Source organism: Bombina bombina, chromosome 4, assembly GCF_027579735.1.
Source record: "Bombina bombina isolate aBomBom1 chromosome 4, aBomBom1.pri, whole genome shotgun sequence".
In the NCBI taxonomy this organism is placed as follows: Eukaryota; Metazoa; Chordata; class Amphibia; order Anura; family Bombinatoridae; genus Bombina; species Bombina bombina.
This window is the reverse complement of record NC_069502.1, coordinates 503791137-503863225: the sequence shown is the minus strand read 5'-3', so window position 1 is coordinate 503863225 and position 72089 is coordinate 503791137.

The window sequence follows — 72089 nt, the reverse complement described above, 5'->3', positions numbered from 1 at the left end:
CTCTTTTTTTTCCTTCTCCGCTAGTCTCACAGATCGCAACACCAAGATTGTAGACAATTTATCAGTTCAGTTTGCATTACAAAGATAATTAAGTTACACTGCAAAAATATCTGTTATTATAAACGGCAGATTTAAAAAGAATAATACAAAGAAAGTCCCAAAAAATATATTTTGCAAACTACTAATACAGTGTTATTGCTGCTCATGAACTCCTTTCACATGAGTGAACTGGTCCTTTAAATAATGAAATGACAATTTTCTATTGCTCTGGCTAAACCCTAAGCTTCGGTTTTACAGACAAATTTAAGATAAAGATTATCCGAAATTCAACCCATTTCAATTTACTTCATATATTCACATAAACTCACAAATCCAACTTCTCCTACATTGTAAACTATTCAGTTTGTATAACAAGCCATTGACAATACATTAATATCAAAACTATGTTACAGTGGACTGTCCCTTTAAGGACTAACCATTTATCACGTAAATTACATATGTATACCCTAAACATGACTTAGGCTGCTTATATGATTTACCACACAAATTCAACTTCTGTACTGTATCATGACCTGGATATTAATTTACTTGCAACAGAAACTGACCCAAATACTTTTAGATAAATTTAATGATATACAGCCTATAACCATATTTTATCTTTTCTACTAATGCCGTGCACAGATCTTACAAATACAATGTTAATCTTTTTTATTTACCCGAACATGACCAAAGGTCCTCAATCATCAGCACATTCACAAAGACATACCTAAACCATGCTGTTGACTTTAAAATACAGTTATAAAGCCATAACAATCAAACTTCAAATACCTCATTACAACGTCTGATTTCTTAGCTAGTAAACTAGCTTAAATAATTATCATACAGAAAGCAATACACACACAAGCTCATCTCATCTCGCATACCATAAATCCACTCCCCTTTGTTTTTTTTTCCTTCTCCGGAAAACATATATTTCATAACATACCAAAGACATATCAAGATACAACAAGATTAACTTTCCACCAAATTTAAAATGTATTTGAAAGTGTCCGAATTTGCAGACAATGGCCATTTCCCCACAAATTGAGAAAAACACATTTCAAACAGGATAAAACATCCTCCGTTCTTCTATTTTTTTTTTATCTAAACAACTCTTCTACATGTGATAACAGATATATCACACATGACACATTAAAATATACAAAATCTCCTTTTCATTACTGCAAACAAAGAGAGAAAGAGTTTTACAAATGGCCACCCCCCTTCTTTGCCCTCAACATTCTTTAACACAGAGTTTTCTCTTTGATTTTACACAGCAGTGCTTACTGACAGTTTTTTCATGATTCCCCCTCCCCTTTTCTCGAGTGGATGTCTCTGCCTGAAATGTTTCTGTCTTTAACAGAAAATGTTAACCCTTTTGTAGACATGAAAAATGCAATAACATTATCCTTTTCGAACATGCATTTATAATCAAGATTTTACATGCAAATAAGAGCAGCAATGCTAAAATGCACAGCCACAACAGCACAGCAATTAAAAGCATGCAAGCAAAGCATCAAATATCAAACATCAGCTCCAGGTGGGTAACAAAACTATTATAGGACATAAATAAGGACAACTCCAACACAAGTGGGACTCAAACCCACTTATAACAAAGTGAGGCCAACTTCAAGTGCATGCCAACTTTTATCTTGCACGCTTCAATCAGACAGAACTACAATATCTGTCCTAAACTAGCACAGGACTATTAACCTGTCTAGAGGGATTATCACAAGTGCTGACAGGACTCAAACCTTTGCACAAACCTTGCTTCTTTCTTTACTGCAGGAATTCCGTTTAACCCTTTATCATATATTACCAACACCTATTACAAAAAATAAAACCAACTAAATTTAGGTTCAGATTCACAGAGGGAAAGTAGAGTAAAAAAACACTCATCTACTCACCAACTGCGAATCCCACGAGCTGACACCAGAAACTGTAAGGTGTTGGCTTCATGGGGGGAGTGTCAGATCAGGCCTAAGCCTCGGGCCCACTGTATCACCTGGAGCAGATGTAGATTATCTGATAAGGATATCCTTAGAACAGACTCAGACCATGCAGCAATGATCCAAAACTATTCTGTTTATTGATATTCTAGCCTGCTCTCCTTCATGCTTGTCTCTCCCATGCCACAACCACTGCCCTCCCCTGCCTACCAGCACATCACAGGTAACTCCCTTTGTTAACTTTCTTCCTACAGCCACTGCCCTGCCCCCCGCCTCCCAGCCCTCCCACCTCCCAGCACCTATTTAATGGAAGTTGCTGCTGCCTTACTCTGAGACTGCAGCCTTTTCTAGCCTGCTCTCCTTCATGCTTGTCTCTCCCATGCTACAGCCACTGCCCTCCCCCACCTACCAGCACATCACAGGTAACTGCCTTTGTTAACTTTCTTCCTACAGACAGTGCCCTGCCCCCCGCCTCCCAGCCCTCCCAGCTCCCAGCACCTATTTAATGGAAGTTGCTGCTGCCTTACTCTGAGACTGCAGCCTCTTCTAGCCTGCTCTCCTTCATGCTTGTCTCTCCCATGCCACAACCCTCCCCCCGCCTACCAGCACATCACAGGTAACTCCCTTTGTTAACTTTCTTCCTACAGCTACTGCCCTGCCCCCCGCCTCCCAGCCCTCTCACCTCCCAGCACCTATTTATTGGAAGTTGCTGCTGCCTTACTCTGAGACTGCAGCCTCTTCTAGCCTGCTCTCCTTCATGCTTGTCTCTCCCATGCCACAGCCACTGTCCTCCCCCCGCCTACCAGCACATCACAGGTAACTCCCTTTGTTAACTTTCTTCCGACAGCCACTACCCTGCCCCCTGCCTCCCAGCCCTCCCACCTCCCAGCACCTATTTAATGGAAGTTGCTGTGTGACCGCGGCGCTGGCGCGCCAAAGGCGCACCAAAGGCAAGCCCATCTGCACCCGTCCGTGCCTGGACTGCGTCCAGCGCCATGAACCCTGGCTCCCACAACCATCGCCACTACGACGCCAGCACCCTCCTCCATCTCAACACCAGTAAATCATCTGCCTGCCACCATGCATCCCCGACGAACACCATAGGACCCTTCACCTGCCGCAACTGTGCCTTCTCCTCCCTCCGAACCACTAACCTGCCAGTCACCTCTCACGCCTTCTCCTCCATCCGAACCACTAATCTGCCATTCACCTCATGCAAAAACAACCGCAACCACCTCAACTGCATCCTCCTCAACACCCGCTCCGTCCGCAAGCACGCCGTTGAAATCTGGAACCTGCTCAACTCCACCTCCCCGGACGTTGCCTTCCTTACTGAAACCTGGCTGAACCCCACATCAATGCTGGACATCACCATCCCCGGCGGATACAAGATCTCCCACAAGGACTGCAGCAACCGACCGGGAGGAGGCATCGCCATCGTCCACAAACACTCCCTCCAGATCACAACCAGCTCCGACTACCACTCACCAGGCTTGGAACACCTACACTTCAAGATCCAGGTCAGTCCCAACACTACCCTCCATGGCACCCTCATCTACAGACCTCCCGGACCTCGTCCTTCCTTCTGTGACTCCATCACCGACCTCATCACACCCCACGCCCTCCCCTCAACAGACTACATCCTCCTCGGTGACCTCAACTTCCCCCTAGACAACCCCAATGACCACAACACTGCCAACCTCTTAGAAAACCTTGGAACCATCGGTCTAAAGCAACTCGTCAACTCCCCAACCCACTCAGCCGGACACACACTCAACCCTATCTTCTCTGCTGGCAACCACATCTCAGTCAACCACATCACCGAACTCCATTGGACCCACCACCATTGCATACATTTTTCCTTCAACAAACCCACCGCACATCTCCGGCAGCACCACCCACCCCGCAGCACCACCCACCCTGCAGAAACTGGAACAACATCACCAAAGACCAATTGCACTCCACCCTGAACAAAAGCCCCCCAGCTACCTCCACAGATGCTAACTCCTCTGCCCTCAACCTCCACCACTGGCTCACAGACTGCGCCAACACCCTCACCCCTCTCAGGAAACTGTCCAACCGCCAACCCACAAACAAGGCTAGTTGGTTCACCCCTGCCCTCCAGGACTCCAAATGCCACTGCAGGCAGTTGGAAAGGACCTGGAGATCCAGCAAGACCCCCTCAAATAAAGCAGCCTACAAAGAAGCCATCGCTACCCACCACCACCTCATCAAAACCACCAAGAAGACAGCCATCCAAGATAGAATCAATGCCATCCTCCACAACAGCAAGGAGCTGTTCACAGTCATCAAGGAATTCTCCAATCCCAACAGCAACACCAACGACATCCCGCCCTCCCAGGACCTCTGCGATAACCTCGCAATGTACTTCCACCATAAGATCCTTGACATCTATGACAGCTTTGCGCCCCAGAACTCACCCACCAGCGCCTACCCACCTACTCCCACTGATACTACACCCAAATACACCACCGCCTACCCCCCACTGACCATCTGGAGACCCCTCACCACAGAGGACACCATCAGGACCCATGCCCGCATCACATTTTCAACAAAGCGGGTGACACCATTGCCCCCAAGCTCTGCAGCACCATCAACTGCTCCATCGAAACTGGCACCTTCCCGGATGACTGGAAGCACGCAGAACTAAAAACCCCTACTGAAAAAACCCATGGCTGATCCAAATGATCCAAAGAACTACTGCCCAATCTCTTTGCTCCCCTTTGCGGCCAAAGTCATCGAGAAGTCCATCAACATTCAACTCGTTGACTACATCGAAGCCAACCACACCCTAGACCCCTCCCAATCCGGGTTCAGGAGCAACCACAGCACTGAGACTGCCCTCCTCGCTGCCACAGACGACATCCTCGCCCTACTCAACCGAGGAGAGACCGCCACCCTCATTCTCCTAGACCTCTCAGCAGCATTCGACACTGTCTCCCCGAGCTCTGCAGCACCATCAACTGCTCCATCGAAGCTGGCACCTTGCCGGATGACTGGAAGCACGCAGAACTAAAACCCCTACTGAAAAAACCCATGGCTGACCCAAATGATTCAAAGAACTACCGCCCAATCTCTTTGCTCCCCTTTGCGACCAAAGTCATCGAGAAGTCCATCAACGTGCAACTCGTTGACTACATTGAAGCCAACCACACCCTAGACCACTCCCAATCCGGGTTCAGGAGCAACCACAGCACTGAGCCCGCCCTCCTCACTGCCACAGACGACATCCTCACCCTACTCAACCGAGGAGAGACCACCGCCCTCATTCTCCTAGACCTCTCAGCAGCATTTGACACTGTCTGCCACCTCACCCTCCACAACTGACTACACAATGCTGGCATACGCAAAAAAGCCCTGGAATGGATCACCTCCTTCCTCACCGGCAGAACCCAGAAAGTTAGACTCCCACCCTTCAACTCCAAGCCCACAGAAATCAGCTGTGGTGTACTCCAACTCCTCTTCTCTGAGCCCCACCCTATTCAACATCTACATGGCCCCTCTCTCCGCCATTGCCCGTCGACACAACCTCTACATCGTCTCCTACGCCTATGACACCCAGCTAATCATCTCACTCACCAGTGACACCACCACCGCCAAGAGAAACGTCCACAGGGCTGACAGCAGTCGCCACCTGGATGAACTACAACTGCCTAAAGCCGAACGCAGACAAGACCGAAGTCCTCCTCCTCGGTCCCACCACATCCGCTTGGAATAACTCCTGGTGGCCCAAAGCCCTCGGACACCCTCCAACCCCCACTGACCATGCACGAAATCTAGGCATCATCCTGGACTCATTGCTCTCCATGGATCGGCAAATCAATGGCGTCTCTTCTCCACACACTTCACCTGCTGCGAAAGATCTTCAAATGGATCCCAATGGAGAACAGGAAGACTGTCACTCACGCCCTCGTCAGCAGCCGACTGGACTATGGTAACGCACTCTATGCCGGCACCACCATCAAGCTCCAAAAGAGACTACAGCGCATCCAGAACTCCTCGGCCAGACTAATCCTTGACATCCCTCATCAATGCCACATCACCAAATACCTGCAGGACCTGCACTGGCTCCCCATCAACAAATGAATAACCTTCAAGCTTCTCACTCATGCATTCAAGGCCCTCCACAACATCAGTCCCGAATACTTGAACCACCGCGTTACCTTCTACACCCCTGCCAGACAACATCAATCGGCCCACCAAGCCCTCGCTGTCATCCCCCGCATCAGGAAAACCACAGCGGGAGGCAGATCCTTCTCTCACCTGACTGCCAAGACTTGGAACATCATCCCGCTGCACCTCAGACAAGCTTCCGCCCTAAGATCAGAAAAGACCTCAAGACCTGGCTCTTCGACTGAACTGAAACCCATAGCACCTTGAGACCCTTACGGGTGAATAGCCGCACTTTACAAGAACCCAATAGATAGATAGATAGATAGATAGATGATAGATAGATAGATAGATAGATAGATAGATAGATAGATAGAGAAAGACACACAACATGTCTTATAGGCACCAATTACAGTGTACAAGATTAACTTGATGACACGTTATGGCAGCGTCATTTTACACAGTTATACACAGTGTTATTCTGGAAAGTCACTAGCTCTAAACAATATTCTATAGTCATAATAAGCAGTGCATCTCAGAGAACAACAAGGTCGTTTGAACATCTTATAGAGATAGTACCCTCCGGGCCTAGTGCCAGGGACATCTACAAGGTTAGCTTGCTTAGCAGAGTAAAATAACAAGCATATATTTCTCACTACAGAATAACCCATTATAATAAAGATTAATCACTACAAGATGGATGCCAAGAACAAGATGGCGCTAGTCAGGTCAACATTAACCCCTAACATACCAAACTTTTATTCTAACAGAATAACATAAAAATAGACAGGTGCAGAAAATTAGTAAAGCCTTTAACAACAGTATGAGCCTAATACTACGGTAACAGAACTCTATGTGAGAATACTAGAGAGAAAAATATTCACATGTCGTGGTATAATTTTATAGGCCAATAGGGCACAATTTGTCACTGCACATAGGTGCGGCCTCTCCAATACTCTCCGTCTACCTTCCAGCATCCACAAAACTACCGGTCTATCTGCACAAAGACCCAACCAGCCCCCCATCTACCCCCAAACAATGCTGCATCTTTTATTCCTCCACCTGCATTGCTAGCACCCCCCCCCAATATGTCTAACAGTTCTTTCTCCACAGTAAAGCATGACATGGTAACAGCACAACTGTCTCTAGGTGGCCTCTGATCACTTTAAGAACAGTCTTTGTCCTCTTAGAGCGCTCCACCTTCCTCAAACACTTTGCTTTAACCCCTTAAGGACCAGCGACGTACCCTGTATGTCACTGGTTGTTTTTTTGGACTTGATTGTTTTATAGCGCGGTCTTGTCACCAGTGTTGAGACTGCTCTATTCCACAAAGCCTGCTGGAGGGAGGGCATTAATAGCGTGTTCTTGCTAGACTTGTGCTATTATGTCCTGAAAAAACCCTTAACGACCAGTGACATACAGGGTACATTGTGGTCATTAAGGGGTTAATACAGTTAATTTGCAGTAGGGGGACTTATCCAGTGTTCTTCCACAGGGAGATGCTGGAAATCTGATGGTTTGTTCATGGGGTAGACAAGGCAGCCAGTGGATCCCCATAGCAAGCAGACACTCGAGTCAGAAGGAGTCTGAGAAGGAAACATAAACAGCATAAGATGAGTACACACCCCAATACAATCACAATTATGTCCAAATAAAACTTCTTTCATCTTTTTTTAAGCATCACAATTCCTTTAGCTTATATCATCCTATGTCATTTAAAACAACAAAAAAAACATTGTTAATATATAATACAAACTAAATACATTGATACTTTACAGAGAATAATTCACAGCTTCTCTATACAATTTAAACGATACTTCATGAAGACTAAGCAAGTGAAAACTGCTAGACTTCAGCAAGAGGCTGAATGGCTATGCTAAAACTTATGCTAAGGCCTGCCCTGTAGCAACAATGGAAAAAAAAAAACAGTTAATAAAAATATTTTCTTTAAAAAAAAATGAATCTCTTTACACTGTCAATTTGAACTACTAAAAATAAAAAAAAACTAGTGTTGCTTTATTATGCACAGCTACTATCTATAATGTTTATTAGACATGTGCATGGTGAAAAAATTCGGTTCGGTTCGGAATTTTTCGAAGTTCGGATCGATTCGAATTCGGAAAATTTCGAATCGATACATTTCGGATTTGTTTTGGATTCATTCCGCTGGATTTGGTTCGATTTGGTTCGATTCGGTTCGATTCTGTTTGGAAATTCTGCAATTCGGTAAGTGTTAGGTGGGATTAGACTAGTATTATACTGTATATTAGGTGTTAACCTAACAAACTGTATAATACTATTGTAATCCCAATGGCCATCCGAATTTACGAATCGTTTCGATTCGATTCGGTTCGATTCGGAAAATTCGGCAACATTTTAATTCGGAAATTCGGTTCGATCCGAATCGCCGAATTTTCCGAATTTTCCGAATCTAACCGAACCGAATTGCACATGTCTAATATTTATAATTCTCCAACTATGATCCTAATAGTCAATCTCATCTGATATAAACACTACTAGTTTACTAATTATTTTATGCAACCTAAATTCTCTCACACTCCTGTATGAGGAAAGAATACAATCATAATAACATCATTTAAAACTACAAAATCTTTCGGCTAGATTTAGAGTTCTGCGGCCAAAGGGGTGCGTTAGCTACGCGTGCTTTTTTTCCCCCGCACATTTTAAATACCGCTGGTATTTAGAGTTCACAGAAGGGCTGCGTTAGGCTCCAAAAAGGGAGCGTAGAGCATAATTTACCGCCACTGCAACTCTAAATACCAGCGGTGCTTACGGACGCGGCCAGCTTAAAAAACGTGCTTGTGCACGATTCCCCATAGGAAATAATGGCGCCGTTTGAGCTGAAAAAAACCTAACACCTGCAAAAAAGCAGAGTTCAGCTCCTAACGCAGCCCCATTGTTTCCTATGGCGAAACACTTCCTAAGTCTGCACCTAACACCCTAACATGTACCCTGAGTCTAAACACCCCTAACCTTACACTATCGCTATCACCCCCCACTATCACTGACCCCTGCATTACACTTTTAACCCCTAATCTGCCGCTCTGTACACCGCCACAACCTACATTATCCCTATGTACCCCTAATCTGCTGCCCCTAACACCGCCGACCCCTAAATTATATTTATTAACCCCTAATCTGCCCCCCCAATGTTGCCGCCACCTACCTACACTTATTAACCCCTAATCTACCGACCGGACCTCACCGCTACTATAATAAAGTTATTAACCCCTAATCCGCCTCACTCCCGCCTCAAAAACCCTATAATAAATAGTATTAACCCCTAATCTGCCCTTCCTAACATCACTGACACCTAACTTCAAGTATTAACCAATAATCTGCCGACCGGACCTCACAGCTACTCTAATAAATTTATTAACCCCTAAAGCGAAGTCTAACCCTAACACTTACACCCCCCTAAATTCAATATAATTTTTATCTAACGAAATAAATTATTTCTTATTAAATAAATTATTCCTATTTAAAGCTAAATACTTACCTGTAAAATAAACCCTAATATAGCTGCAATATAAATTATAATTATATTGTAGATATTTTAGGATTAATATTTATTTTACAGGCAACTTTGCATTTATTTTAATAGCTACCTAGTTAAAATAATTACAAAATTACCTGTAAAATAAATCCTAACCTAAGTTACAATTAAACCTAACACTACACTATCAATAAATAAATTAAATAAAATACCTACAATTATCTACAATTAAACCTAACACTACACTATCAATAAATTAATTACATACAAATACCTACAAATAAATTCAATTAAATAAACTAACTAAAGTACAAAAAATAAAAAAAGAACTAAGTTACAAAAAATAAAAAAAATATTTACAAACATTAGAAAAATATTACAACAATTTTAAGCTAATTACACCTACTCTAAGCCCCCTAATAAAATAACAAAGCCCCCCAAAATAAAAAAAATGCCCTACCCTATTCTAAAATAAAAATTGAAAAGCTCTTTTACCTTACCAGCCCTTAAAAGGGCCTTTTGCGGGGCATGCCCCAAAGAATTCTGCTCTTTTGCCAGTAAAAAAAAACATACAATACCCCCCCACATTACAACCCACCACCCACATACCCCTAATCTAACCCAAACCCCCCTTAAAAAAACCTAACACTAAGCCCCTAAAGATCTCCCTACCTTATCTTCACCATGCCGGGTATCAGCAATCCGTCCAGAAGAGGCTCCGAAATCTTCATCCAAGCCCAAGCGGGGGCTGAAGAGGTCCATCATCAGGCTGAAGAGGTCCATCATCCGGCTGAAGTCTTGATCCAAGCGGGGGCTGAAGAGGTCCATCATCGGGCTGAAGAGGTCCATCATCCGGCTGAAGTCTTGATCCAAGCGGGGGCTGAAGAGGTCCATCAGATTGAGCTTGCATTCTATTGGCTGATTGGAACAGCCAATAGAATGCGAGCTCAATCTGATTGGCTGATTGGATCAGCCAATCGGATTGAACTTGAATCTGATTGGCTGATTCCATCAGTCAATCAGAATTTTCCTACCTTAATTCCGATTGGCTGATAGAATCCTATCAGCCAATCGGAATTCGAGGGACGCCATCTTGGATGACGTCCCTTAAAGGAACCGTCATTCGTCGGGAAGTCGTCGGCCAGGATGGTTGTTCCACGTCGGCGGGATGAAGATGGATCCAGAAGAAAGAAGATTGAAGATGTCGCTTGATAGAAGACTTCAGCTGGATGATGGACCTCTTCAGCCCCCGCTTGGATCAAGACTTCAGCCGGATGATGGATCTCTTCAGCCCCCGCTTGGATCAAGAATTCAGCCGGATGATGGACCTCTTCAGCCCTGGATGAAGACTTCGGAGACTCTTCTGGACGGATCGGTGATACCCGGCGTGGTGAAGACAAGGTAGGAAGATCTTCAGGGGCTTAGTGTTAGGTTTATTTAAGGGAGGTTTGAGTTAGATTAGTGGTATGTGGGTGGTGGGTTGTAATGTTGGGGGGGTGTATTGTATGTTTTTTTTTTCAGGCAAAAGAGCATAATTCTTTGGGGCATGCCCAGCAAAAGGCCTTTTTAAGGGCTGGTAAGGTAAAAGAGCTTTTCTATTTTTATTTTAGAATAGGGTAGGGCATTTTTTTTATTTTGGGGGCTTTGTTATTTTATTAGGGGGCTTAGAGTAGGTGTAATTAGCTTCAAATTGTTGTAATATTTTTATAATGTTTGTAAATTATTTTTTTATTTTTTGTAACTTAGTTCTTTTTTATTTTTTGTACTTTAGTTAGTTTATTTAATTGTATTTATTTGTAGGTATTTGTATGTAATTAATTTATTGATAGTGTAGTGTTAGGTTTAATTGTAGATAATTGTAGGTATTTTATTTAATTTATTTATTGATAGTGTAGTGTTAGGTTTAATTGTAATTTAGGTTAGGATTTATTTTACAGGTAATTTTGTAATTATTTTAACTAGGTAACTATTAAATAGATATTAACTATTTAATAGCTATTGTACCTAGTTAAAATAAATACAAAGTTGCCTGTAAAATAAATATTAATCCTAAAATAGCTACAATATAATTATTATTTATATTGTAGCTATATTAGGGTTTATTTTACAGGTAAGTATTTAGCTTTAAATAGGAATAATTTATTTAATAAAAAATAATTTATTTCGTTAGATAAAAATTATATTTAACTTAGGGGAGTGTTAGTGTTAGGGTTAGACTTAGCTTTAGGGGTTAATAAATTTATTAGAGTAACGGTGAGGTCCGGTCGGCAGATTAGGGGTTAATACTTGAAGTTAAGTGTCGGTGATGTTAGGGAGGGCAGATTAGGGGTTAATACTATTTATTATAAGGTTTGCGAGGCGGATTAGGGATTAATAACTTTATTATAGTAGCGGTGAGGTCCGGTCAGCAGATTAGGGGTTAATAAGTGTAGGTAGGTCTTGGCGACATTGGGGGGGTGAATTAGGGGTTAATAAATATAATATAGGGGTACGCAGTGTTAGGGGCAGCAGATTAGGGGTACATAGGGATAATGTAGGTTGCGGCAGTGTGTGGTCGGCAGATTAGGGGTTAAAAAAAATTATTATAGTGGCGGCGATGTGAGGGGCCTCGGTTTAGGGGTACATAGGTAGTTTATGGGTGTTAGTGTACTTTAGAGCACAGTAGTTAAGAGCTTTATGAACCGGCGTTAGCCCAGAAAGCTCTTAACTCCTGACTTTTCTCTGCGGCTGGAGTCTTGTCGTTAGATTTCTAAAGCTCACTTCAGCCAAGACTCTAAATACCAGCGTTAGAAAGATCCCATTGAAAAGATAGGATACGCAATTGGCAGAGGGGGATCTGCGGTATTGAAAAGTCACGGCTGCAAAGGGAGCGTTAGACCCTTTCCTGACTGACTCTAAATACCAACGGGCCGGTTTTGACGGCTAACGCAGAACTCTAAATCTAGGCATTTGAAAGGTAAACACATCTTTATGGAAAAAAAAAATCCTTTCTTTGACAAACATCTGGAATTACCAAATTCACTTGGCAGATACCATACCAATTAATAAAAGGGAAAAATACATTTGCTTTCATAAACTATAATTATGCTACTCCCTAAATAAATATTTCTCTGTATAATTAATATAAACTTCTAGCTGAGACATGTCCTTGTTATGTTCTATAGGGTGAAGGGTCTAAAATATTCTCATATATTGCAGCATTTTCTTTAAACTATAAAGGTGCAAACATATTTTTTATACTCAGTCGGCCATTCAATAGGTTACAATACTGCAAGGTTTAGAGTGACGCTTATCTAAAGGGTTACTTTGTTTAAGTAAATAAACTACAATGTGCACTAATACCAATAAGGCATGCTTTTCTGTAGATAAAACTATATGACTTCTTATAACTAATATGATCAACTGAAAATAACACCAATACAAGAGCATACAAAACAAGAAATATAAGTAAACAAGTTAAAGCAATACTCCCCTAATTTAATTGGTTGACCCTGTTACAGCATAACAGGTCCTCAATATCAACCGGCAAGGCACAGTCAAGATTAGGATAGTCTTTATGTTCTGACACACACATCAGAGGAAACAGTCATGGATTACCCAGAGTCCAGTTCTGGGGCTGGTACCAGCATGCAATGCAAAGAATGGATCCAAAGATAGTTCAGCAACTTTTACTGCAGTAGGGTGGTTAAAACAAGCTTGACAAAGGGTCATTTATCTTCATTTTTTCTCTCTTTAAAAGGTTTACTTGCATTCAATCTTCAATCTTTTGAAGAGTGCACTTATGGACTGTTATCTGTACAGATTTTACCTAAATATGGAAAACTCAAAAATAATTCAGTTAGTGTCTTTAATCTCTGGATACAGCAACATGATCTCATCCTGCAAATACAAATATTGTGTTAAGAACAAAATAGAAAAATAAAAACATTTTAGGTTCACTTTCTTACTTAAAATAATAATCACCCAACTCACATAAAAATACTCAGCAATACTCATCAATATTTCCCCCTTGTTTGCGTGAAACATCCCATGTGGCACGCAAACACAATATAACAATAAACTAAAAGACAAATCATGCACTCCCCTCATGCATGCAGAGTACTATGCTCAATAGCAAGCAACATTATATACACCTCACTATTCAATATGCCACTCATACAGCACGCTTTCACATGCAGTCACAAAAGAGAAAAACATAACAATCTCTTAGAAAACATTTAAAACCAATTTTTCATTTCACAAAACAAAACATTAACAGCCGACACAAACTTTAAACAACCACAATAAACCGGAAATTCAACATATATACTGACATTCACTGAAACACCGCACTCACAAAACAGTACAAATAATTAAAATCCTAAAAGAACCATCTATACCCTGGTTCTGCAACGTCTACTATGCACAATACTTTGAGATCATATTAATGATACAATCACTGCAGATGCTCAATAAACTCCAGTTGCATATTTACACATAAAATCCCAAACCATAAATTTACAAAGGAACACACAAACACCTAAGTATCCTATTTTGGGAAGGATCAGATAACCATGCTACAGCCACTGTTCTATATAGCTCCTGCCCGCATGCACCATGCAAATCCACTGTTAAATAAATCAGGTGTGACACAAATAACTTGTGAAAAACTCTAGAATCCAGTCTAAACTTTTACATAACCAAAATTGTAAGAACAACACAATTATATGATTTAACTTTGTTTATAATTTGATATTCACCATTCTGCAGCTCTCTAGCCAAATGTAACAATTGCATATAACAAAAAAATGAGCTTTCTACAAAAGAATAATAATATAATTTCCCCTCTAAATTGTTCCAAATGATCCATTGGCCTTACTTATAATAAAAATGTATACTGACATTCATTAAATAGCCTAAGCAAGCATAACCAGCATAAAAACACACTCACAGTGGGATGCAGGCTAGTTAAAGGGACATTTTACCCAAATTAAAAATTATCTTTAAGTGAAACTGCTGACACAGTTAAATATACTAGTGTTAGGCTTACAGTAAACCTCATTGTCTTCTCTGTAAATATTTCCTTAACCCCTTAATGACAACTGACGTACCAGGTACGTCATGCATTAACAAGCAGTTAATGACAACAGACGTACCTGGTACATCAGTTGTCTAACAGAGTGCTGGAAAGTAGCTCAAAATTAAAGAATCTTTTTTTTTTTACTTAACTGGGTACTGGCAGACAGCTGCCAGTACCCAAGATGACGCCCATTAGGCTAGAGGGGGAGGGTTAGAGAACTGTTTTATGGGGGATCCATGATATTGGAGGCTAAGGGGGGATTCTACACAGCAACATATGCAAATATGCTATTAAACCCCCCCCCAAAAAAAATATACCTTTTTATATTAGTACTGGCAGACTTTCTACCAGTACTTAAGATGGCGGGAACAATTGTAGGGTGGGGGAGGGAAGAGAGCTGTTTGGGAGGGATCCGGGGGTCTGATGTTTCAGGTGGGAGGCTGATCTCTACACTAAAGCTAAAATTAACCCTGCAAACTCCCTACAAGCTACCTAATTAACCCCTTTACTGCTAGCCATAATACACGCGTGATGCACAGTGGCATTTAGCAGCCTTCTAATTATCAAAAGCAACACCAAAGCCACATATGTCTGCTATTTCTGAACAAAGGGGATCCCAGAAAAGCATTTACAACCATTTGTTCCATAATTGCACAAGCTGTTTGTAAATAATTTCAGTGAGAAACCTAAAGTTTGTGAAAAAGGAAACAATTTATTTTTATTTGATCGCATTTGGCGCTAAAAATGGTGGCATGAAATATACCAAAATGGGCCTAGATCAATACTTTGGGTTGTCTACTACACTACACTAAAGCTAAAATTAACCCTACACATTCCCTACAAGCTCCCTGATTAACCCCTGCACTGCTGGACATAATACACGTGTGGTGCACAGCGGCATTTAATAGCCTTCTAATTACCAAAAAGCAACGCCAAAGCCATATATGTCTGCTATTTCTGAACAAAGGGGATCCCAAAGAAGCATTTACAACCATTTATGCTATAATTGCACAAGCTGTTTGTAAATAATTTCAGTGGGAAACCGAAAGTTTGTGAAAAAATTTGTGAAAAAGGGAATGATTTTTTGTATTTGATCGCATTTGGCGGTGAAATGGTGGCATGAAATATACCAAAATGGGCCTAGATCCATACTTTGGGATGTCTTCTAAAAAAAAATATATACATGTCAAGGGATATTCAGGAATTCCTGAAAGATAGCAGTGTCCCAATGTAACTAGCGCTCATTTTGAAAAAAAGTGGTTTGGAAATAGCAAAGTGCTAGTTGTATTTATGGCCCTATAACTTGCAAAAAAAAGCAAAGAACGTGTAAACATTGGGTATTTCTAAACTCAGGACACAATTTAGAAACTATTTAGTATGGGTGTTTTTTGGTGGTTGCAGATGTCTAACAGATTTTGGGGCTAAAAGTTAGAAAAAGTGTGTTTTTTTCCATTTTTTCCTCATATTTTATAATTTTTTTTATAATAAATTAAAAGATATGATGAAAATAATGGTATCTTTAGAAAGTCCATTTAATGGCGAGAAAAACGGTATATAATATGTGTGGGTACAGTAAATGAGTAAGAGGAAAATTACAGCTAAACACAAACACAGCAGAAATGTAAAAATAGCCTTTGTCACAAACGGACAGAAAATGGAAAAGTACTGTTATCATTAAGGGGTTAAAATCTCAGATTATATATCAGTTTGCCTGTATCCCTTTAAATATTTTCTCTCCTCTTTTTTTTTCCTTCTCCGCTAGTCTCACAGATCACAACACCAAGATTGTAGACAATTTATCAGTTCAGTTTGCATTACAGAGATAATTAAGTTACACTGCAAAAATATCTATTATTCTAAACGGCAGATTTAAAAAGAATAATACAAAGAAAGGTCTCAAAAAATATATTTTGCAAACTACTAATACAGTGTTATTGCTGCTCATGAACTCCTTTCACATGAGTGAACTGGTCCTTTAAATAATAAAATGACAATTTTCTATTGCTCTGGCTAAACCCTAAGCTTCGGTTTTACAGACAAATTTAAGATAAAGATTATCCGAAATTCAACCCATTTCAATTTACTTCATATATTCACATAAACTCACAAATGCAACTTCTCCTACATTGTAAACTATTCAGCTTGTATAACAAGCCATTGACAATACATTAATATCAAAACTATGTTACAGTGGACTGTCCCTTTAAGGACTAACCATTTATCACGTAAATTACATATGTATACCCTAACCATGATTTAGGCTGCTTATATGATTTACCACACAAATTCAACTTCTGTACTGTATCATGACCTGCATATTAATATACTTGCAACAGAAACTGACCCAAAATACTTTTAGATAAATTTAATGATATACAGCCTATAACCATATTTTATCTTTTATACTAACGCTGTGCACAGATCTTACAAATACAATGTTAATCTTTTTCATTTACCCGGACATGACCAAAGGTCCTCAATCATACGCACATTCACAAAGACATACTTATACCATGCTAGTGACTTTAAAATACAGTTATAAAGCCATAACAATCAAACTTCAAATACCTCATTACAACGTCTGATTTCTTAGCTAATAAACTAGCTTAAATAATTATCATACAGAAAGCAATACACACACACAAGCTCATCTCATCTCGCATACCATAAATCCACTCCACTTTGGGTTTTTTTCCTTCTCCGGAAAACATATATTTCATAACATACCAAAGCCATGTCAAGATACAACAAGATTAACTTTCCACCAAATTTAAAATGTATTTGAAAGTGTCCGAATTTGCAGAGAATGGCCATTTCCCCACAAATTGAGAAAAACACATTTCAAACAGGATAAAACATGCTCCGTTCTTCTCTTTTTTTATTTTTTGAACTAAGCAACTCTTCTACATGTGATAACAGATACATCACACATGACACATCAAAATATACAAAATTTCCTTTTCATTACTGCAAACAAAGAGAGAAAGAGTTTTACAAACGCCCCCCCCCCCTTCTTTGCCCTCAACATTCTTTAACACAGAGTTTTCTCTTTAATTTTACACAGCAGTGCTTACTGACAGTTTTTTTCATGATTCCCCGTCCCCTTTTCTCGAGTGGATGTCTCTGCCTGAAATGTTTCTGTCTTTAACCCCTTAAGGACAAGGCCATTTTTCAATTTCTTTCCCTTAAGGACCAGGGCTATTTTTACATTTCTGCAGTGTTTGTTTTTAGCTGTATTTTTCCTCTTGCTCATTTACTGTATCCATACATATTATATACAGTTTTTCTCGCCATTAAATGGAATTTTTAGAGATACCCTTATTTTCATCATATCTTATAATTTACTATAAAAAAAATTATAAAATATGAAGAAAAATGAAAAAAACACACTTTTTCTAACTTTGACCCCCAAAATCTATTACAAATCTACAACCACCAAAAAACACCCATGCTAAATAGTTTCTACATTTTGTCCTGAGTTTAGAAATACCAAATGTTCACATGTTCTTTGCTTTTTTTGCAAGTAATAGGGCAATAAATACAAGTAGCACTTTGCTATTTCCAAACCAATTTTTTTCAAAATTAGTGCTAGTTACATTGGGACACTGATATCTTTCAGGAATCCCTGAATATCCCTTGACATGCATATATATTTTTTTAGCAGACATCCCAAAGTATTAATGTAGGCCCATTTTGGTATATTTCATGCCACCCTTTCACCGCCAAATGAGATCAAATTAAAAAAAAAGTTCACTTTTTCACAAATGTTTTTGCAAACTTTTGGTTTCTCACTGAAATTATTTGCAAACAACTTGTGCAATTATGGCATAAATGGTTGTAAACACTTCTCTGGGATCTCCTTTGTTCAGAAATAGCAGACATATATGGCTTTGGCATTGCTTTTTGGTAATTAGAAGGCCGCTAAATACCACTGCGCACCGCACGTGTATTATGCCCAGCAGTGAAGCAGTTAATTAGGGAGCATGTAGGGAGCTTCTAGGGTTAATTTTAGCTTTAGTGTAGTGTAGTAGACAACTTCAAGTATTGATCTAGGCCCATCTTGGTATATTTCATGCCACCATTTCACCACCAAATGCGATCAAATGGAAAAAAAACTTTACATTTTTCACAATTTTAGGTTTCTCACTGAAATTATTTACAAACAGCTTGTGCAATTATGGCACAAATGGTTGTAAAAGCTTCTCTGTGATCCCCTTTGTTCAGAAATAGCAGACATATATGGCTTTGGCATTGCTTCTTGGTAATTAGAAGGCCACTAAATGCAGCTGCGCACCACAAGTGTATTATGCCCAGCAGTGAAGGGGTTAATTAGGGAGCTTATAGGGAGCTTGCAGGGTTAATTTTAGCTTTAATGTAGAGATCAGCCTCCCACCTGACATATCACACCCCCTGATCCCTCCCAAATAGCTCTCTTCCCTCCTCCATCCCACAATTGTCCTCACCATTTTAAGTACTGGCAGAAAGTCTGCCAGTACTAAAATAAAAGGTATTTCCAAAAAAAAAAAGATTTTTTTTAGCATATTTACATATGATGATGTTTAGGATCCCCCCTTAGCCCCCAACCCCCTTGATCCCTTCTCAAACAGTTCTCTTACCCTCCCCCCTCTAATGTATTGGTAGCCATCTTGGGTATTGGCAGCTGTCTGCCAGTACCCAGTTTACAATAAAATATATTTTTTATTATTTTTTTTATAATTTTTCTGTAGTGTAGCTTGCCCCCCACCTCCCTCCCTCTGAGATCCCTTAGATCATTTTTATTTATTTATTTTTTTTCCCACTTTTTGTTCAAATTTTTTCTGCAGTGTAGCGGTTCCCACCTGCTCCCTACCCGTGCGCGGCTCCCATGCGCACGCCCCGTGCATGCATTCTCCTGTGCGTGCGCCCCAGCGATCCTGCCCAAGATCCCGCCCCCCTCCACATTACAAAGCCCATCGATGGCCGCCCACCCGCCTCATAGACTGGCTCCGACCCACCAACAATACTGGCCATCAATGTCCAATGCAGAGAGGTCCACAGAGTGGCTCTCTCTGCATTGGATGGCCACAGAGAGTTATTGCAGGATGCCTCAATGTCGAGGCATCACTGCAATAACCGGAAAGCGGCTGGAAGCGATCAGGATCGCTTCCAGCCGCTTTAAATCCTAATGTCGTACAGGGTACGTCGCTGGTCTTTAAAGACCAGGTTGTGTGCGACGTACCCTGTACGGCATGCGTCTTTAAGGGGTTAACAGAAAATGTTAACCCTTTTGTAGACATTAAAAATGCAATAACATTCTCCTTTTCGAACACGCATTTATAATCAATATTTTACACGCAAATAAGAGCAGCAATGCTAAGATGCACAGTAACAACAGCACAGCAATTAAAAGCATGCAAGCAAAGCATCAAATATCAAACATCAGCTCCAGGTGGGTAACTATATTATAGGACATGTATAAGGACAACTCCAACACAAGTGGGACTCAAACCCACTTATAACAAAGTGATGCCAACTTCAAGTGCATGCCAACTTTTATCTTGCGTGCTTCAATCAGACAGAACTAAAAACTAGCACAGGACTATTAACCTGTCTAGAGGGATTATCAAGTGCTGACAGGACTTAAACCTTCGCACAAACCCTGCTTCTTTCTTTACTGCAGGAATTCCGTTTAACCCTTTATCATATATTACCAACACCTATTACAAAAAATAAAACCAACTAAATTTAGGTTCAGATTCACAGAGGGAAAGTAGAGTAAAAAAACACTCATCTACTCACCAACTGCAAATTCCATGAGCTGACACCAGAAACTGTAAGGTGTTGGTTTCATGGGGGGAGTGTCAGGTCAGGCCTAAGCCTCGGGCCCACTGTATCACCTGGAGCAGATGTAGATTATCTGATAAGGATATCCTTAGAACAGACTCAGACCACACAGCAATGATCCAAAACTATTCTGTTTATTGAAAGACACACAACATGTCTTATAGGCACCAATTTACAGTGTACAGGGTTAACTTGATGACACGTTATGGCAGCGTCATTTTACACAGTTATACACAGTGTTATTCTGGAAAGTCACTAGCTCTAAACAATATTCTATAGTCATAATAAGCAGTGCATCTCGGAGAACAACAAGGTCGTTTGAACATCTTATAGAGATAGTACCCTCCGGGCCTAGTGCCAGGGACATCTACAAGGTTAGCTTGCTTAGCAGAGTAAAATAACAAGCATATATTTCTCACTACAGAATAACCCATTATAATAAAGATTAATCATTACAAGATGGATGCCAAGAACAAGATGGTGCTAGTCAGGTCAACATTAACCCCTAACATTAGGGAATATGTTGCTGTCTCAATAACAAAACAATTTACAGGAACAGGAATATGTTAATTTCATAGGTGGTTCCTTTCAAATTAGTAGTTGCATGTCCCTGTAAGATGCAGGTGATTGCTATAAAAAACAATAACTTGCAGCAGCATTTAAAGTGCTGATTACCTACAGGGGCAGAATGTCATAATGGAGCCCCTCATTAGAGATAAGTGGTCACATGTCCCCCTAGGATACTGCTAAAAAAATGACCAACTACCAAATAGAAGCTAGTTAATTTCTAGTGGAGGAGATGATGAATTCTAGTGGTGGTGGGGGGTGATAATTGCATAATTCATCATTTAAAATTAATTATAAAGTGAAAAAGATTATATTATATTTTCTATTGTTAAATTTTGTGGTAAAGTAGAGTTTAATTTAAGAGATTCTACACTGTTTAATTGGGAATTCTGACATGAATGTAGGTTTTTCTATTTAATTTTTCCAGTTTTTATTTAAAAAAAATGTATATGTGCAGTGTGTATTATAAGTTTAGTAATATGCATTTGTGTGTTGTATTTGGGTAGTATTTGTGTAGTGTGTATTTGTGTGGTGTGTGCTGTGTTTTTTAAACATGTCTGTAGTGTTTTTGTGGTGTGCAGTTTATGTTGTGTGTGTAACTGCAATGTGTGTATGGTGTATAATATGTGTTTGGTTTTTTCGTTGTTGCATGGGTGCATGTGTAAAGATTGTGGTGTGTAGTGTTTGTGTATTGTTTGTGTTTCTTAGTGGTGTTTGTGCAGTGTATGTTGAATTTGTGTTGTCTGTATAGTTTTTTGTGTTGTATGTGTTTTTTAGCTCCCACTAACTGATAAAATCTCTCTGAAAAAAATAATAATTTTATAAACATTAGCAGAGCACTTTTGCTGTAGGTTCAGCTTGTCATTTTTAATCACATGAGTTAAGGGAAAGTATGTCTGAAATTTTTAGTAACCTCAAGATAATATTTCAGAGCTCACACAAGATTGAAGTTAAGAGGAAGTCTTAAAATAATTCTCAAGATTAGGACAAAGGGAAGGAACCACAATTTCCCTACTAATATTGTCAACAAAACAACTTTAGGCAGAAAATAAAAGAATGTTGTCAAAACAGCCTTATCCTTATGAAAAAAAATAATAAGGATCAGAAAACTCAGACACTCTTCTAGCAGATGAAATAACCAAAGCAAATAAAGCTTTCCAGGAAATAGGCTTAATATCCACCTTATGCATGGGTTCAGAAGGAGGAGACTGCAAAATTTTCAGAAACAAATTAAGGCCTAGATTTAGAGTTCGGCGGTAGCCGTCAAAACCAGCGTTAGAGGCTCCTAACGCTGGTTTTGGCCGCCCGCTGGTATTTGGAGTCAGTGATTAAAGGGTCTAACGCTCACTTTACAGCCGCGACTTTTCCATACCGCAGATCCCCCTACGCCATTTGCGTAGCCTATCTTTTCAATGGGATCTTTCTAACGCTGGTATTTAGAGTCGTTTCTGCAGTGAGCGTTAGAGCTCTAACGACAAGATTCCAGCCGCCTGAAAAAAGCAGGAGTTAAGAGCTTTCTGGCTAACGCCGGTTCATAAAGCTCTTAACTACTGTACCCTAAAGTACACTAACACCCATAAACTACCTATGTACCCCTAAACCGAGGTCCCCCCACATCGCCGCCACTCGATTAAAATTTTTAACCCCTAATCTGCCGACCGCCACCTACGTTATACTTATGTACCCCTAATCTGCTGCCCCTAACCCCGCCGACCCCTGTATTATATTTATTAACCCCTAACCTGCCCCCCACAACGTCGCCGCCAGCTACTTAAAATAATTAACCCCTAATCTTCCGACCGCAAATCGCCGCCACCTACGTTATCCCTATGTACCCCTAATCTTCTGCCCCTAACATCGCCGACCCCTATGTTATATTTATTAACCCCTAATCTGCCCCCCACAACGTCGCCGACACCTGCCTACACTTATTAACCCCTAATCTGCCGAGCGGACCTGAGCGCTACTATAATAAAGTTATTAACCCCTAATCCGCCTCACTAACCCTATCATAAATAGTATTAACCCCTAATCTGCCCTCCCTAACATCGCCGACACCTACCTTCAATTATTAACCCCTAATCTGCCGACCGGAGCTCACCGCTATTCTAATAAATGTATTAACCCCTAAAGCTAAGTCTAACCCTAACACTAACACCCCCCTAAGTTAAATATCATTTTTATCTAACGAAATAAATTAACTCTTATTAAATAAATGATTCCTATTTAAAGCTAAATACTTACCTGTAAAATAAACCCTAATATAGCTACAATATAAATTATAATTACATTGTAGCTATTTTAGGATTAATAGTTATTTTACAGGTAACTTTGTATTTATTTTAACCAGGTACAATAGCTATTAAATAGTTAAGAACTATTTAATAGTTACCTAGTTAAAATAATTACAAATTTACCTGTAAAATAAATCCTAACCTAAGATATAATTAAACCTAACACTACCCTATCAATAAAATAATTAAATAAACTACCTACAATTACCTACAATTAACCTAACACTACACTATCAATAAATTAATTAAACACAATTGCTACAAATAAATACAATTAAATAAACTATCTAAAGTACAAAAAATAAAAAAGAACTAAGTTACAGAAAATAAAAAAATATTTACAAACATAAGAAAAATATTACAACAATTTTAAACTAATTACACCTACTCTAAGCCCCCTAATAAAATAACAAAGACCCCCAAAATAAAAAATTCCCTACCCTATTCTAAAATACAAAAATTACAAGCTCTTTTACCTTACCAGCCCTGAACAGGGCCCTTTGCGGGGCATGCCCCAAGAATTTCAGCTCTTTTGCCTGTAAAAAAAAACATACAATACCCCCCCCCCCCCCAACATTACAACCCACCACCCACATACCCCTAATCTAACCCAAACCCCCCTTAAATAAACCTAACACTAAGCCCCTGATGATCTTCCTACCTTGTCTTCACCATGCCAGGTTCACCGATCCGTCCTGGCTCCAAGATCTTCATCCAACCCAAGCGGGGGTTGGCGATCCATCATCCGGTGCTGAAGAGGTCCAGAAGAGGCTCCAAAGTCTTCCTCCTATCCGGCAAGAAGAGGACATCCGGACCGGCAAACATCTTCTCCAAGCGGCATCTTCTATGTTCTTCCATCCGATGACGACCGGCTCCATCTTGAAGACCTCCAGCGCGGATCCATCCTCTTCTTCCGACGACTAGATGACGAATGACGGTTCCTTTAAGGGACGTCATCCAAGATGGCGTCCCTCGAATTCCGATTGGCTGATAGGATTCTATCAGCCAATCGGAATTAAGGTAGGAATTTTCTGATTGGCTGATGGAATCAGCCAATCAGAATCAAGTTCAATCCGATTGGCTGATCCAATCAGCCAATCAGATTGAGCTCGCATTCTATTGGCTGTTCCGATCAGCCAATACAATGCGAGCTCAATCTGATTGGCCCTTTTACCGCCAAACTCCAAATCTAGCCGTAAGATTCCAAGGAGGAGAAATAGGTTTGAGTACAGGCTTTATTCTAGATAACGCCTGAACAAAAATATGCACATCAGAAAAATTAGCAATTTTTGTGTGGAAAAAGAGAGCAGAAATCTGACCTTTCAAAGAACTGTCAGAAAGACCTTTCTGCAAACCATCTTGAAGAAACTTAAGAATTCTAGAAATTCTAAAAGAATTCCAAGAAAAATTATGAAGAGATAAAGGCTTTCTAAACCTTATAATAGATTCTTCAAGTAACCGTTTTACTAGCCTGAATAAGAGTATTAACAACAGTCTCAGAAAAAACTCTCTGAGAAAGAACTATTCATTCAATCTCCAAGCCATCAAGCTTAGCGATTCTAGATCTGGATGGAAAATGGAACCTTTAGACAGAAGATCTTTTCTTAATGGAAGAAGCCAGGGCTGATAACTGGACATTTGAACCATATCTGCAAACCAAATTCTTCAATGCCATTTTGGAGCAATTAAAATCACTGATGTATTATTTTGCATGAACTTGGCTATTACTCTGGATAACAGAACAACAGGAGGAAACACATAAGCTAGATGAAATGACCAAAACATTCTCAGAGCATCTGTCTCCCGAACCCTTGAATCCCTGGAGAACTACTGAGGAAGTTTGCTGTTTAACCTGGAAGCCATGAGATCTATCTCTGCTAGGCCCCAAAGATTCACAAACTGAATGAAATTCATCTGGATGAAGAGACCATTCCCCTGAATGGATTGTCTGATGACTGAGAAAACCTTCTTCCCAGTTATCCATTTCTGGAACATGAATGATGGATCTCTGCCTAATTCTTAATTCTTCAAACTTCCTTCATTGCCAAGGAGTTCCTGATTCCCACCCTGGTGATTAATATAAGCCACAGCTATAATATTGTCTGACTTAAACTGAAGGAAGTATTGTTAACTGGGGCCAATAAAGAAGAGTCGTGTGATTTGCTCAGAGTTCCAAACCTAGCCTTTCAAGGTCCCAAACCCCTTGAGCAAGACCTGAACCCCATACAGCATCCCAGCTGGACAGACTTGCATCTGTGAAACTTACAGTAAACAGAGAACAGGCAAAGCTTGCTCCCTGAGAAATGTGCTAGGGAAATAACCACAACAAGGTAGATTACCTTACAAGATACTCAGGAAGATAATTTGTGATAACTGGGAATGATCCCTGTTCCACTGATTTAGCATGCAAAGCTGAAGAGGCCTCATATGAAGCCAAACAAAAGGCAGCACATCTGATGCTGCCACCATATAACCTATTTCTTCCATTCAGGAAGCTACTGAAGGGAAAGGTGTCAGGGTTTTGTCCCTGCTTTGTTTGCCATGTGCTGCTGTCAGCCAGTTTACTCACCTTTCTTGCTGAATCGGGTTCAGAGTGTGTGATTCTGATCAGTTCCTGCACGCCCTCTTATGGCCAGACTGTTGTACATCATACGTGTGAGACAGGTTGCAGTCTCAGAATTGTGATGTCATCGCTTATTATTTAAAGGGCCTCTGTTCAGTATGCTTTGCCCTTGCGTTGTCTCAGACCTGTTTGTGAGTTCCTGTATATTACCTGGCTAGTCTGACGTATCTTCTGGTTCCTGATCCCTGGCTTGTTCCTGACATTGCTGTTCTTCTTGTTCCTGATTCTGACTCGTCTGACTACTCGCTTTGGCTCCTGACTCGGCTTGTCTGACTACCAGCTCTGGTTTTGACTCCTGGCTTGTTATTTGACTTGTGGACTTTTTATTATTTTTGTTATTAATAAAGGTGTGATTATTTTTGTACTTCTTGTCTCAGTCTGATTCCTGGCACTCTGACTTTATGCAAGGGCCATGAATCCTGATGGTGCTAATAACCACTTTTACCTGCAATCATTTCACGGATTGATGAACAGGATCACCACTTGGATCAATTTGCAGTAGCCCTGCAAACCCTGCTGACTCGCACTGCACATTTGGACCAGAGTGTCCCACAAGTTATGGCTGCTCCTTTTTCCGCTGCTGCACCTAGTCCTACCAGGAGCATGTCCAGTTCTGCACCTCTACCTCAGCATTATGGAGGCAATCCTAATCAGTGCAAAGGGTTTTTGAACCAGGTGGGCATTTACTTTGAGATGTTACCTCAGGTGTTTCCCTCTGACAGAGCTAAGGTTTCATTTCAAATCTATTTACTCTTTGGCACGGCCCTTGCCTGGGCTAATCCCTTGTGGGAGACTAATAAACCTGTGATTTCTAATTACCCTGAATTTGTGGCCTCCTTTTGAAGGGTATTTGATGTTCCGGCTCTCTCTTCCTCTGCTGCCAAACAACTCATGTCCATTCAGCAAGGTACAAGATCTGTTGCTCAGTATGCCATTGAGTTCCGTACGTTTGCTGCAGAGGTTGGTTGGAACAATGAAGCCCTTGTTGGCTCCTTCTTTCATGGGCTTTCTGATGTGATTAAAGACGAAGTTGCTGCCATAGATTTACCAGAGGATCTCGAGGCTTTGGTGTCTTTTTTAATCCTAATTGACATCAGACTCAGAGAGAGGCCCTCTTTCAAGGAAGCCTCCTGTACAGTTGTCTCCTACGTTGTTGTTTCGACCCATGCCTTCCTCTCCCCCCATGTCTCCTGGTGCCAAGTCACCAGGTACTGCGGTGCCAATGCAGTTGGGATTTACGTGTCTCTCCGCAGTGGAGAGGGCCTTTAGGAGGAGGGAGGGGCTCTGTCTCTATTGCGGGTTACAGGGCCACATTTTAAAGTTTCGTCCTACAGGGCCGGTTAAATGCTCACACCTAGGGTCCTGTCGGGGGCAGACCATGCATGGTTTATACTCATCCCCAGAACCACTAAAGGAGAAACCTTTGGTCACGGTTGTCCTTTCCTGGGTGGACTCCTCCATAGACACCCAGGCTCTTCTTGACTCCGGTGCTGCGGGCTATTTCACTGACAGTGGTTTTGTATCACAGCACTCCATTCCTGTATTGCCTCAGTCCGTTACGCTTGCTATTGAGGCCATTGATGGCAGGCCTCTTCATTCTGCACTCGTTACTCACGAAACCACTCCATTATCCATGGCTGTTGGGGCTCTTTTTTTTTTTAAACCCTCCAGTTCCAGGTGATTAACTCTACGCATTTTCCAATTGTTCTGGGTTATCCCTGGCTCCAAAAGTACAATCCCAGTCTCGACTAACGTAGGTCTGAAATTTTGTTGTGGTCTCCGCAATGTATTTCCACTTGTCTTTGGAAACCAGTCAAATTCCTGTGCACTTCTTCGGTATCTCAATTGCCTAAAGAGTACCGAGAGTTCCAAGATGTTTTTGACAAGGTGCGTGCCGGTACGTTGACTCCTCACTGGTCTTATGATTGTGCAATAGACCTGCAACCCAGAGCCATTCCTCCTCTGGTTTACCCTCTCTCAGTTGCAGAGAACTGTGCTATGGAGGAGTATGTTGCCAATGCTCTGTCACTGGGGATCATCTGCAAATCCTGCTCTCCTGCAGAGGCTGGCTTCTTCTTCATGAAGAAAAAGGGTGTTAAGACCATGCATTGATTATAGGGGTCTTAATCGTATTACCATTAAGAATGCTTACCCTATTCTGCTCATTACAGAACTCTTTGACCGCCTCAAGGGAGCTATGGTCTTTTATAAACTGAATTGAGAGGAGCATACAATCTCGTTAGGATTAAGGAGGGCCACGAATGGAAAACAGCATTTTACACCAGGAGCAGGCATAATGAGTATCTTGTAATGCCCTTTGGCCTATGTAATGCTCCAGCTGTTTTCAAGTGTGTTGTGATGTACTTAGATGATATCCTCATACACTCATCCACTCTTGAGGCTCATCGTTCTGATGTTACATGGGTACTTCAGAGACTACGTCAGAACGGCCTGTTTTGTAAACTCGAGAAATGTGAGTTCCATCAGACTCAAGTAACCTTTCTAGGTTATGTAATCTCCATTGCAGGGTTCTCCATGGATCCTGACAAGTTGTCTGCAGACCTGCAGTGGCCTCGCCCAGTTGGTCTTCACTCTATTCAATGTTTTTTGAGCTTTGCCAATTACTATAGGAAGTTTATTAAAAACTTTTCTTCCTTGATCATACCTATTACTGACATGACCCTTAAGGAGAATGATCCACTCCATTGGTCACCTATTGCCAATAAGGCTTTTGAGAGTCTTAAGACTGCCTTTGCTGCTGCTCCAGTTGTGACTCACCCTAACCCTGTCCTGCCTTTTGTTCCTGAGGTTGATGCATCTGAGACTGGAGTAGGTGCCCTCTTGTCTCAATGTCCTACGCCTGACGGTTCCTTGCATCCATGCGACTTCTCCTCTAAGAAATTGTCTCCGGCGGAGTGCAATTATGAAATTGGTGACAGGGAATTACTGGCCATAATTTTGGCACTCAAGGAATTGAGGCACCTTCTCGAGGGTACAAGCGTGCCAGTGCTCAATCTTACTGACCAAAATAATTTGACTTATCTATCTGAAGCAAAACATTTGTTGCCCCGACAGGCCAGATGGGCGCTATTTTTGTCTCGGTTTAATTATGTGGTCTCCTACCTGCCTGGTAGTAAGAATGTTAGGGCTGATGCCCTCTCTCGTTAATTTTCGCCTCTGTCCAAGGAGGAGTCTGTACCTATTCCAGTTATACCTCCTGACCATATTTTGGCCACCATACGTACTAATTTGATTTCTCCCTTAGGGGAGGAGATCCTGGCTGCACAAACCAATGCACCTCCTGAGAAACCTAGTGGTAAGTGCTTTGTACCTGAGAATCTTCTAACTAAACAATTGCACAATTACCACTATCCTAAAGCCGCAAGTCACCCGGGCAAGAATCAAATGATTTGGTCTGTCACTGGACAATTCTGATGGCCAGGTCTTCGTTCTGATGTTGCTGCATATGTTGCCTCCTCCTCAGTCTGTGCACAGAATAAGACTCCTCGACGTCTACCTGTGGGTCTTCTTCAAACTATTGCTAATGGTGAGCATCCTTGGACACATCTTTCCATGGACTTCATTGTCAAGCTCCCTGTTTCCAATGGCAATACTGTTATCCTAATGGTGGTTGATTGTTTTTCTAAAATGTCACATTGCATTCCCTTAAAGAAGATGCCTACCGCTCAGGAGCTTGCTTCAATTTTTTCCCGGGAGGTCTTCTGTTTATATGAGTTACCCAAGGAGATAGTCTCAGACAGGGGTATCCAGTTTGTCTCCAGATTTTGGTGTTCCTTTTGTGCTCAAATGGGGATCCAGCTTTCGTTCTGCTCAGCATATCACCCTCAATCCAATGGGGCTGTGGAGCGGTCTAATCAAGCTCTGGAACAGTTCCTCCATTGCTATGTCTCAAATCACCACAATAATAGTCTGAAATGTTACCTTGGGCGGAGTTCGCTCGTAATAGTGCTATTAATACTTCCTCCCAGTTATCCCCGTTTATGGCAAATTATGGGTATCAACCATTCTTGTTGCCCGATTCATTCATGTCTCAGGGAATTCTGGCTTTGGAGGAGCATCTCCAGCAACTCTGTTCCATGTGGGTGCAGATTCAGGATTGCCTTCATCGTTCTATGCAGCACCAAAAGTTCCAGGCTGATCGTAGGCGTCTGCCGTCGCCTTCCTACCAGGTTGGTGAGAGGGTTTGGCTGTCCTCCCACAACATGAACCTTTGTGTGCCTTCCAATAAACTGGCTCCCCATTATGTTGGTCCATTTTGGATTCTCCGACGGGTCAATCCTGTGGCCTATGCTCTTGACCTTCCTCCTGCAATGTGCATCTCCAATGTTTTTCATGTCTCCCTCTTGAAACCATTGGTTTGTAATCGGTTTACCACTGTGTTGCCTTGTCCCCATCCTATCTTTGTTGACAACCATGAAGAATATGAGGTCAGCAGCATTATTGACTCTCGTATGTCCAGTGGTCGCATACAGTATTTGGTTCACTGGAGGGGTTACGGTCCAGAGGAGAGTTCATGGGTTCCCTCCTCTGATGTTCATGCTCCTGCCCTCCTCTGTGCCTTTCATGCCCTTTTCCCTAATAAGCCTTTTGTCCTCCCGTGGGGGTGGGGTTGTTGAGGGGAGGGTACTGTCAGGGTTTTTTTCCCTGCTTTGTTTGCCATGTGCTGCTGTCAGCCATTTTACTCACCTTTCTTGCTGAATCTGGTTCAGAGTGTGTGATGCTGCTCATTTCCTGCACGCCCTCTTATGACCAGACTGTTGTACATCATCTGTGTGAGACAGGTTGCAGTCTTAGAATTGTGATGTCATCACTTATTATTTAAAGGGCCTCTGTTCAGTATGCTTTGCCCTTGTGTTGTCTCAGACCTGTTTGTGAGTTCCTGTGTATTACCTAGCTAGTCTGAAGTCTCTTCTGGTTCCTGATCCCTGGCTTGTTCTCCTTGTTCCTGATTCTGGCTCATCTGACTACTCATTTTGGCTCCTGATTCGGCTCGTCTGACTACCAGCTCTGGTTTTGACTCCTGGCTTGTTATTTGACCTGTGGACTTTTTATCATTTTTGTTATTAATAAAGGTGTGATTATTTTTGCACTTTTTGTCTCAGTCTGATTCCTGGCACCCTCGCAAAAGGCTGAGCCTAAAGATTCAGACAAGCAGACGTTAACTTTGAAATCATTGTCTCTGTTAGAGAAAATCTTATGGAGACTGAATCTATTTGAAATCCCACAAAAATCACCTTTGTCTGAGGAATCAAATAACTTTTTGGCAAATTTATATTTCACCAATGAAGCTGAAGAATTGACAACATTTGGTTGACATGAGATTGTTCTAAAATTTAGATGGACAAGATATTATCCAAATAGAGGAAAACAGAAATCCACTGAGACCGTTTTACTGAAATAAAAAAACACCCAGAACTTTTGCAAAGATTCTTGGTACAGTTGTCAGATTGAATGGAAGAGCTACAAACTAATAATGTTTGTCCAGAAAAGGCAAACCTCAGAAAACTGTGAAGATCCGAATGAATAGGAACATGCACATAGGCATCCTTTAAGTCTATGGTTGACATATAGTGACCTTGAAGAATAAACGGAAGGATAGTCCTGATGGTTTCCATTTTGAAAGTTGGTTGAAAAGTTGCATCTTACTTGGGAACTATGAAGAAATTTGAGTAAAACCCCTTCCCCTGTTCTAAAGGAGGAATTGGGGCTATAACCCCTATAGATTCAAGATTTGAAACACATTGAAGAAATGCCTGAGCATTCACTGTGTAATTTGGCATCCTTGGATTAAAAATATGTCTCTGGGAGGCTTTGAATTGAAGCTTATTAGATACCATTGAGAGACAATTTTTGGAGCCCAATTGTCTGAAACTGAGCGAAACCATGCATCCTGAAAATGCATCAATTTGCACCTTCATGCTGACTTAGAAGTAGGGTTGACATTTTTGAACTGCTTGGACTTGTGCCAAATGGTACCAGGCTTCCAAGGCTTACCTGTGCTGCTCTGCTTGAAAAAGAGGCAGCTGATTTATGTTCCTTGTTCTTATAAATGGAACGGAATTGACCAGAAGTTTTATATTTACTCTCAAACTTCTTATATTGTGGAAGAAACTTACTCTTGCCACCAGTAGCTGCAGAAATTATATTGTCCAGTTCAATCCCAAAAAGTCTATTACCTTGAAAAGGAATGTAAATCAATTTATTCTTAGAACACCAAGACTTAAGCCATAAAGCACATATTTTAATAGTTGAAAGACACAAAATTTACAGCTAATTCTAATAATGTCAAGAATAGCATCACCCACAAAGGCATTAGCACAGTTAAGTATCTCTTAAAGCTCTAGGAATGTATCTCTATCAGATTCATCCAGAACAGAGAGGTTCACTAACCATTAAGCAATAGCAGCTCATACATCAGAAATAGCAACAGCAAGTTTAAAAATATAACCAGAAGGGAAATAAGATTGTCTTAAAGATGAATCAAGCTTCCTATCTGATTTGTCTTTAAAAGAAAAACTATTTTCCTTAGGAAGAAATAGCATCATCCACATTAGGGACATTGTCAAAATGCTCAAACTTAGCAGACTTAAAAGTATACATTTTCTTAAATCTGACAGAAGAACTAAAAAAATACTTAAAGGCCTAAGCTAATCCTTAGTCCAAATATTATAGATAGTAATAGGAACAGGACAAAATGAATCCTAATATTTGAAATAAGTATCTAGCTGACCCTTAGAAGTCTCCCCAGCAAAGGTATCATTTGAAATCTCCAAAGCAAGCAATACTTCTTTAAGCAAAGACCGGATTAACTCTTGAGTAAAAACACAGAGGGAGATGAATCAGTATTAACAGTTTGACAAAATTCCTGATCATCAGATAACACTTCCCCCACATACATAACTGACTCACAATGAGATTTAGAAATACCAGCACTAGTAGAAGGCAAATCAGACACTGACCTTTTACATGGCAGGGGGAAGGCAACACATCACAGATTTGTGAAAGTGGACATGATGTACTCCCTCATATAAGGCAGGGTTTCAATTGTTCCCATAAAGAACAGACAGAATGAGAGAGAATCCCTTTAGAAGCCAAAGATGTAATAGGTTGGTCACTACGCATTCATTTTGATAACAAGCATTATATAATTGAGCAGGAGAGAGAACCTCACTTTGCTTTCATAAAAACACATTTATAAATTGTAAAAAAATGCTTATCTGAAATAGCTTCCAAATCTGGATTAGGTGCAGCTTGCAAAGATCAGTGTGATCCAAGGTAAAATCAGAATTCAGAGGATAGGGGAACCCACACCAACCACCCAGCAGCCCAACCGCTATTAAAAGCAGTAACCACAGCATCCAGAATGCCCATATAAACAAAAAAGGTGCCAAATAATCTTGTGCACACAAATTCTCACCAAGAGCCAAAAAACGAGGCAAAAAAATACATATAAAAAATAAAAAATATCCTTCTGAGCTCAAAGTATATGTGCTAATGAAGCTAGCACTAATAAGCTGGCCAAGGGCATTCCTGATGGTTTCCATGATCAGATGCAGCTGCCCTCTAAAACATAAACTTACCTCAACAACTTTTATCCTAGTATTGAGAATGTTATCAGTAGAAGGTTTTAAGCATGTCCTGGAGTAAAAATAATAAAAAGACAAATAAGTGCAAAGGAAGTCTCTGCACTAAATGTCAGAAAATAATATGTGTGTATATACAGTATATACCAGTATACCTCACTTTACAGTGCTTTGCTAATACAGCGCTTTGTGGAGCTGAAGTTCAACCTCCAAGGATTTTGAAACAGTGCTGTAATCATTGTGAAATTGTGAGAAAAGTGACTGGCACCATTTTGTTATGCTTAGTTTACTCAGTTTACAACATTACAGTGCAATCTGTGTCTCAGTGCTATAGTCTGGCAAATTTTACTACAGTAATTGTCACTATTTTACAGGTACAGTATTTATTGAATACTAATTGAATACTTGCTGTGCTAGTGTTAAACTAAACTTAGCCCTATTCCACCCCTAATATATGTTAGTTCAAAATAGTTCAAAAATGTTTTCAAGTCTTTAAACACATTGGCAAGTAAAAGGAAAGCTAAAACTGCCTTGTTTCACTTTAAAGGGACAGTCTAGTCCAAAAAAAACTTTCATGATTCAGATAGAGCATGTAATTTTAAACAATTTTCCAATTTACTTTTATCACCAATTTTTCTTTGTTCTCTTGGTATTCTTAGTTGAAAGCTTAACTTAGGAGGTTCATATGCTAATTTCTTAGACCTTGAAGGCCACCTCTTAAGAATGCATTTTAACAGGTTTTTCACCACTAGCGGGGTATACCTGTATATATATATATATATATATATATATATATATATATATATATATATATATATATATATACAGAGAAATACAAACACACACATTAACATTAATGTATGTGCTACACTATAAGTACATACAGAAAAAAAACCAGAAAATCAATTTTCTCTTTTTTTTGCACTGATTTGGTACAAACTGTGTATTTCTGTGTGTCTGTAGACTTTAAAAACTGTCCAAAGAGAAATATTAATTTCAAAATAAATCTAAGCATTGAAGATAGTAAAGGTCCTAGATTGTTTCAGTTTACATAAAGGTGTGCAGCATATGGATGCATTCATAGAATGTTTTGTGTTTCATTTATTTAAATCTTTTATTGAAGTTTTTATAATGTTACAGCATGAAACAAATGTTAATTTTAAATGTCAGCATGCTTACATATTTTGTGCATACCAATAAAGTAAATTACAAGGCTACGGGTCATTATTCTCAAGATCAAATGTTATCCAAATATTATAAAAGAACTATCATCTAACTGAGAAAGAGTAACAATCTAGATCTTAATAGCACTTATGAAGTGAACCAACCTGAGTAACAGGAGTCTGTCAAAGAGAACTTAACAATAGAATATATAGTATAGAAGTGTTTCAATATAAGTGGGAAGCACATATACTCGCTTTAAAAATATAAATGAAACCTCATTTTTATAATTAGAGGCCTCCCACAATTCAGCTGGTCACTCATGGACCAGAGTATTCTTATTTACCTTTTGGGGGGAAGTCTAGCTAATCTTATTGGCCACTTTTCGACCATAATAGAGTGTTACATGACATAAGAATAACATTAATGAACAATAAATTATTCATAAATTGATATGGGATAATAAAGTGAGTAAAATAATAACTTAGCATGGAAAACAGATGAGAAACCAAAAAACAGAAATTCTTATAAAGTAGTGTGAGTGGATACCGTTACATAGATGAAAGCATAGCACATATTCTACAACCTCTTGTGTACATTTAAAAATACCATCAATGGGGGGGTGGAGTCAGCTACCGAAAGGAGAGGACATGCATTCCATGAGCTCCTGCTAAATATCTAAAGTTATGGGATAATTATGTAATTATTCATAATTTTCTTCACCCTTTTTCAAGACCCTAAAAAAGAACTGATCCATTGGATTAGGTTTGGGACACGCACTGTATCGGTCAACCTTGTTAAAGTTATTTGGAGATGCCACAAGGCAATGGGAGCTGCTGACAGGGACGCCATTCATATGGCGGTAGCACTTCTTTACTGAGGAGGTATCAGATACAGCAATACTAGATATAATCTATAGATTGGAGACTGACATATGACCGGTGAATATGAAATCAGAGGTATTCAACAGTAGGGTGCTTGTCATACTAGAAAACTTTAAGCGGACATTTTGCAATGGTGTGGACAACCAGGCTGGCATGGAGAGGTTGAGAAACAACACGGAAGGCAACTTCTCAATGGAAACAGAAGAATCATGTGATTTGGGACGTCTACACAATATAACTCTGTCAAGGGTTCTACATCGATATCGTTGGGAGTCCCAACAAGTAACATCATCATGGTGACTAAGGCAGAGGACCCACAGCAGAACGGAATAGAGGCCACGCTGGTGAGAGAGTGTTTGGTGACGCTTGAGGATGGTAATGGCTCGGACGGAAAGCTTCACACAACTCAAGTGCTAACAAATACGCAGATTGAGCATTCTCTGATTGAGCTCCAACAGCACTCTGATAAACCTGTGCGTGGGTTGGGTAAGTCGGGTGACACGGCAGACACTTATACTTACCACAATGACACAATGAACATTTTGGAATTGACTGACCAGTCAGCTAAACATTTACTACCCTTTAGAGTAGCCCCTCAACACCTAACCTGCGGATTGCCTTTCCAAAGAAGTTACTACTCTAGGGATTTCTCATTGTATACTGGACAGGGCATCATTATTGGAGCATTACAGCATTTGTTTGCCTTTACGATTCTGCTACAGGGTATCTCCTACTTCCTGGGGCATAAAACCACTTGGACTGGCATTAGATGTCGGCTGCATGGACACTTGCCACCCTTAGCATCAGATATTCTTAAAATAGGCATTGGCTAACTTATCCTGTAGTTTATGCAAATAGAACACATGCTTTGTTTAGTAGGATCCACGCATGAAACATATGACTAACTGCTTTCTACTTCTATCCATAATATTGTTTAGTTCCATGGTTCTGATTGTTTGCCTATATGCTGTAACTTATCCTATAGTTTATGCAAATAGAACATATGCTTTGTTTAGTAGGATCCACACATGAAACATATGACTAACTGCTTTCTACTTTTATCCATACTATTGTTTAGTTCCATGGTTCTGATTGTTTGCCTATATGCTGTATTTTTCGAATTTTTATTTAAATATATGGATGGAATAGCTCTGGAAATATTAATATTCCCCTTTAGCCCCATGGCTGCTCAGGGAATTAGCCATTCTTATTGAGCTTATATATACATTTCTGTTGGGCTGTGCGTCTACTGCATTTACTTCCTAGTTTAAGTGTTTTTTATGTAAGCTACAGGATAATGTGAGTATCTTACTAAGGAATAATATTACATGAGACAATTATCTCTGTTATGACTTTTATGCTGTAACTACCAGTTTCAAAGCTATAACTCTCATACCATTACTATATAATTATATTTATTTTTAGATATAGAAACTGTTGCATGGGTGAAGCATTTCTAGTTAATAATTCAGTAATTGGGCATTGAAATTGTGGGCCTAGCCCTGAAAGAAAATACGCTGCGTATATACATATTTTTAATGTTCAACATGGTATCCGCCACTCTCTGTTTCATGACATATAGGTTTGATTGAGCACAGCTGTATTATAACATTTCCCTTGATTATTTTTGACAGGGTGTTCCTAGCTATCTCTCTACACAATAGTATTGCTTTTGAATGTTCTTAAGGTCTTGGATGTCTGCGGCCGGGATGTCTGAGCCATTTCACTCTTCCATCTATAGTCATGTTAGGTGAAGGATATGATCTGGGAACATCATGACTAACAAGTGAATGCTAACAATTAACACTCAAATGCTTAATTAGTCTCAAAGTTTAAATGTGATACAGTAAATATGCATATGTGTTTTGGACTCCTCATTCTAGATATATGTCATTGAGTACAGGGCCCATGACTTGAGGCTAAGGCCACTCTTAAATGGTGATGTGCAGCTTTGCTTAAATATTTGATATGTTCCTGGCGCAGGCTGGTCCTGCATGGGTGTCATTGGGTATGGCCTCCTTTCTCATTATATATGCCAAATTTCTTAACTCAGATTTTTAGACTCTACTAGGCTGGATATAACGTCAACCAGCAAAAGCTAGTTTGCTCTTGGCCCATGCACAATTAGCTTACCCACATAGTTATAACGCATTACCCTATTACAGCTTGTTAACTTTAAGTCAGGACTCGTTAGCCTATCTTACATTTTTTTATAAATGCTCGATTCACTGGTATACCCCGTTTCATATATTTAAATTATCACCTCCTCCCCCCACATTTAATAATATGTCACCTAGTCTAGGTGAACTAAATATGCGTTTTTTCTTGCCTATACCGCACCCTAAATCCTTTTAATTAATGTAACACACTATATCGTTAACCTGTTGTTCTTTTTCGTTTAAGCTTCCCAAGATTATGCAACATTTTATATATTTCTAATAAGTATCCTATCCTAAACATTACATTAAAAGGTAAAAGAGGTTCTTCAGTTAGGGCCCCTATGAGTGGCCCCTTCACATTAATGTTTGCCTACTTTGTATTTTGCTTATTGCACCTGTATGGTCCATGAGTGGCTGTTCCAATCTTATTGTGGGTATATTGTTTGCACAACATTTATTATTTGTTTTGAGAATGTAATCTGTCATTCACCTGTATTGTGTGTTTAGCTGATGTGCTTGGTAACATATTCTCTAACAATTTATCTTACCTTATAATTTGTATTGACAATTACCTATTTTGTTAAAAGAACCTCAATAAAAAAAAAAAATACCATCAATGGGGAATAAGCAGATTGCTTAATGAACACTGGGTGAAAGATTGTAAAATGTAGTAAATATTAAGAATTCTTTACATATCAAAGCTTTTTGTTTTGTAACAAGGGAAAACCACCACCTAAAGTTAGGGATAAATGTCCAGTGTTGAAAGGAGAGCATATATGCCGGACTGTCCCGGCCGCAGACAGACCAGGAAAACTCTTGCAGCAAGCTAGGTTCCTGTAATAGATAATTAAAGACACAGGATGTTTCCCATAAAAGAGAGTAATTCCTTCTTAAAGATTTAAATAACAGGTTGGTTGCAGACTATACTGCATAGTGAGTGGGGATGGTGGGTCTATCGTGTAACAACCTGCCTCTCCTCCTTACATATATATGGGAGATAGAGATTGATCTTGAAAGACTGTGTAGAATACCTTATAGTATATGTAGTAAGAACCCTAATCTCTGAGTCATCAAATCTTCAATTGTCATATATATTCTCAGTATCAGGCAGCCTTAACATCAATAGTCAGATATGCTTAAGCACATAAATCTCCAAAGTAATGGCTGTGCCACTGAACAGAGAAACCACTGTTTTAGCCCACTCCCACTCCAGATTTCAGTGTACTGTATGTCTGATAGAGTCCTCAGCCAAAATTGGCTGGGAGCTCCACAATTGGATGCTGTGCTAAGGAAGGAGCCGAGTAGATTGGTCACGCCTGGTTGTGACGAAGGATTGCAGGAGGGTTCAGACAAGGAAGACAGACCGAGACCGGGAGACTATGCAGCAATTGCAAACACCGGAGGATTAAGGTACTGTGCATACTTCAATTTGATACACTGCCCTCATATATCCATTGGATTCTGGATCTGCAGTTTAGTTTGAGCGCTATATTGGGACTTTCTGTTTGTATATGCTGTCTGATAGAGTCTCTGCACTATGACTCAGTTACTAATAAATAATATTGGAAGGAATCTCTCAGGATTTAAGTGACCATTTGTAACATCATAAGTCTGGCTACTACCTTTGCTAAAAATGCTTGGTACTTGGTTCAAGGCCGATAGAGTTCCAGGTATATTGCGCAACGTAGCTTAGGAATCATTCCATGGGGATCAGACGGCTTCTTTACAAAGTCACTGGCGTGCTTCTTGTCTGTAGACAGAGTCACTGTGATATTGTTGCGGTCGTTCGTTGATGCAGACTGACTAGATGCTCTCTCCTCCTGGCTCAGTGTCAGCAGTTCAGTAGAGATCCGGTTGTTAGATGCTTTCTGCATTCTTCAGGGTAACAATCAGTACTGTTTCCTGCTGCTGTAGGTTTTCTGCTGGAGTCTCAAATGCAAGTGTAGGACTCCATATAAGTATAGTGTTCTTAGTGTACTGCTTGTCATCTGCAGGGACTGGAGGGAACATAACTAAAATCTACTGTCTGAGGTTCTGGAAGTGCTCCTCCATGCTTACTTGTATGCCATCTAGAGCACGTGTAATAGGCTCCATCATAACCATGGGAGACTCTGATAAGTTTGATGAACTTGAGGACAGTGTAATATGTGTATACTTAAAGTGATTCTAAAGTATAATGAATTAAAGCCCAGTATTAAAAATACTCTTAAAAACAGGGGCACTTTAATTAATTAAACTTTACAAACACGCTTTTTAAAAATACTTACCTTTTTGTTACGGTAAACATACCATCGATCCTCCACCCGCTTCTCTTTTATTTTGAAGATCGACGACAAATCCAGCTTCCTCCAATTGTTGCATGCCCCCATTGGTGTCCAGTTCATCTAGGAGGTGTGAGACAAAGCACAATTTTTATAGAAAAATAAATGTTTAATATCCATTTAATGCCAACCAACCAAACTAGTAAGTTATACTTGTCATTTTGGATGTATAGTTAAATGACAAATGATTGGGGCGCTGCTCTGACTTAAAATGCCCAAGATTATTTTTATTCCCAGTCTGGCCCTGGGTAGTAATATAAGTTTTGATTTGCCCTATTAGAATGTATAGGAAGTGTTAATGTAGCATGAATGCATTCTAAAAATAAATGTGTTATCACAGGGTTTTAAAATAGATTAGAATAGATCCAAATGAAAACTCAGCAAACAAAAATACACAATGCACTTTGCAAAGGAATGATGATGGACTGGAATAGATCACAGTAGAAGATCAGGATGGATAAAAAAAATCCAGTTTTGTATTATAAATCAGTTTAACTTTGCAAAGTAGGTTGTTTCCCTTTGTCTGCATAAGCTTCTCACCATAATGTATAACAAAAAGAAAGTCAAATAACTAATGAACAAAATGACCTTGGAATGCAGCAGTTTCTTTCTATATTGAATCTTAATGGATAATATGACCTTTCAATACTCTAAACCTGAGTGGCTGTAGGCTGTGGATTTCATTTTATGCAGATCTCATCTAGCAATTTGTAATTAGAAGGCCACTATTTAATGATTCCGTTTATGCATGTACAAATGATGAAGCTGAACAATTACTATTAGGCTAGGCAGAAATACAATTGACAAAGGTTTTAGCATTATAAGCACTGCAAAGAATCTGTATGCATTTGCACATGCAAAATTACTTGTTTTCTCAATTGACCTTTATATCACCCAACATACTGATTGAGACAAGCTTTGTACAAAACTAAAATTTAACATATAGACTATGATCAGCAAATAAAAGCCAACATTTCTTTAAGCTATTTTTTTCTTGATTAGAATTCAAGCCAAGCAGTTGTTGTCTATGCTTGATTTTCTAATCAAATCAAGATAAACAAATACACAATTTGTCCTCTATCAAACAACAAGTCAAAGTAAATTCCCTAATCAGACTACAATTGTAAAAACATATATAATAAAAACCACAAAGTGTAAATACCTTTAAAATCTATTTTGTTTTATTTTACCAATTATAGTCTAGATTACGAGTGGAGAGCGCAAGCTAAAAGGGGTATTTCATGGCTCTTTGAGAGCGTCAAAAATAGAACATGTATTATGAGTTGAAAGTACATTTGTTTGCTTGAGCGCAATAGAATTTAGTGTGTGTTGAATTTGTTCAACTTCAGAGCTCTGCTTAAATGTTATGCAAGACAAAAAGTTGGACAAAAAACATAAAAACTACATTTAACAGTACAGTTATACTCATAATTACAAAAAAATATTTAAAAAAAATTATGTATGTATACATATTTGTATATGTGTGTACAGATGTATTTATACACTATAAGTTTATTCTTCGTTCATACACTTCCGCCCTTCACTTAGCTAAGCAAACTTACTTCTTTTCTCTCATATCTACTCTTTCCTCAAACCCTAAACGACTCTTCTCCACCTTTAACTCTCTCCTCTACCCACCTGCTCCACCACCCCCGCCTGTCTTTAGTGCTCAAGACCTGGCAGACTACTTTTTAAACAAAACACATACTATCCGAAGCAACATCCCAACAACAACCTGCAATACTCCAACAACAGGCCCAATTACTCCCTCTGCCACCCTCTGTAACTTCCATCCAGCCACTGAGAATGAAGTTTCTTCCTTACTATCTTCCTCACGCCTCACTACCTGCCCACTCGACCCTATCCCTTCCCATCTAATACCCTCCCTATCTTCCACCCTCACTCCTGCTCTTACCCACATCTTTAACCTATCTCTCTCTACCGGCTCATTCCCATCTTCTTTCAAACACGCAAAAGTCACTCCCATACTTAAAAAATCCTCCCTCGACCCTAATTCTCCTGAAAGCTACCGCCCCATATCTCTGCTTCCACTAACATCAAAACTCCTTGAAAAACTAGTTTACAATCGCCTAACCCACTTCCTATCCGCCAACTCCTTGCTTGACCCACTGCAATCCGGATTCCGCCAGAAACACTCAACTGAGACTGCCCTTACCAAGGTCACAAACGATCTTCTCTCTGCTAAAAATATTGGCCACTACTCTATACTTATCTTACTTGACCTCTCAGCTGCCTTCGACACAGTTGACTACCCCTTCCTCCTCCAGACCCTTAGCTCTTTTGGCCTCTGTGACACTGCTCTTTCCTGGATTCACTCCTATCTTTCTCACAGTTCTTTTTCTGTGTCATTTGCCGGCGACTCCTCCTCTCCTATGCCTCTGTCTGTTGGAGTACCTCAAGGATCTATTCTGGGTCCTCTACTCTTCTCCATCTATACTTCTTCACTGGGTAAACTTATAAACTGTTACGGCTTCAAATATCACCTCTATGCTGATGACACCCAGATCTACCTCTCTACCCCTGCTCTCTCTCCCTCTGTCCTCTCTCATGTCAGCAACTGCTTATCTGGTATTTCTTCCTGGATGGCCTCTCACCATCTAAAGATTAACATGTCCAAGACTGAGCTCCTTCTTATCCCCCCCTCAAGCTCTACGCCGACTTCTGACTTCTCTATCCCTGTTGACGGCATCACCATTTCCCCATCACCCCAAGTTCGCTGCCTCAGAGTCACACTTGACTCAAACCTATCCTTCATCCCCCATATCCAATCGCTTTCTACATCCTGCCACAATCATCTACGCAATATTTCTAAAATTCGCCCTTTTCTGAGCGCTGACACCACAAAGCAAATAATCCACTTCCTTGTTATCTCCCGACTTGACTACTGCAATAACCTACTCGCTGGCCTTCCTCTTTCCCACCTCTCCCCCCTTCAATCCATCCTAAATGCCTCTGCCAGGTTGATCCACCTCTCCCGTCGATCTGTATCTGCTGCACCTCTCTGTGAGTTCCTTCATTGGCTCCCCATTCACAACAGAATTAAATTAAAAATTCTCACCCTTACATACAAAACTCTCACCAACGCCGCTCCCCTCTACCTATCCTCTCTAATTCACAAGTATACTCCAGCCCGTCCACTAAGATCCAACAATGACCTGCTCCTTGCATCCGCAACTATCACCTCCTCTCATGCTAGACTGCAGGACTTCTGTCATGCAGCACCTACCCTCTGGAACACTCTCCCTCGTGCTGTCAGGCTTTGCCCTAATCTTTCTTCCTTTAAATGCTCCCTGAAGACTTTTCTGTTCAGGGAAGCGTACCACCCAACTCAATAATAAATTAATTTCACTTACCTAACATTTCCCTCATCTAACTCTGTATTAACATCCTTCTCAATCTTGCAGTCCTCACCTCCTGTTTCTCAACCTCCTACCCCTCTAGATTGTAAGTTCCCACGGGAATAGGGCCCTCAATCCCTCCTGTATGTGTTTGTAAGTTTTGTCCTGTATTTTACAAGTCTTGTATTGTTTTACTAAAATGAATTGTATCCATGGACAGCGCTGCGGAATATGTTGGTGCTTAATAAATAAAGTATAATAATAATGTATTTTACTGTATATATTTAACATTCCAATGTTCTTAACTTACAGGAAAATTTACTTATTTTTTGTAAATACATATTTCTATATATATCTGTATATACCTATACCTGTACATCTATTCATTTAGATATATAGGTATAGATATGTTTTTTACTTGCACATTATCAGATATTTACAGAAATATATATTTAATAATAAAAATAACACTATTTTCTATGTGAAGAACATAGGAATGTAAAATATGCCTTTTGCACATCAGATTTCACAATTTAGATTTAACGCAATCGGTTTAATGCACATGAAAAGTTAGTAATCTTAAAGGAGTGGTAAACTGTATTTTTAATTTAATTTGTCAAATGTTTTATTTCTTGTTTTATAAGCAAATTGCATTTTTTTATTTTTAAATCTTACATTATTATATATTCATTATTTTTGTATCCTATAATTCCTGTCAATCACTTATTTGGCTCCGCCCATCAATGTAGCTTCTCAGCACCTTATAAACAGATACAGCAGTCCCGCCTGCTGTGCACATCACTAGTAGAGCTATTCCCATAATTTTATTACCTCGGTCCCCTTCAGAAAATGTTGCTTTCAAAGTAAATGGATGAGTACAGCAGTCCCGCCCACTGTACACATCACTATGATTAGAGTGATTTGCATCAATGAAAATCAATTAGGCGAAGGCGATCAATTATTTTTATTATCTCTTTCCCTCAGAAAATGTTGCCTCAAAAGTAAAGTGACGTGTACAGCAGTCCCGCCCGCTGTACACATCACTAGGAATAGAGCCACGCGTTCACAACAAATGAACACTTTCTAATATTTTTTTTTCTTTTAAGCCACTTCCCCTCCAAACGTATTGCTTTACAAGCAGATTGACGTATACAGCAGTCCCGCCCGCTGTACATGTCACTGTTATGGGTAGCTAAACGAATGCTTCTCATCCTGCAAACGTGTGCGCTTTTTATCATAACAATAGTGCATACCTCCAATCAGCTTGTCTAAAATAAAAAAATTGAAAGTAGAATGGAAATAAAAATTGTGTTTTGATCATAAAAAAGAGCTTTTACAAAAAGTTTAAATTTTGATGAACATCAATCAGTTTTTTTGTGCCACTTGTGTAGAAAAGTAATAATCACTGACAGTCTGTGGTTACTATGCATGCTTGAAAGGACCAGATGGCTGAGCTTTTGATTGGGCAGAAAAAAGGGAAAAAAATTGAACAGAGTAGGGAGGCTGGCAGGGGAGCATAATCTATAAACTAATAGATGAATAAAAAAAAAATAATAATAGAATTATTAAAATAAAATGAAGATGTTTTTAGAAAGATTATGGCATGAACTTTAATTTTTTTAAAAGCTATATTGAAGAGTTTACCATCCCTTTAAGGTGAGTTATTAAAATAATACATATAAAAGAAATACAATTTATAAAAATTAATAAAAATGATTAAACATACTGTAAAATATATAGATATATTATATGCATTATTTAGAATATTTTAAAGTATGTTTAATAATTTTTATTAATTTTTAAAATATAACTTACCTTAAAATCACTAATTTTTCATGTGATATACAGGGAGTGCAGAATTATTAGGCAAGTTGTATTTTTGAGGATTAATTTTATTATTGAACAACAACCATGTTCTCAATGAACCCAAAAAACTCATTAACTAATTAATATCAAAGCTGAATAGTTTTGGAAGTAGTTTTTAGTTTGTTTTTAGTTATAGCTATTTTAGGGGGATATCTGTGTGTGCAGGTGACTATTACTGTGCATAATTATTAGGCAACTTAACAAAAAACAAATATATACCCATTTCAATTATTTATTTTTACCAGTGAAACCAATATAACATCTCAACATTCACAAATATATATTTCTGACATTCAAAAACAAAACAAAAACAAATCAGTGACCAATATAGCCACCTTTCTTTGCAAGGACACTCAAAAGCCTGCCATCCATGGATTCTGTCAGTGTTTTGATCTGTTCACCATCAACATTGCGTGCAGCAGCAACCACAGCCTCCCAGACACTGTTCAGGGAGGTGTACTGTTTTCCCTCCTTGTAAATCTCACATTTGATGATGGACCACAGGTTCTCAATGGGGTTCAGATCAGGTGAACAAGGAGGCCATGTCATTTGATTTTCTTCTTTTATACCCTTTCTTGCCAGCCACGCTGTGGAGTACTTGGACGCGTGTGATGGAGCATTGTCCTGCATGAAAATCATGTTTTTCTTGAAGGATGCAGACTTCTTCCTGTACCACTGCTTGAAGAAGGTGTCTTCCAGAAGCTGGCAGTAGGACTGGGAGTTGAGCTTGACTCCATCCTCAACCCGAAAAGGCCCCACAAGCTCATCTTTGATGATACCAGCCCAAACCAGTACTCCACCTCCACCTTGCTGGCGTCTGAGTCGGACTGGAGCTCTCTGCCCTTTACCAATCCAGCCACGGGCCCATCCATCTGGCCCATCAAGACTCACTCTCATTTCATCAGTCCATAAAACCTTAGAAAAATCAGTCTTGAGATATTTATTGGCCCAGTCATGACGTTTCAGCTTGTGTGTCTTGTTCAGTGGTGGTCGTCTTTCAGCCTTTCTTACCTTGGCCATGTGCTTTTGGGCACTCCAGTGATGTTGCAGCTCTGAAATATGGCCAAACTGGTGGCAAGTGGCATCTTGGCAGCTGCACGCTTGACTTTTCTCAGTTCATGGGCAGTTATTTGCGCCTTGGTTTTTCCACACGCTTCTTGCGACCCTGTTGACTATTTTGAATGAAACGCTTGATTGTTTGATGATCACGCTTCAGAAGCTTTGCAATTTTAAGAGTGCTGCATCCCTCTGCAAGATATCTCACTATTTTTGACTTTTCTGAGCCTGTCAAGTCCTTCTTTTGACCCATTTTGCCAAAGGAAAGGAAGTTGCCTAATAATTATGCACACCTGATATAGGGTGTTGATGTCATTAGACCACACCCCTTCTCATTACAGAGATGCACATCACCTAATATGCTTAATTGGTAGTAGGCTTTCGAACCTATACAGCTTGGAGTAAGACAACATGCATAAAGAGGATGATGTGGTCAAAATACTCATTTGCCTAATAATTCTGCACTCCCTGTAAACTGACCACGTTAAATCTGAATCGCAAAACCTGATGCACAAAATGCATATTTTACATTCCAATGTTTTTCACATAAAAAATAATGTTCTTTTTATTATTATATATATATATATATATATATATATATATACACATATATGAGATACTGTTCATTTAAAATACATATCTAAATCTATATATCTATAGGATTAAAAACAAACTGTAGAATTAAGCACTCTCTGGACTTAGGTCAATAATAAGTTCCTTTAATATATACAGGTGAAACTCGAAAAATTAGAATATTGTGCAAAAGTTAATTTATTTCACTAATGCAACTTAAAAGGTGAAACTAATATAAGAGATAGATTTATTACATGCAAAGCAAGATAGTTAAAGCCATGATTTGTCATAATTGTGATGATTATGGCTTACAGCTCATGAAAACCCCAAATCCACAATCTCAGAAAATTAGAATATTGTGAAAAGGTGCAATATTCTAGGCTCAAAGTGTCCCACTCTAATCAGCTAATTAAGCCATAACACCTGCAAAGGGTTCCTGAGCCTTTAAATGGTCTCTCAGTCTGGTTCAGTAGGAATCACAATCATGGGAAAGACTGCTGACCTTACAGTTGTGCAAAAAAACATCATTGAAACCCTCCATAAGTAGGGAAAGCCTCAAAAGGTAATTGCAAAAGAAGTTGGATGTTCCCAAAGTGCTGTATCAAAGCACATTAATAGAAAGTTATGTGGAAGGGAAAAGTGTGGAAGAAAAAGGTGCACAAGCAGCAGAGATGACCGCAGCCTGGAGAGGAAAGCAAATTTTGCATCTCATTTGGAAACCAAGGACCCAGAGTATGGAGGAAGAATGGAGAGGCACACACTGCAAGATGCTTGAAGTCCAGTGTGAAGTTTCCACAGTCTGTGTTGATTTGGGGAGCCATTTCATCTGCTGGTGTTGGTCCACTGTGCTTCATTAAGTCCAGGGTCAACGCAGCCGTCTACCAGGAGAATTTGGAGCACTTCATGCTTCCTTCCCCAGACGAGCTCTATGGGGATGCTGACTTAATTTTCCAGCAGGACTTGGCACCTGCCCACACTGCCAAAAGCCCCAAAACCTGGTTCAATGACGTGGAATTACTGTGCTTGATTGGCCAGCAAACTCAGATGACCTGAACCCCACAATGAATCTATGGGGCATTGCCAAGAGAAAGATGAGAGACATGAGACCGGACAATGCAGAAGAGCTGAAGGCCGCTATTGAAGCATCCTGGTCTTCCATAAAAACCTCAGCAGTGCCACAGGCTGATAGCTTACATTCCACGCCGCATTGAGGCAGTAATTGCTGCAAAAGGGGCCCAAACCAAGTACTGAGTACATTCAGTATGCATGCTTATACTTTCAGAGGTCCGATATTGTTCTATGTACAATCCTTGTTTTATTGATTGCATGTAATATCCTAATTTTCTGAGATTGTGGATTTGGGGTTTTCATGAGCTGTAAGCCATAATCATCACAATTATGACAAATCACGGCTTGAACTATCTTGCTTTGCATGTAATGAGTCTATCTCAAACATTAGTTTCACCTTTTAAGTTGCATTAGTGAAATAAATGAACTTTTGCACGATATTGTAATTTTTCGAGTTTCACCTGTATATATTCTCATTGATATGTTCAAATAATTTAAATGTTACAAAATATATATATATATTATTTTTTTAAACCTGTTGACGTTTATAATTACATCAACATTATTAGTTGTCATCAAAGGAAATGTTTAAGAAATATACAGAAATGTCAAGTACAGAGATTATGAAGAAATTGTAGTGATCTTGATACGTTTACACAAAAGGCAGAAATATTTAAAGGTATGGTGAACAACTTCTAAATAAGGTAATTGAAGATATGACCATTTAAAAAAAGAGAGGACTTATTGAGATACAAAATGAAAAAAACCTGATTCGGCTCAATTGGATAATAACCAAGTAGGGCCTATTGTATTAGATTATAATGTGCATAGTTAAGAAGTAGTACAAATAATAAATAAGCACTGGAACATTTTGAAAAAGGACAGTACTCTAAAAGGTATTTTAAAAGATAGACCAAAAATAGTTTTTACAAGAGCAGCATATTACAAGAATAAGCTTATAAGGAGTTTTATTAGAGATAAACCCAAAAATACTTGGTTAGAAGAAGGTGTTAAGGGATTTTTTAAATGTGGTTTCTGCAGAGCATACAAGAAAGAAAAAGGGTAACTCCTCTTGATTAAAATCCCAATTTTTATAAAACAGAATCAGACACAGAAAACCACAACGTTTCGGGGTCAGTACGCCTTAGTCATGTGATAACAAACACACACAGCACACCTGTTTAAATAGGCTAGGCCAGGTAATTACTTCATTATATTAACTCTTTCAGGTGCTGTATGTAACAAATTCCGTGACCCACGTACTAGGGTTGTTATCCTTGAGGCCTCCAAATCAGAGTATGCAAAAGTCTGAGAGCCTGTAATATCCTCTTTAGTAGACATAGCAGGGTGTTGCAGTGCATGGACTGGGCAGAAAAGACAATATGTAGAATAGATATAATCCAGCACCAGCTACAATCCCAGGGTAGAGGGTACTCCTTTGGAGTGGCTGCCACACTCACCAACAGTAGTATACAAGAAAGAAAAAGGGTAACTCCTCTTGATTAAAATCCCAATTTTTATAAAACAGGATCAGACACAGAAAACCACAACGTTTCGGGGTCAGTACCCCTTAGTCATGTGATAACAAACACACACACCACACCTGTTTAAATAGGCTAGGCCAGGTAATTACTTCATTATATTAACTCTTTCAATACTTTATAGTGAAATTGGCCTATTGGTACTATTTCTATATTGACCTCTACTGGTCAAGGGTGGCATGACGTGCAAATTAAAAACAAAAAACAAAATGTATGGAGGCCTCAAGAGAATATTTCTATATTTATATCATCCAATCAGGATGATGTTACATACAGACATAGAGAGAACTAGATCATTCCTTAAAGGGCCACTGTAAGTAAATATTTTCTATGCCTGTTACTAACTAATTACCCCAAATACGCTTTTTATCAATAGCATTTCATTAACATATCTCTACCGTATATCAGAAATCTTGTCTGCAAATTTAATTGTTTTCCAAACCCACTCTGTGGGTATCATTTGCTCTGTACCAATCCGTTTACAATACCTAGGTTTCAAAATGGCGCTTTAAACACAAAGTTATTGGTTTAAGTATTTTGAACATGCAGTGCTGAAAATAGTGGGCAGGATAATGTTATAAAAGATATAACTTTTAGAACGTTATGAAACTTCGTTTTGGAGAAAATATAGGTCAGTAGGTTTTAATTAATGTTTATTAACTTTAATATGTTAGTTGTTTAGCTTAAAAATTATAACAGAAAGTAATCCTTTAAGCACATATTGCATTATGTTTCACTCTGCAAACGCTGGAAAACAATTCACAACAAACATCAACCCTATCTAACTGTACTTATAACTAATAGTCAGACGGCTATAGAAGCCCCCTTGATAGCTCATCTCTAAATTGGAAAAAGTATGTATATATATGGGTGACAGAGAGTGATAACTCATTGACCCTAAACCAATTTATAAAAAGAATAATGAAAAGAATAATAAAAAGAGCAAGCAGGGCATCAATAAAAAACAGACCAATCAATTTCTCAGTTCATACCCTTTGGTTCCAGGGTATCCAACTTAAAAATCCAATAGGATTCACATTGTTTCAGTAACAGGGTCCTGTTACCACCTCGTCTGGGGATCTTAACATGATCGATAACCTGGAAGCGACGTTGGCTGACATGATGCCCTGCTTGCAAAAAATTATATGCTACTGGGGCAGTCAATACCTTGCACCTAATATTGCTTTTGTGTTCCGTGATGCAGTCCCCTACTGGTAGACTCGCCCACATAGGCCCGCCCACACGGACACTTTATCAGGTAGTTTACAAAGTTGGTATTACAGGTGTAATAATCGTTAAATTTGAATTTATATCCAGTTTGAGGATGTACAAAATGTGGGCTTCTAATGATAGAACCACAGTTTACACAACCTAAACAGGGAAAACAGCCCAAGTTCTTCTTTGTAATGTATCCCTGTTGAGGCAATCTGCCAGGGCCCACATCAGCCTTAATAAGTGAGTCTTTCAGACTCTTATTGCGTTTATATGCTGGCATTGGGTATTGGCAGAACTCCTCAACATTAGGTATACAGTTTTGTAGAATAGCCCAATGTTTGCAAATAATTTGAGTGATTTGCTGACTTTGTCTGCAATAGCTAGAGAAAAAAACCAACCTCTTTTCCTTATCATGAAAGGGTTTGGTTTTAAACAACGTGTCTTTATCAATAGGAGCCACTGTCTGTATGGTATCCTGTACCAATTTTGCTGGATAGCCTCTTTGAATTAATTTTTCCCCCATCTCTGACAATCTGGTCATAGATCTATCAGGATCATCCACAATCCTTTTGACCCAAAGCATTTGGCTTCGTGGGAGAGATTTCACAAGGGGTAGTGGATGAGCACTATCATAGTGAAGAAGGTTATTTCTATCAGTTGTGATATCAAACTGTGCTTTATTCTTAGAGTAGGACTCAGCACAAGATAACAGATCATGTGTTATCCATAGAGCTCTACTTGAAATTAGGATTTTTTTGAAGTCAGTCTAAAATAACCATCATATTTTGGGTAAAAATCCTCGAAAAAGTGCCTTTCTGAACAGGTCAGTTTTGAAACCCATACCATGCTTGATCAAAGTGACATCTAAAAAATCAATACTGGACTCACTCCACACAAGCTTAAACTGTATATTGTTAGTAGAATGATTTGTCAGCTACAAAGGATTCCAGGGCCCCAACGTCGCCCAGCCAAACCCCAAAAATATCATCGATGTAGTGCCAGCAGGTGGCGCCACACCGGCGATATTCCGGGTGTTCAAAAACAAATCTCTCCTCAAAGAGGTTCATAAAAATGTTGGCATAATTAGGGGCGATGTTGGAGCCCATGGCTGTACCCTGTTGTTGCATGTAAAACTGATCCTCAAATAGGAAGTAATTGTTGTACAAGATCATTTCCAGCAATTGCAGAATGAAAGAAATCTCAAGGATAGAGTACAAACCACTTAAGTGTAAAGCACTACTTACAGACCCGATGCCACCAGCATGTGATATGGATGTATAAAGGCTGGTGACATCGAGGCTGAAGAGTATCACCTTGTCAGTGAGCAATATCAAATTATGAATTTTAGTCAAAAAATCATTAGTATCCTTGATGAAAGTGCATGACTGCTCCACCATTGGTCTCAAAATTTTATCCAAATAGATAGCTATATTGGAAAAAATTGAATTAGTACCCGCCACAATGGGGCGACCAGGTGGAGCAGTCATGGACTTATGGATCTTAGGGAGGACATACATCACTGGAGTGACAGGATCCTTTACCTGCAAAAATTGACTAGTTTTCTTGTCAATAATGTTCAACTTTAGTGCAGTATCAATAGTCACCTGTATCTCTTGTTTAAATTTAAAAACTGGATTATATGAGATAGGGCTGTATACTGATTGATCACTGAGTTGACGGTAAATTTCCTGCTTATATTCAGGCTTATCAAGAACAACAGTAGCCCCGCCCTTATCAGCCGGCTTCAAAATGATATTGTTGTTCTTCCTAAGGCTGCCCAAAGCTTGATAATCCGTTTTGGAAAAATTACTCCTTTGTGCATGTCCCTTTAATTTCTGTTTATGCATATGTTGCTGCAATTTGTTAAGATCAGATAAAACTAATTGCTCAAACGTTTCTATGCCATGGTGTGTGTGTTGTGGATAAAACACACTTTTATTTCTCAAGCCTAAATCACTTATTTTCAGGGAATGGTTAAAGACAGGGTTAACAATCTTTTGAACCGCTACTGGAGTTACAATACTATTGTTACCATTAGATATAGATGTAACATTCGGTTTACCTTCCCCCAGTCCAGAATATGCCCCCTGGGGTTTAGTGTGCCAATATTTTAGCCTGATGTTCCTAAAAAATGAAAAATGTCCTTATAGGTCTCAAAAACATTACAGTCACTGGAAGGACAAAAAGATAAACCCCTTTGTAGTACTGCTGCTTCACTAGTGTCCAAGTTGTAATTTGAACAATTGATGACTATGTCTTGCGGGACCTCGTAGCTCTTACCACTTGAGACTTCATCCCCTGCTTCACCTTGTTTGTTTGAGCACCGCCTGTGCTTACGGCCGCCACGCTTCCTGTAATACCTTCGCTGTCGCTCAAATCCGAACCAATTTAGTACCAATAGGCTAATTTAACAATAAAGTATTGAAAGAGTTAATATAATGAAGTAATTACCTGGCCTAGCCTATTTAAACAGGTGTGGTGTGTGTGTTTGTTATCACATGACTAAGGGGTACTGACCCCGAAACGTTGTGGTTTTCTGTGTCTGATCCTGTTTTATAAAAATTGGGATTTTAATCAAGAGGAGTTACCCTTTTTCTTTCTTGTATACTACTGTTGGTGAGTGTGGCAGCCACTCCAAAGGAGTACCCTCTACCCTGAGATTGTAGCTGGTGCTGGATTATATCTATTCTACATATTGTCTTTTCTGCCCAGTCCGTGCACTGCAAAACCCTGTTATGTCTACTAAAGAGGATATTACAGGCTCTCAGACTTTTGCATACTCTGATTTGGAGGCCTCAAGGATAACAACCCTAGTACGTGGGTCACAGAATTTTTTACATACAGCACCTGCTGATGCAGCAGGGACACAACAAGAGAAACTTTCAAAGTGCCTGTTAGCCTATGATCTCCATGCCATGACACTCGCTGAATATTTCAGAGTGAAGTGAATCCCACGGGGGTTGCGCATGAACACACGTCCCACTTTACTCTGAATATTGCCGCAAATTTGAACTCATACTTAATAAGTGCTCTTTTGACATAATCATCCCCACAGTGGAGTACTTACAATTGGAGATCGAGGAAATTAAAGGTAACATCACGAAACTGGAGGATGAATTGAAGCAGACGACTCCATCTGACAGCTTTGACAAATCAATGTCAGATAGTCGGAATCTGCTCACTGAGATGAGAAAAGGTATTGAAGAACGGAAGCGGCTGAAATTTCAGCGTGATGAGCAGGACTACTCATCCAATCGAGTATACCGGTGGATCTATGACCCCCAGGGTAAGACGCGACGCACTACTTCCGGTTCACGCAGACGGCAAAAGAACCAACCGGGAGGAATGAGCAACAGTGGCTCAGACTAGTCGGATTTTGCCATGAGCGACAGCGAAGGTAATCCAGGAAGCGTTGCGGCCGTAAGCACAGGCAGTGCTCAAACAAACAAGGTGAAGCAGGGGATGAAGTCTCAAGTGGTAAGAGCTACGAGGTCCCGCAAGACATAGTCATTAATTGTTTAAATTACAACTTGGACACTAGTGAAGCAGCAGTACTACAAAGGGATTTATCTTTTTGTCCTTCCAGTGACTGTAATGTTTTTGAGACCTATAAGGACATTTTTCGTTTTTTTAGGAACATCAGGCTAAAATATTGGCACACTAAACCCCGGGGGGCATATTCTGGACTGGGGGAAGGTAAACCGAATGTTACATCTATATCTAATGGTAATAATAGTATTGTAACTCCAGTAGCAGTTCAAAAGATTGTTAACCCTGTCTTTAACCATTCACTGAAAATAAGTGATTTAGGCTTGAAAAAAAAGTGTGTTTTATCCACAACACACACACCATGGCATAGAAACGTTTGAGGAATTAGTTTTAATAAGTCCATGACTGCTCCACCTGGTCGCCCCATTGTGGCGGGTACTAAATCAATTTTTTCCAATATAGCTATTTATTTGGATAAAATTTTGAGACCAATGGTGGAGCAGTCATGCACTTTCATCAAGGATACTAATGATTTTTTGACTAAAATTCATAATTTAATATTGCCCACTGACAAGGTGATACTCTTTAGCCTCGATGTCACCAGCCTTTATACATCCATATCACATGCTGGTGGCATCGGGTCTGTAAGTAGTGCTTTACACTCAAGTGGTTTATACTCTATCCTTGAGATTTCTTTCATTCTGCAATTGCTGGAAATGATCTTGTACAACAATTACTTCCTATTTGAGGATCAGTTTTACATGCAACAACAGGGTACAGCCATGGGCTCCAACATTGCCCCTAATTATGTCAACATTTTTATGAACCTCTTTGAGGAGAGATTTGTTTTTGAACACCCGGAATATCGTCGGTGTGGCGCCACCTGGTGGTGCTACATCGATGATATTTTTGGGGTTTGGCTGGGCGACGTTGGGGCCCTGGAATCCTTTGTAGCTGACTTAAATCACTCTACTAACAATATACAGTTTAAGCTTGTGTGGAGTGAGTCCGGTATTGATTTTTTAGATGTCACTGTGATCAAGCATGGTATGGGTTTCAAAACTGACCTGTTCAGAAAGGCACTTTTTTGAGGATTTTTACCCAAAATATGATGGTTATTTTAGACTGACTTCAAAAAATCCTAATTTCAAGTAGAGCTCTATGGATAACACAAGATCTGTTATCTTGTGCTGAGTCCTACTCTAAGAATAAAGCACAGTTTGATATCACAAGTGGATAGTAAAACAAGATTAATTACACATTTTTTTGCCAGCCAATGTTTTTAATGGAGAGTGCCGAGAGAGCTATTAACGCTCAAATTACAAATGGTAAGTTATTTGTTGCACATGAGTGTTAAGGCTTTGCTCTCACCTTATGTACTAGCACCTTGCTTCAATAAACTTTTTTGAACCAGCCGTGGATGAGTTTTCAGCTGCCTTTGTCCTCTTTTCTGGGGATTACCTATTTCAATTTAAAATATAGCTGAATAATTTTACGGTTTTGGAGACCTGACGTAAACCATTATCACTTTATGGTTCGTATAATAAAATGCATGAAAATTGTATGGAAATAAAGAATTAAGTTGAAGCCATAATTATTACATCTATCACAAATGTTTGTTATCAACTAAAGTTTTTTAAACTGAAATAACGGTACAGTAAACACCTTGTACTTATAAGACATTTCTGTTGTGTTGCTATAGAATAACATTTCAGCCTTAAGTCTTATTGTTTCTAAATCAAATTAAAATCCTTTTCACTGAAATTATTTTTCATTAGCTAAATTCCACTGCTTAACTACTTTTTTGGAGGAGTCAACCTGGGCTTTAGTACACAAATAACTGTCATAAAGCCCTTCCTAGTTCAAAACCTTGTCAATTACCACATCGCTATCATAACTTTTTAAACATTTATATTAACCTCTTCACTACTAGGAATTTTTAAAAAACATGTGTCCAAGATACAAAAGAATCTTTTGCATTTTGCTATCACTCAATTTAAACAGAAATAGAGCCTTGTTTGTTTTTTTTTTGTTTGTTTTTTTTCTCAAGCAAACTTTATTGAGAAATATAATATATGTTTCACAAATGTAAAAAGAGACATTCATTGCATAAGAGAATAATAAATGAGTCCATCACATCCTATGTTCGAAATGTCTCTCTGGATATTTAAAGCTTGCGGTGTTTTCTTCTTTTTTTCTCAAAACAAAACTTTTAACTTTAATAACAAATAAACAATGCTACACGTTGTTTGAGTTTACAAATGTTGTTTCATATAGAAATTTCTATGTATAATAATGTTTAAAGAGGCTGGGCGTGGGGATATATCCTTTCTGGAATTTTCCATATATGTCAGTTATGTTGTATTAAATTCAGTTATCTCTAAATATCTTTTTTTTTTATTATTTACCTATCAAAACTATATATATTTATATATTTTTAGACAAGCCAAGGTATTAATCTAGGCCCATGTTGGTATATTTTATGCCACTGTTACATCATCAAATGCAATTATTTAAAGAAAATGGTTAACTTTTTCACAAACTTTTTGGACCCCATTTTTCAAACTACGAAAGTAGCTTCAGGCCCAAGAATTTCAGGCAAACCTAGAACGCTAAACATATGGAAGAGAAATATATTTCCCATATATTTAGAAAATGCAACATATATTTAACAATATATTGACCTTTGCCAATATATTTTAACATTTATTAAAAAAATGTAAATGTAAATATATTGTCAAAAGACATATACTTGAAATGTATTTTTAAAATATATTTGCCAGATTTTTTTTGCATTTAAAAAGGGCATTTATACATATATTTTTAAAATATATTTGTAAATGCATTCCAAAAATGTAATTGAAATGTATTTTCCAAACACATATATTTTTGAATATATTTCCAAGATATTTTTAACAACTAAAAAAATAAAAATAAACATATATTTATAAATATATTTGTAACTGCATTCCATAAATGTACTTACAATGTAATGTTTCAAAGCACATATATTTGAAAATGTATTTTTAAAAATATATGCAAGATATTTTTTTAACATCTAAAAAGGGCATTTAATGAATTCCAAAAATGTAATTAAAATGTAATTTCCAAGCACATTTATTTAAACATGTATTTTTAAAATATATTTTACAGATATTTTTAACATCTAAAAAAGCTATTTAAACATATATTTGTAACTGCATTCCAAAAATGTAATTAAAATGTATTTTCCAAGCAGATATATTTGAAAATGTATTTTTAAAATATATATGCCAAATATTTATTTGAGCCCAGCTGTTTGCAGATCACTTTCAGAGCTGACTACAACGTGCAACTCTTGGCAGAGCCCTCTACCCATTTGATCCCTATAAATGTTTCCTTGTATACCATGCCTATGGTTAGAGCTGCAGAGTCTATAGGTGCTCTACAAATACGTGAAAATAATAATATTTTTAACATTTAAAAACGTCATTTTAACATATATTTTTTTAAATATATTTTAGTTTTTAGTTATAACAGTTTGTCTTTTGTCAGTGAAAATTATGTGACCATCCAACCTTCCATCTCCCAATCTTTTTAACCATACCATCATTCAAACCCAAGCTTCTTGCTTCCGTTGCTGCACCAATCCTGAAAGAGTGACAACCAAAATCTCTCCCATCCACACCAATGACCTTCAAAGCTTTTTTCATTACTGATTCAAATTGAAAACGAGACAAGGAAGAACGGTCCTCATGAACCAGCAAAAGGGGACTAACAATACCCTCACAGACAACTAAAAATTCCCTCACTGCCGTAACAGGGCAGCACACCCCCCCAATTTCGCACAAACTAATCCAAAAACCTTTACCCAACTGGTCAGTCTTCAACTTTCTTAGCCATAAAAGCACCTCATGAGGATTCAAAACTACATCCTGATAATTCAAACCCCCAACACTCCAACGATTTGCCGCTACCAATTCAGAAACCCTAAAAGCCCCAAAAAAGGCCAACACAAAAGCCATTCTAAATAACAATACCTCAAAATGCGAAAAACACACCTCGGGAAGAACACAAATGATCCTCTCCAGCATGGAGAAAACCAGAGGGCGCCTCTTGTCCACTGAAACCATGCCCCTAACTAAACTCCTAACAGCCATACGAACACAAACATTTTTTGACAAATCAACCCATCCCAACAGCTTAAACAAAAAAGAAAGAGCAGCCATATTACGCTGAATCATTGATCTTGACATTTTTAACTCTTTCCATTCCTCGATCCAATCCAATCCAATAACATACTCACTTTATTAACATTATCATTCACCAAAGATAGCCTATTAAGCCATTGAACCCAAACTGATACATATGCCCTCCAGGTACCTGGAGCTAAAGCTCCCCTCACCATATTCAGCAATCTAGGAAACTCAGATGCCACATTTCGTCCAGACAAGGAGAACCTTTTCCGCATCGGGCGCTGCTTCCCGGAATCTCTGCCACTGAAAACGAGAAAGAGCGTCAGCCCCCACATTCTCCTTCCCCGGTACATGAACAGCCCTTAAACAAATATTATGCTTCATGCATTCAAAAACAAACATCCAGAGCAAACTGACCACCGGTTTGGAACTAGATGAAAGCCGGTTAATAGCGAAAACCCCACCCAAATTGTCAGAATGAAAAACAACTTTCCTGTCCTCAAAATCAAAACCCCAAACTTTTAGGGCTACTACTAACGGAAATAACTCCAAAAAGACAAGATTCTTTGTCAGACCAGAAAAACCCCAAGCCTTGGGCCATTGGCCTGCACACCATTTGCGACCAAACAAAGCTCTGAAGCCATGAGCCCCTGAAGCATCAGTAAATAAATGTAATTCACTGTTTAATATCTCAGCAGACTGAAGTAAAGACCTTCCATTGAAATCATTCAAAAAAGCTCTCCATACCCTCAAATCCTCTTTTAATTGTAATGACAAATGGATCCTAAAGTAAGGAATTTTCACTCCTACCGTAGCCAATGACACAGCCTTCTACAAAACACTCTACCAACAGGGATAATTTTACAGGCTTACCTACCAAAGACTGGATTTCTCTTAATGACAACTTTTTGCTAGTCAGAGCATCATCTATCAATACAACCAAGTCCCGAATCTTATCTTCGGGAAGTCTGCATTCCATAAGCACTGCGTCGATACAAATACCCAGGAAATTAATGACAGAGGAAGGCCCTTCCGTCTTGTCCACAGCGATCGGAATACCAAAATCTCTAGCTACCAAGAAGAAAGAATCCATAAGAACTTGACACAAATTCTGACCCGAAGGACCAACAAAAAGAAAATCATCCAAATAATGAATGACCGAAGACAGCCCAGAAATCTGTTTGACTACCCATTCCACAAAACAACTGAACTTCTCGAAGAAAGAACACGAAATAGAACAGCCCATAGGCAAGCATAGTTCCACGAAATATGATCCATTGAAGAAACAACCCAATAAATGATGGCAAGAAGGGTGAACAGGAAGAAGCCTAAAAGCAGATTCAATATCCTGTTTTTCCAACAAGGCATTATGACCAACATTCCTGACCAAATCCAAAGCTTTATCAAATGAAGCGTATCTGACTGCAGATACTTCAGGGTCAATCCCATCATTAACCGAAGAACCTTTCGGAAAAGACAAATGATGAATTAACCTGAACTGATTCGGTACCTTTTTAGGAACAACACCCAAAGGAGACACCCTTACATTTTTAAATGGAGGTTCATCAAAAGGACCCACCAATCTACCCAAAGAAACCTCTTTTTGGATTTTTTCAGCCACGACATTAGGAAAATCAACCGCAGACTTTAAGTTGCCTGAAAAAACAGACTCAATACCCTCAACAAAAGGGATACGGAAACCGTCATGAAAACCTTCTAGCAGAATCACAGCATCTTCCGCCTTTCCTCTTTTTTTACTGTACAAATTTAGCCAAGGCTCCATCTTTCTTATTTTCACTGGAGTCCTGGCTCTGAATAACACCATCTCCTTTTGAGAAGGGTTTTGATTTTTTAAAATAATTTGAACCTGAATGGGCTCCTCCACAAAAAGAGCACTCATGCTTGTATTTACAAGCTGATCTGAATTTGCATGCCCCTTTGTTAAATTGGAAGCAAAGTCCTTTTCTAAATGCCACCTCTGAGGATGCTGGAGAGGGGCCACTGCTCCCCCCTCCTGCAACACGAAAGGGCTGCCCCGACCTCAAAGGGGTCATAAGCTTAAGCCAAATCCCCATGTCTCTATCATCCCACCTCATTTCCGGACGAACTACCATACGCTGACGGAACTGCTCATCATACTTCCACCAGGCGAGACCGCCGTACGTACGGCAGGCGCCTGCAATCTCATCCAAGTAGCAAAATAAAGAGCATAACTCCGGGTTCCTTTCACCCACAACGCTGGCCAAAATGCAAAAAGCTTTTGACCAATTAGATAGAGTTTTAGGCAATTTTCTAAATCTCCTCTTGCGCTCCTCATCTTCTTTTTTTACCGAATCACCTTTAGGATCATATTTTATATCAAAGTATTGATCAACAGGGAGAAGGGAAAAAATTTCCACGAACTCCCGCCTCCAAATTTTTTCTTTTACTTCTTTAGGTAAATGAATCCCCAAAGGCCCGACAGAACATAAGCATGGGCGCCTACTAGCTTGATCAGATACCTTCCCTAACTGAACGCTCGCGCTTGAATTACCCGACATAACAGAGCACCACCGATCCAGGGGACCACCCCCAGAGGCTGAATTCTGAGATACCCAAACCCCAACCGGACCCGAAGGGCAGCCAACACTAGACTGACCACCACCCTCTAACTGAGCAACCAACTTCTTTAGACCTTTCAACACTGAGTCACACCTAACATCCCCAGAAATGCTCTCATTAGCTAACACACAAGCACCACTACTCTCACCTAGGTTACTGGGAAGCTTAGCTGCCTCCCTAGAGGAAAACGCCTCACTCCTTGCATCCGTGTGAACTGATTCATGACCCTGTCTCAGACTCTCTCTCTCTCTGTATCTTCTTCTCTCGGGAGTTTGAGACCTTCTGGTTCTCCCTTTCTCCCTCGTCTGTCTATCCAATGTTCCCCAAACTGAAGTTTCTGCTACTTCCTGACTCCTACGGTAATCTATGGGCGAACGGGATCTTACCCGACGCCGGGACACAGGTATCCTACTTCTGCCTTCTTGTTTCCTCCTTTCACTTTGTAACACCTGCGACTGAGAGGATGCGTAAACCCTGTTAGTTAACCCTGGCACAGTTCCCGCTGAACTAACACCCCCATAGGTCCTATCTATACTACCCATGCCCCAAGATTCCCTAGATCTATTTTCTACACTACTCCTATCACCCGAAACTCTACAACTGCCCCCTTCTGGAATCAATACCCTAAGGAGCTGTGTTAAAGCATCCAAACCCCCTACTTGTTCCGTTGCCACCGTTCCAGATGTTGAAGCTTGCGGCTCCTCCTCCTCGTCAAAATCGCTGTAATGTTCTTCCAACCAAAGTGAATCGCAATCTTCCTGCTTAGGCGAAGTAACTTTTGCTGTCATTCTCCCTGCTGACTGCCGCTTTACCTGTGTAACATCTGGGGAAAAAGAAACATTAACCTGCCTAGAGGCAGCCCCCCTGCATTCAATATCCCTACTGCCGCTTGGCCTACCAGAGCTTCTGTTCCCCTCCCACCCACCTTTTGAATGTTACCTTGCCCCCTGTATTCTATACCCCTCAGTGATAGTCCTGACCTAGCATCCTTCATCTCAGTGTGTGAGGTACCTGCTCCCATGTCAAAATTTGGATTTTTTCTACTTTCCCCTTGACGTGGGGGCTAAATTTGCCCCAGCTTTCGCCAACCTTTATATGGGTTGGTGGGAGCTGTCCCACGTCTATGCAGATACCAATCCATTTAGGAACTCGATTGTGGCATACAAGCGCTACATTGACGACCTGCTATTGGTCTGGTCTGGCTCTGAAGAAGAGGGTCAACAGTTTGTAGATTATTTAAACATCAACGAAGCAGGTTTACAGTTTACATACGTGTATAATAAAGAGAAGGTGTCTTATTTGGATGTGGAATTGGAAGGAGACAGGCAGGACAATATGGTTAATTCTGCACTTTATGTGAAACCAATTTCGGCTAATGCCCTGCTACACGCCAGGAGTTGTCACCCACGCCATATGAACTATGGTGTGGCTAAGGGACAATTTATTCGGATAAAACGGAATTGTTCTCGAGAAGAGGATTTCCAGGCGGAGAGCAGGCCCTTATGGAAAAGGCTTAAAGCAAGGGGTTACCCTGATGGGCCTATTCGAAAGGCTTTCTTTGAAGTGCAGAGTATACCAAGAGCAGAATTGTTAAAGCCAAAAAAATCTACAAAGACAAGAGAGAATGGTGAGATATCTTTTATCGCTACATATTCTAATCAATATAGAGAGGTCTGTGAGATAGTTAGGAGAAATTTGCCTATTCTCAAGGCTGATGATGCCCTCAAAGATGTGATAGATAAAGGTTGCCGCTTTGTCTCTAGGAGAAATGTTACTATAGGTAATATGGTCTCACCCAGTGCCCTAAGAAAACCCCCTAAAAAGAGTAGTTGGTTAAGCTGTAAAGGCCACTATAAATGTGGCTTACATAGTTGTACAGCATGCAACCATACTACGGTTGGTAAGGTGTTTCAATCTAACTACACACAACGGGTATTTGATTGCAATTACTGCACCAACTGTCGCTCTGACTTTGCGATCTATGTCATAACGTGTACCTCATGCAAAAAGCAATATGTGGGGTGCACAACACGTGAGGTCCGAGAACGTATACGTGAGCACCTCAATGACATAGAAAGAGGTAGAATGGCCACTGGTGCGTCTAAGCACTTTATATATGAGCATGACAAAAATATCAGTTCATTTGTTTGGATGATTATTGATTTAGTTAAGAATAAACCTAGAGGAGGAAATAGGATTATGGAATTGTATAAAAAGGAGGCCTTTTGGATATTTAAATTATATACATGAAGTCCAAATGGCATGAACATCGAAAGTGATTTGATTAACTTTTGGTGTTAATCCTAATTTTCCTCCTCCATCTGTAGTTGAATTACTATTTTTTACTATTTTTTACTATTTTTGACTGATCATCCTCCATTTGATTGATTTGTTATTATACGAATTTAAAATACAGTTTGAAGATATAAAACAATTAAGCAACTGTTCAGTCTAGTAATGATAATAATACTAATATACTTAGGGTTATATCACTTAAGGTTTAGGAGTGTTACATTGGGATAGCAAGATGTCATAATTAAATAAGTATATAGTGCATGGGATCCAGTGTATGTATATGGATATGATTAGTCCCCCATAAATTTGATATTGCAATAGCGGTAGATATTCAACAGGACATATATGCATCTATATACAAGGAGATTACTATTACCCCCATATAGGCAAATAGCTCTATGTAACATTTATAATTTGATAACACCCTATCAATAGACGTTTGAGTATATATATTCTTTCTAATATTTCTAAATTTTTATCTGTAATGTCTTAAATTGGTAATAATAACCTAAAGCCAATGATGAAACTATCCAAAAACATAGTCTAATGTCACTGAGGAAACGAAAGCACATTTTTTATTAGTATGGTGTTAGTCAATAAAATTAGCAAGCTCTCAGGGAAGCTATATAGTTAACCTTTAATTACTGCAGCACAGACAGCCAATCATGGTAAAGGGAGTGGTATAAGGCCACAGGTTTTACCTTGACCATTAGTTCTATGATTAAGGCCAGCCAAGGCCGAAACATGTCAGACTGAGTCTACCCTTGTTCTGTGCCTTTGTTTTTATGCCTGATGTTTGACTTTTTTATGGAGAATAAAGAAACTGTTTTTTTACCATATCCGGAGTTTGCTTTTGGTCTGTGTACCTGCTCCCGTGTCAAAATTTGGATTTTTTTCTATTTTCCCCTTGTAAGGCCTTCCTACTAGGCCCAGGCAAACTAGGGCTAAAGCCCTCATACCCCCGTTTATTAACATTAACCCTGGACCTAGGGGCCGTTATTTATTCCCTCATGTTTCCAGCTTTGTCCTTCACGTAAAACCCCCCTCATACCCCTGTTCCCCCCTACATCCACTGCGATAGACCTGACAGCCGTTACTGCATCCTGTCTAAACTCACCGAGGCCTGAATAGGCCTTCAACTGCTCCTGACATGGCACAAAAAATGAGGGCTCCTCAACCGGATGCTCCTCTGTTGGCCCCATAGCCACCTCAGCCCCCTCCGAGTCGCTTCCGTCATTATCTTTGTCACCTGCAAAAGAAGAAGGGAAATTACCTGCACCGGCCGCCTCTAACGACAACCGCGTCATATCCTGCAAGCTGAAGTTACCAGTCCCGGTCCGACGACTTCCTCCACTTTCCGTCTCCTCAGCCACGATGCCAACCTGCACCGCCCGTTGAACAGACCGTCCTCTTGTGACCAGTGCCTTCGCCGCCTTCTTCTTCCTGCTCCCGGAATCCTGTCTTCCTCCAACCGATGGACTGAGCCTCTCTGGCGGGCGGGACCTATGAACTGGCCTGGAAGCTTCACCGCCCGCCATACCAGCACCTCCAGCGACGACGTCTTCACCAGCTGCCAGCCTCTTCTGGATCCAGTCGACTCCTCTGGACCGTATCAGCTCCTGCACCGTCTCCAGAACTGCTTGAACTCTTTCCATGGTAAGTATCACAGGACCGCTTCCTTCCACAGCTTCTTCCCACGGATTCCAACTGAAAGTGAGCAACGGCTCACAAGGACACACCCCTTCGCCTAGAATGAGGTCACTAGACCCCTCCTCCCATAGGCATGGATCCGGGGCTACATTTACAGTGGTTACCTTATAAATGATAATTAAGTATAAACCACTGTGACTGAACATTAAGAACAAGAAAGCTGCAAAATGTTTAGTTTTCATAATTATTGTCTATGGGTTGTTACATTAAAGTTGATTTTTTTTTAAAAAGCAAACAAAAAAAAAACAGACCTTTGAGTGGAGGTCACATGTTTCCTGTCTAGAGTGGAGCTCCAGTCTGCAACCAGACCCTTCTCAAGTTTTGCAGGGAGTTAGCCATGTGTCAGATAAGGGGGAAGCCATGCGTTATATAATAGCAGGGAGGGTATAGAATGCAATGAGTAGTTATTTGTCAGGAAAGGGGGAAGCCATAAGGTATATAATAGCAGGGAGGGTATATAATGCAGTGAGTAGTCAGGAAAGGGGGAAGCCATAAGGTATATAATAGCAGGGAGGGTATAGAATGCAGTGAGTAGTTATTTGTCAGGAAAGGGGGAAGCCATAAGGTATATAATAGCAGGGAGGGTATAGAATGCAGTGAGTAGTTATTTGTCAGGAAAGGGGGAAGCCATAAGGTATATAATAGCAGGGAGGGTATAGAATGCAGTGAGTAGTTATTTGTCAGGAAAGGGGGACGCCATAAGGTATATAATAGCAGGGAGGGTATAGAATGCAGTGAGTAGTCAGGAAAGGGGGGAAGCCATAAGGTATTGAATAGCAGGGAGGGTATAGAATGCAGTGAGTAGTCAGGAAAGGGGGAAGCCATAAGGTATATAATAGCAGGGAGGGTATAGAATGCAGTGAGTAGTCAGGAAAGGGGGAAGCCATAAGGTATATAATAGCAGGGAGGGTATATAATGCAATGTGTGAGAATATCAGGCTTCTCAATGTTTGTAACATGTGGCATTTCCTTAATTTGTATACCGAGGCTTTGCTTAGCAGGGGCTTAACACATCAGACTTTTCATATGCTCTAACTGGAATTCACAGAACATACAAAAACATAGGCCTAGATTTGGAGTTCGGCGGTAGCCGTCAAAACCAGCGTTAGAGGCTCCTAACGCTGGTTTTGGGCGCCCGCTGGTATTTGGAGTCAGTGATTAAAGGGTCTAACGCTCACTTTTCAGCCGCGACTTTTCCATACCGCAGATCCCCCTACGCCATTTGCGTAGCCTATCTTTTCAATGGGATCTTTCTAACGCTGGTATTTAGAGTCGTTTCTGAAGTGAGCGTTAGAGCTCTAACGACAAAATTCCAGCCGCCTGAAAAAAGCAGGAGTTAAGAGCTTTCTGGCTAACGCCGGTTTATAAAGCTCTTAACTACTCTACCCTAAAGTACACTAACACCCATAAACTACCTATGTACCCCTAAACCGAAGTCCCCCCACATCGCCGCCACTCTATTTAAATTTTTAACCCCTAATCTGCCGACCGCCACCTACGTTATACTTATGTACCCCTAATCTGCTGCCCCTAACCCCGCCGACCCCTATATTATATTTCTTAACCCCTAACTTGCCCCCCACAACGTCGCCGCAAGCTACTTAAAATAATTAACCCCTAATCTTCCGACTGCAAATCGCCGCCACCTACGTTATCCCTATGTACCCCTAATCTGCTACCCCTAACATCGCCGACCCCTATATTATATTTATTAACCCCTAATCTGCCCCCCTCAACGTCGCCGACACCTGCCTACACTTATTAACCCCTAATCTGCCGAGCGGACCTGAGCGCTACTATAATAAAGTTATGAACCCCTAACCCGCCTCACTAACCCTATCATAAATAGTATTAACCCCTAATCTGCCCTCCCTAACATCGCCGACACCTACCTTCAATTATTAACCCCTAATCTGCCGACCGAAGCTCACCGCTATTCTAATAAATGTATTAACCCCTAAAGCTAAGTCTAACCCTAACACTAACACCCCCCTAAGTTAAATATAATTTTTATGTAACGAAATAAATTAACTCTTATTAAATAAATGATTCCTATTTAAAGCTAAATACTTACCTGTAAAATACATCCTAATATAGCTACAATATAAATTATAATTATATTATAGCTATTTTAGGATTAATATTTATTTTACAGGCAACTTTGTAATTATTTTAACCATGTACAATAGCTATTAAATAGTTAAGAACTATTTAATAGTTACCTAGTTAAAATAATAACAAAATTACCTGTAAAATAAGTCCTAACCTAAGATATAATTAAACCTAACACTACCCTATCAATAAAATAATTAAATAAACTACCTACAATTACCTACAATTAACCTAACACTACACTATCAATAAATTAATTAAACACAATTCCTACAAATAAATACAATTAAATAAACTAGCTAAAGTACAAAAAATAAAAAAGATCTAAGTTACAGAAAATAAAAAAATATTTACAAACATAAGAAAAATATTACAACAATTTTAAACCTACTCTAAGCCCCCTAATAAAATAACAAAGCCCCCCAAAATAAAAAATTCCCTACCCTATTCTAAATTAAAAAAGTTACAAGCTCTTTTACCTTACCAGCCCTGAACAGGGCCCTTTGCGGGGCATGCCCCAAGAATTTCAGCTCTTATGACTGTAAAAGAATAAATACAATACCCCCCCCCCAACATTACAACCCACCACCCACATACCCCAAATCTAACCCAAACCCCCCATAAATAAACCTAACACAAAGCCCCTGAAGATCTTCCTACCATGTCTTCACCATACCAGGTTCACCGATCCGTCCTGAAGAGCTCCTCCGATGTCCTGATCCAAGCCCAAGCGGGGGCTGAAGAGGTCCATGATCCGGTCAAAGTCTTCATCCAAGCCGGGCAGAAGAGGATCTTCCATCCGATTGAAGTCATCATCCAGGCGGCATCTTTGATCTTCTTCCATCCGGAGCGAAGCGGCAGGATCCTGAAGACATCCAGCGCGGAACATCCATCCGGACCGACGACTGAACGACGAATGACTGTTCCTTTAAGGGACGTCATCCAAGATGGCGTCCCTCGAATTCCGATTGGCTGATAGGATTCTATCAGCCAATCGGAATTAAGGTAGGAATTTTCTGATTGGCTGATGGAATCAGCCAATCAGAATCAAGTTCAATCCGATTGGCTGATCCAATCAGCCAATCAGATTGAGCTCGCATTCTATTGGCTGTTCCGATCAGCCAATAGAATGCGAGCTCAATCTGATTGGCTGATTGGATCGGCCAATCGGATTGAACTAGATTCTGATTGGCTGATTCCATCAGCCAATCAGAAAATTCCTACCTTAATTCCGATTGGCTGATAGAATCCTATCAGCCAATCGGAATTCGAGGGACGCCATCTTGGATGACGTCCCTTAAAGGAACAGTCATTCGTCGTTCAGTCGTCGGTCCGGATGGATGTTCCGCGCTGGATGTCTTCAGGATCCTGCCGCTTCGCTCCGGATGGAAGAAGATCGAAGATGCCGCCTGGATGATGACTTCAATCGGATGGAAGATCCTCTTCTGCCCCGCTTGGATGAAGACTTTGACCGGATCATGGACCTCTTCAGCCCCCGCTTGGGCTTGGATCAGGACATCGGAGGAGCTCTTCAGGACGGATCGGTGAACCTGGTATGGTGAAGACAAGGTAGGAAGATCTTCAGGGGCTTAGTGTTAGGTTTATTTAAGGGGGGTTTGGGTTAGATTAGGGGTATGTGGGTGGTGGGTTGTAATGTTGGGGGGGGTATTGTATGTGTTTTTTTTACAGGCAAAAGAGCTGAAATTCTTGGGGCATGCCCCGCAAAGGGCCCTGTTCAGGGCTGGTAAGGTAAAAGAGCTTGTAACTTTTTTAATTTAGAATAGGGTAGGGAATTTTTTATTTTGGGGGGCTTTGTTATTTTATTAGGGGGCTTAGAGTAGGTGTAATTAGTTTAAAATTGTTGTAATATTTTTCTTATGTTTGTAAATATTTTTTTATTTTCTGTAACTTAGATCTTTTTTATTTTTTGTACTTTAGCTAGTTTATTTAATTGTATTTATTTGTAGGAATTGTATTTAATTAATTTATTGATAGTGTAGTGTTAGGTTAATTGTAGGTAATTGTAGGTAGTTTATTTAATTATTTTATTGATAGGGTAGTGTTAGGTTTAATTATATCTTAGGTTAGGACTTATTTTACAGGTAAATTTGTTATTATTTTAACTAGGTAACTATTAAATAGTTCTTAACTATTTAATAGCTATTGTACCTGGTTAAAATAATTACAAAGTTACCTGTAAAATAAATATTAATCCTAAAATAGCTATAATATAATTATAATTTATATTGTAGCTATATTAGGATTTATTTTACAGGTAAGTATTTAGCTTTAAATAGGAATCATTTATTTAATAAGAGTTAATTTATTTCGTTAGATAAAAATTATATTTAACTTAGGGGGGTGTTAGTGTTAGGGTTAGACTTAGCTTTAGGGGTTAATACATTTATTAGAATAGCGGTGAGCTCCGGTCGGCAGATTAGGGGTTTAATAATTGAAGTTAGGTGTCGGCGATGTTAGGGAGGGCAGATTAGGGGTTAATACTATTTATGATAGGGTTAGTGAGGCGGATTAGGGGTTAATAACTTTATTATAGTAGCGCTCAGGTCCGCTCGGCAGATTAGGGGTTAATAAGTGTAGGCAGGTGTCGGCGACGTTGAGGGGGGCAGATTAGGGGTTAATAAATATAATATAGGGGTCGGCGATGTTAGGGCAGCAGATTAGGGGTACATAGGGATAACGTAGGTTGCGGCGGTTTACGGAGCGGCAGATTAGGGGTTTAAAAAAATATGCAGGGGTCAGCGATAGCGGGGGCGGCAGATTAGGGGTTAATAAGTGTAAGGCTAGGGGTGTTTAGACTCGGGGTACATGTTAGAGTGTTAGGTGCAGACGTAGGAAGTGTTTCCCCATAGGAAACAATGGGGCTGCGTTAGGAGCTGAACGCTGCTTTTTTGCAGGTGTTAGGTTTTTTTTCAGCTCAAACAGCCCCATTGTTTCCTATGGGGGAATCGTGCACGTGCACGTTTTTGAGGCCGGCCGCGTCCGTAAGCAACTCTGGTATCGAGAGTTGCATTTGCGGTAAAAATGCTCTACGCTCCTTTTTTGGAGCCTAACGCAGCATTTGTTTGAACTCTCGATACCAGAGTTAAATTTATGGTGCGGCCAGAAAAAAGCCCGCGGAGCGTTAGCAGCCCTTTTACCGCCGAACTCCAAATCTAGGCCATACAGATTTAGTGCAGCAAAGATAACAATGATTATTTACCGCATAAAATGCCATGTGCTTGTGAAACGTTCAATGGTGTTTTAGCAAAAATAATAAAAAACAAATCCTCTACATATATTATTTTTATTTCATCAGCCCCAACATAGCAAGTTAAACATATTGAGAAAGAATCTGTCAAATTTTAGGCTGTGTAGTATAAACTAGAGTGCTTTGTAGTGTCCTGTTATGCAGATGCTGAAGGATTATTCATTTAACCCTTGCTTGCTTGGTTTAGAACTGTAAAGTTATTCTTCCTATGCCAGATGTGCTTGAGAGTAAGGGAGGCTCAGGATATAAGGAGCTTAAAGGGATAGGAAAGACAAACATAAACTTGCATGATTCAGATAGAACAGGTCATTTGAAGACACTTTTAAAATCACTTCTATTTTTAAATGTGCTTTGTTCTCTTGGCATCCCTTGTTGAAAAACAATACACACATACCCCACACTAGTGGGAGCTAGATGCTGATTGGTGTCTGCATGCATTTATATCTTGTGATTGGCTAACTAGATGTGTTCATCTAGCTCCCAGTAGTGCAATACTGTTCCTTCAGGAAAAGATAGCAAGAGAATAAAGCAAATTGGATAATAGAAGTAAATTGGAAAGTTGTTTAAAATTGTAGGTTCTTTCATGAAAGAATATTTTGGGGTTTCCTGTCTCTTTTATGATTTAACCTGCATAAAAGGCTGTGACAGTGCAAAAAGAAAATACTCTAATATGTTAGCACATTTATTATTGCACTGTTGCTTGAATATAACTGTGTTTAAACCATACAAAGAAAATAAACACATAGTTAAAGAAATCTGAACGACGAATGACGGTTCCTTTAAATTCCTTAATTCTGATTGGCTGATAGAATCCTATCAGCCAATCGGAATTCGAGGGACGACATCTTGGATGACGTCATTTAAAGGAACCGTCATTCGTCGTTCAGTCGTCGGCCAGGATGGATGTTCCGCGGTGGAGGTCTTCAGGATGCTGCCGCTTCGCTCCGGATGGATGCCGCTTGGATGAAGACTTCAATCGGATGGAAGAAATCTTCTGCCCCGCTTGGATGAAGACTTCAGCCGGATCATGGACCTCTTCAGCCCCCCGCTTGGGCTTGGATCAGGACATCGGAGGAGCTCTTCTGGACCGATCGGTGAACCTGGTATGGTGAAGACAAGGTAGGATGATCTTCAGGGGCTTAGTGTTAGGTTTATTTAAGGGGGGTTTGGGTTAGATTAGGGGTATGTGGGTGGTGGGTTGTAATGTTGGGGGGCTTGGGTATTGTATGTTTTTTTTACAGGCAAAAGAGCTGTATTTCTTGGGGTATGCCCCGCAAAGGGCCCTGTTCAGGGCTGGTAAGGTAAAAGAGCTTTGAACTTTAGTAATTTAGAATAGGGTAGGGCATTTTTTTATTTTGGGGGGCTTTGTTATTTTATTAGGGGGCTTAGAGTAGGTGTAATTAGTTTAAAATTGTTGTAATATTTTTCTTATGTTTGCAAATATTTTTTTATTTTTTGTAACTTAGTTCTTTTTTATTTTTTGTACTTTAGCTAGTTTATTTAATTGTATTTATTTGTAGCAATTGTATTTAATTAATTTATTGATAGTGTAGTGTTAATTGTAGGTAATTGTAGGTAGTTTATTTAATGCATTTATTGATAGTCTAGTGTTAGGTTTATTTGTAACTTA